Here is a 72089-nt window from a genome sequence, read left to right as displayed (position 1 = left end):
CACTTACCGGACATGCCAAAATCACATGCCAGCTGCCCCAGAGCCACTTGCCGGACACTCCAGAATCAACTGCCGAGCATGCCGGAACCAACTCTCAGACGTACGAAAACCATGAGACGGAGACGCCGGAAACACCTGCCGAGAATCCTGGAAGTACCTGATGCACTCCAGAGAACCACCTGCCGGGTACCCCAAAATCACCTGCCAGCTACGCCAGAACCACTTGGTGGACACTCCGGAATCACCTGTCGGGCATGCCGGAACCACCTCTCAGACGTGCCAGAACCACATGCCGGAGATGCCGGAAGCACCTACCGAGCTCACCGGAACCACCTGCTCGACAGGACGGAACCACCTGCCGGACACGCCATAATCATATGCCGGATATGCCAGAACCACTTGCCAGACACTCCGGAATCACTTGTTGGGCAAGCCGGAACCACCTCACAAATGTGCCAGAATCATGTGCTGAAGACACCGGAAGCACCAGCTGAGCTCGCCGGAACCTCCTGCTCTACTCCCCAGAACCACATGCCAGACACGCCAAAATCACCTGCCGGGTATGCCAGAACCACTTGGTGGACAATCCGGAATCACATGGGGGGCATGCCGGAACCACCTCTCAGATGTGCCAGAACCACGTGCCGACCCGCCAGAACCACGTACCGGACAGACCAGAAGCACTTGCCAGACACGCTGGATCCACCTACCGAGCACGCCGGAGCCACATGCACGACTCGCTGCAACCAACTGGCAGACAGGCCAAATCACCTGCCGGCTACGCCAGAACCACCTGCCGGACATGCCTGAACCACCTGCCGAGCACGCTGGAGCCACCTGCTCGACTCGCAGGACCACCTACCAGATACGCCACTATGACCTGCCGGCTGCGACAGAACCACTTGTCGGACAGTCCGGAATCACCTGCCGGGCATGTCAGAACCACCTCTCAGACGTGCCAGAACCACGTACCGGAGATGCTGGAAGCAACTAACGAGCTCACCGGAACCACCTGCTCAACTCGCCAGAACCACCTGCCGGAAATGCCAAAATCACCTGCCGGCTACGCCAGAACCACTTGCCGGACACTGTGGAATCACTTGCCGGGCACGGCGGAACCACATCTCAGACGTGCCTGAAACACGTGCTGGAGTCGCTGGAAGCACCTGCCGAGCACGCCAGAACCACCTTCTCGACTCCCAGGACCCACCTGCATGACACGCCAAAATCACCTGCCGGCTACGCCAGAACCAGTTGCCGGACATTCCGGAATCACCTGCCGGGCATGCCAGAGCCACCTCTCAGACGTGCCAGAACCATGTGCCGGACACGCCGCAACCACCTACCAGACAGAACGGAACCACATGACGGACACCCCTGAACCACCTGCCAAGCATGCAGAAAGCACCTGCTCGACTCGCAAGACCCACCTGCCGGACACGCCAAACACACCTGCTGGTTTTGCCAGAACCACTTGCCGGACACTCCAGAATCACTGGCCAGGCATGCCAGAACCACCTCTCAAACGTGTCAGAACCACATGCCGGAGACATCAGAAGCACCTGCCGAGCTCGCCAGAGCCACCTGCTCGACATGCCGGAACCACCTGCTGGACACGCCAAAATCACCTGCCGGCTACGCCAGAACCACTTAGTGGGAAATCCAGAATCACGTGCCGGGCATGCCAGAACCACCTCTCAGACGTGCCAGAAGCACGTGCTGGAGACACCGGAAGCACCTGCCGAGCTCGCCCAAACCACATGCTCGACTCGCAGGAGCCACCTGCCTGACACGCCAAAATCACCTGCCGGACACGCCAAAATCACCTGCCAGACACACCAAAATGACATGCCGGACACACCAAAATCACCTGCCGGCTACGCCAGAACCACTTGCCGGACACTCCGGAATCACCTGTTGGGCATGCCGGAACCACCTCGCAGATGTGCAAGAACCATGTGCTGGACATGCCGGAACCACCTCCAGGACAGTCCAGAACAACGTGCCGAACCCATCAGAACCACCTGCCGAGCATGCTGGAACCACCTGCTCAATCGCCGGAACAACATGCTGGACACGGCAAAATCATCTGGCGGCTACTCCAGAACCACTTGGCGGACACTCCGGAATCACCTTCCAGGCATGCTGGAAGCACCTCTCAGACGTGACAGAACCACGTGCTGGACATGCCAGAACCACCTACTGGACACAACGGAACCACATGCTGGACACGCCTGAACCACATGCCAAGCATACAGGAACCACCTGCTCGACTCGCAAGACCTACCTGCTGGACACGCCAAAATGACCTGCTGGCTACGCCAGAACCACTTTGTGGACAATCCGGAATCACCTGCCAGACATGCCAGAACCACCTGTCAGACATGCTGGAGTCACATGCCGAAAACGACGGAACCAACTCCAGGACACCTCAGAACCACCTACCGGAGCAGCCTGAACCACCTGCCAGACACACCAAGATCACCTGTGGACTACGCCAGAACCACTTGGCAGACACTCCGGAATTACCTGCCAGGCATGCCAGAAGCACAACTCAGACGTGCCACAACCATGTGCCGGACACGCCGGAACCGCCTGCCGAGTATGCCGGAACAACCTGATCCACTCCCCAGAACCACCTGCCAGACATGCCAAAGTCACCGGCCGGCTACGCCAGAACCACTTGGAGCACTCTCCGGCATCACCTGCCAGGCATGCCAGAACCACCTCTCAGATGTACCAGAAGCACATACCGGACACGCTGGACCCAATTCCTGGACAGACTGGAACCACCGTCCAGACACACCTGAACCACATGCCGAGCACGCCGGACCCACCTGCTCAACTCGCTAGACCCACCTGCCGGACACACGAAAATCACCTGCCGGCTGCACCAGAACCACTTGCCGCACACTCCGGAATCACCTGCCGGGCATGCAGGAACCACCTCTCAGACGTGCCAGAACCATGTGCCGGAGACGCCGGAAGCACCTGCCGAGCTCGCCGAAACCACCTGCTCGACTCACAGGAACCACCTGCCATACACGCCAAAATCACCTGTCGGCTGTACCAGAACCACTTGCCGGACACTGTGGAGTCACCTGCCTAGCATGCCGGAACCATCTCCCAGACAGACTGGAACCACATGCTGAACACTCCTGAACCACCTGCCGAGCATGCCGGAACCACCTGCTCGATTTTCCGGAACCACATGCCGGACATGCCAAAATCAACTGCTGGCTATGCCAGAAACACGTGGCAGACAGTCCGGAATTACCTTTCTGGCATGCCGGAACCACCTCTCAAACGGGTCAGAACCACATGCCGGAGACGCCGGAAGCACCTGCCGAGCTCGCCGGAACCGCATGCTCGACATGCTGGAACCACCTGCCGGACACGCCAAAATCACCTGCCGGCTATGCCAAAACCACTTAGTGGGCAATCCGGAATCACATGCCGGGCATGCCAGAACCGCCTCTCAGACGTTCCGGAACCACATGTCCGACACTCCGGAATCATCTGCTGAGCATGCCGGAACCACCTGATCCACTCCCCAGAACTACCTGACGGACATGCCAAAATCACCTGCCAGCTACGCCAGAACCACTTGCCGGACACTCCGGCATCACCGGCCTGGCATGCTGGATCCACATCTAAGACATGCCAGAACCATGTGCCAGAGACATTGGATGCACCTGCCGAACACACCGAAACCACCTTCTCGACTCGCCAGAACCACCTGCCAGACACGCCAAAATCACATGCCGGCTACACCAGAACCACTTTCTGGACACTCCAGAATCACCTGCCGGGCATGCAGGAACCACCTCTCAGACGTGCCGAACCAAGTGCCTGACATGCTGGAACCACGTCCCGGACAGACCAGAACCCCCTGCCGGACCTGCCTGAATCACCTGCAGAGCACACCGTGACCTCCTACCGGACACGCCAAAATTACCTGCCAGCTACGCCAGAATCACTTAGAGGAGTCTCCTGGATGACCTGCCGGGCATGCCGGAACCACCTCTGAGACTTACCAGAACCACGTGCCAGACGTGCCGGAACTACGTCATGGACAGACTGGAACCACCTGCCGAACACGCCTGAACCACCTGCCGAGCACGCAGGAATCACCTGCTCAACTCGCAGGACCCACTTACCGGACATGCCAAAATCACATGCCAGCTGCCCCAGAGCCACTTGCCGGACACTCCAGAATCAACTGCCGAGCATGCCGGAACCAACTCTCAGACGTACGAAAACCATGAGACGGAGACGCCGGAAACACCTGCCGAGAATCCTGGAAGTACCTGATGCACTCCAGAGAACCACCTGCCGGGTACCCCAAAATCACCTGCCAGCTACGCCAGAACCACTTGGTGGACACTCCGGAATCACCTGTCGGGCATGCCGGAACCACCTCTCAGACGTGCCAGAACCACATGCCGGAGATGCCGGAAGCACCTACCGAGCTCACCGGAACCACCTGCTCGACAGGACGGAACCACCTGCCGGACACGCCATAATCATATGCCGGATATGCCAGAACCACTTGCCAGACACTCCGGAATCACTTGTTGGGCAAGCCGGAACCACCTCACAAATGTGCCAGAATCATGTGCTGAAGACACCGGAAGCACCAGCTGAGCTCGCCGGAACCTCCTGCTCTACTCCCCAGAACCACATGCCAGACACGCCAAAATCACCTGCCGGGTATGCCAGAACCACTTGGTGGACAATCCGGAATCACATGGGGGGCATGCCGGAACCACCTCTCAGATGTGCCAGAACCACGTGCCGACCCGCCAGAACCACGTACCGGACAGACCAGAAGCACTTGCCAGACACGCTGGATCCACCTACCGAGCACGCCGGAGCCACATGCACGACTCGCTGCAACCAACTGGCAGACAGGCCAAATCACCTGCCGGCTACGCCAGAACCACCTGCCGGACATGCCTGAACCACCTGCCGAGCACGCTGGAGCCACCTGCTCGACTCGCAGGACCACCTACCAGATACGCCACTATGACCTGCCGGCTGCGACAGAACCACTTGTCGGACAGTCCGGAATCACCTGCCGGGCATGTCAGAACCACCTCTCAGACGTGCCAGAACCACGTACCGGAGATGCTGGAAGCAACTAACGAGCTCACCGGAACCACCTGCTCAACTCGCCAGAACCACCTGCCGGAAATGCCAAAATCACCTGCCGGCTACGCCAGAACCACTTGCCGGACACTGTGGAATCACTTGCCGGGCACGGCGGAACCACATCTCAGACGTGCCTGAAACACGTGCTGGAGTCGCTGGAAGCACCTGCCGAGCACGCCAGAACCACCTTCTCGACTCCCAGGACCCACCTGCATGACACGCCAAAATCACCTGCCGGCTACGCCAGAACCAGTTGCCGGACATTCCGGAATCACCTGCCGGGCATGCCAGAGCCACCTCTCAGACGTGCCAGAACCATGTGCCGGACACGCCGCAACCACCTACCAGACAGAACGGAACCACATGACGGACACCCCTGAACCACCTGCCAAGCATGCAGAAAGCACCTGCTCGACTCGCAAGACCCACCTGCCGGACACGCCAAACACACCTGCTGGTTTTGCCAGAACCACTTGCCGGACACTCCAGAATCACTGGCCAGGCATGCCAGAACCACCTCTCAAACGTGTCAGAACCACATGCCGGAGACATCAGAAGCACCTGCCGAGCTCGCCAGAGCCACCTGCTCGACATGCCGGAACCACCTGCTGGACACGCCAAAATCACCTGCCGGCTACGCCAGAACCACTTAGTGGGAAATCCAGAATCACGTGCCGGGCATGCCAGAACCACCTCTCAGACGTGCCAGAAGCACGTGCTGGAGACACCGGAAGCACCTGCCGAGCTCGCCCAAACCACATGCTCGACTCGCAGGAGCCACCTGCCTGACACGCCAAAATCACCTGCCGGACACGCCAAAATCACCTGCCAGACACACCAAAATGACATGCCGGACACACCAAAATCACCTGCCGGCTACGCCAGAACCACTTGCCGGACACTCCGGAATCACCTGTTGGGCATGCCGGAACCACCTCGCAGATGTGCAAGAACCATGTGCTGGACATGCCGGAACCACCTCCAGGACAGTCCAGAACAACGTGCCGAACCCATCAGAACCACCTGCCGAGCATGCTGGAACCACCTGCTCAATCGCCGGAACAACATGCTGGACACGGCAAAATCATCTGGCGGCTACTCCAGAACCACTTGGCGGACACTCCGGAATCACCTTCCAGGCATGCTGGAAGCACCTCTCAGACGTGACAGAACCACGTGCTGGACATGCCAGAACCACCTACTGGACACAACGGAACCACATGCTGGACACGCCTGAACCACATGCCAAGCATACAGGAACCACCTGCTCGACTCGCAAGACCTACCTGCTGGACACGCCAAAATGACCTGCTGGCTACGCCAGAACCACTTTGTGGACAATCCGGAATCACCTGCCAGACATGCCAGAACCACCTGTCAGACATGCTGGAGTCACATGCCGAAAACGACGGAACCAACTCCAGGACACCTCAGAACCACCTACCGGAGCAGCCTGAACCACCTGCCAGACACACCAAGATCACCTGTGGACTACGCCAGAACCACTTGGCAGACACTCCGGAATTACCTGCCAGGCATGCCAGAAGCACAACTCAGACGTGCCACAACCATGTGCCGGACACGCCGGAACCGCCTGCCGAGTATGCCGGAACAACCTGATCCACTCCCCAGAACCACCTGCCAGACATGCCAAAGTCACCGGCCGGCTACGCCAGAACCACTTGGAGCACTCTCCGGCATCACCTGCCAGGCATGCCAGAACCACCTCTCAGATGTACCAGAAGCACATACCGGACACGCTGGACCCAATTCCTGGACAGACTGGAACCACCGTCCAGACACACCTGAACCACATGCCGAGCACGCCGGACCCACCTGCTCAACTCGCTAGACCCACCTGCCGGACACACGAAAATCACCTGCCGGCTGCACCAGAACCACTTGCCGCACACTCCGGAATCACCTGCCGGGCATGCAGGAACCACCTCTCAGACGTGCCAGAACCATGTGCCGGAGACGCCGGAAGCACCTGCCGAGCTCGCCGAAACCACCTGCTCGACTCACAGGAACCACCTGCCATACACGCCAAAATCACCTGTCGGCTGTACCAGAACCACTTGCCGGACACTGTGGAGTCACCTGCCTAGCATGCCGGAACCATCTCCCAGACAGACTGGAACCACATGCTGAACACTCCTGAACCACCTGCCGAGCATGCCGGAACCACCTGCTCGATTTTCCGGAACCACATGCCGGACATGCCAAAATCAACTGCTGGCTATGCCAGAAACACGTGGCAGACAGTCCGGAATTACCTTTCTGGCATGCCGGAACCACCTCTCAAACGGGTCAGAACCACATGCCGGAGACGCCGGAAGCACCTGCCGAGCTCGCCGGAACCGCATGCTCGACATGCTGGAACCACCTGCCGGACACGCCAAAATCACCTGCCGGCTATGCCAAAACCACTTAGTGGGCAATCCGGAATCACATGCCGGGCATGCCAGAACCGCCTCTCAGACGTTCCGGAACCACATGTCCGACACTCCGGAATCATCTGCTGAGCATGCCGGAACCACCTGATCCACTCCCCAGAACTACCTGACGGACATGCCAAAATCACCTGCCAGCTACGCCAGAACCACTTGCCGGACACTCCGGCATCACCGGCCTGGCATGCTGGATCCACATCTAAGACATGCCAGAACCATGTGCCAGAGACATTGGATGCACCTGCCGAACACACCGAAACCACCTTCTCGACTCGCCAGAACCACCTGCCAGACACGCCAAAATCACATGCCGGCTACACCAGAACCACTTTCTGGACACTCCAGAATCACCTGCCGGGCATGCAGGAACCACCTCTCAGACGTGCCGAACCAAGTGCCTGACATGCTGGAACCACGTCCCGGACAGACCAGAACCCCCTGCCGGACCTGCCTGAATCACCTGCAGAGCACACCGTGACCTCCTACCGGACACGCCAAAATTACCTGCCAGCTACGCCAGAATCACTTAGAGGAGTCTCCTGGATGACCTGCCGGGCATGCCGGAACCACCTCTGAGACTTACCAGAACCACGTGCCAGACGTGCCGGAACTACGTCATGGACAGACTGGAACCACCTGCCGAACACGCCTGAACCACCTGCCGAGCACGCAGGAATCACCTGCTCAACTCGCAGGACCCACTTACCGGACATGCCAAAATCACATGCCAGCTGCCCCAGAGCCACTTGCCGGACACTCCAGAATCAACTGCCGAGCATGCCGGAACCAACTCTCAGACGTACGAAAACCATGAGACGGAGACGCCGGAAACACCTGCCGAGAATCCTGGAAGTACCTGATGCACTCCAGAGAACCACCTGCCGGGTACCCCAAAATCACCTGCCAGCTACGCCAGAACCACTTGGTGGACACTCCGGAATCACCTGTCGGGCATGCCGGAACCACCTCTCAGACGTGCCAGAAACACATGCCGGAGATGCCGGAAGCACCTACCGAGCTCACCGGAACCACCTGCTCGACAGGACGGAACCACCTGCCGGACACGCCATAATCATATGCCGGATATGCCAGAACCACTTGCCAGACACTCCGGAATCACTTGTTGGGCAAGCCGGAACCACCTCACAAATGTGCCAGAATCATGTGCTGAAGACACCGGAAGCACCAGCTGAGCTCGCCGGAACCTCCTGCTCTACTCCCCAGAACCACATGCCAGACACGCCAAAATCACCTGCCGGGTATGCCAGAACCACTTGGTGGACAATCCGGAATCACATGGGGGGCATGCCGGAACCACCTCTCAGATGTGCCAGAACCACGTGCCGACCCGCCAGAACCACGTACCGGACAGACCAGAAGCACTTGCCAGACACGCTGGATCCACCTACCGAGCACGCCGGAGCCACATGCACGACTCGCTGCAACCAACTGGCAGACAGGCCAAATCACCTGCCGGCTACGCCAGAACCACCTGCCGGACATGCCTGAACCACCTGCCGAGCACGCTGGAGCCACCTGCTCGACTCGCAGGACCACCTACCAGATACGCCACTATGACCTGCCGGCTGCGACAGAACCACTTGTCGGACAGTCCGGAATCACCTGCCGGGCATGTCAGAACCACCTCTCAGACGTGCCAGAACCACGTACCGGAGATGCTGGAAGCAACTAACGAGCTCACCGGAACCACCTGCTCAACTCGCCAGAACCACCTGCCGGAAATGCCAAAATCACCTGCCGGCTACGCCAGAACCACTTGCCGGACACTGTGGAATCACTTGCCGGGCACGGCGGAACCACATCTCAGACGTGCCTGAAACACGTGCTGGAGTCGCTGGAAGCACCTGCCGAGCACGCCAGAACCACCTTCTCGACTCCCAGGACCCACCTGCATGACACGCCAAAATCACCTGCCGGCTACGCCAGAACCAGTTGCCGGACATTCCGGAATCACCTGCCGGGCATGCCAGAGCCACCTCTCAGACGTGCCAGAACCATGTGCCGGACACGCCGCAACCACCTACCAGACAGAACGGAACCACATGACGGACACCCCTGAACCACCTGCCAAGCATGCAGAAAGCACCTGCTCGACTCGCAAGACCCACCTGCCGGACACGCCAAACACACCTGCTGGTTTTGCCAGAACCACTTGCCGGACACTCCAGAATCACTGGCCAGGCATGCCAGAACCACCTCTCAAACGTGTCAGAACCACATGCCGGAGACATCAGAAGCACCTGCCGAGCTCGCCAGAGCCACCTGCTCGACATGCCGGAACCACCTGCTGGACACGCCAAAATCACCTGCCGGCTACGCCAGAACCACTTAGTGGGAAATCCAGAATCACGTGCCGGGCATGCCAGAACCACCTCTCAGACGTGCCAGAAGCACGTGCCGGAGACACCGGAAGCACCTGCCGAGCTCGCCCAAACCACATGCTCGACTCGCAGGAGCCACCTGCCTGACACGCCAAAATCACCTGCCGGACACGCCAAAATCACCTGCCAGACACACCAAAATGACATGCCGGACACACCAAAATCACCTGCCGGCTACGCCAGAACCACTTGCCGGACACTCCGGAATCACCTGTTGGGCATGCCGGAACCACCTCGCAGATGTGCAAGAACCATGTGCTGGACATGCCGGAACCACCTCCAGGACAGTCCAGAACAACGTGCCGAACCCATCAGAACCACCTGCCGAGCATGCTGGAACCACCTGCTCAATCGCCGGAACAACATGCTGGACACGGCAAAATCATCTGGCGGCTACTCCAGAACCACTTGGCGGACACTCCGGAATCACCTTCCAGGCATGCTGGAAGCACCTCTCAGACGTGACAGAACCACGTGCTGGACATGCCAGAACCACCTACTGGACACAACGGAACCACATGCTGGACACGCCTGAACCACATGCCAAGCATACAGGAACCACCTGCTCGACTCGCAAGACCTACCTGCTGGACACGCCAAAATGACCTGCTGGCTACGCCAGAACCACTTTGTGGACAATCCGGAATCACCTGCCAGACATGCCAGAACCACCTGTCAGACATGCTGGAGTCACATGCCGAAAACGACGGAACCAACTCCAGGACACCTCAGAACCACCTACCGGAGCAGCCTGAACCACCTGCCAGACACACCAAGATCACCTGTGGACTACGCCAGAACCACTTGGCAGACACTCCGGAATTACCTGCCAGGCATGCCAGAAGCACAACTCAGACGTGCCACAACCATGTGCCGGACACGCCGGAACCGCCTGCCGAGTATGCCGGAACAACCTGATCCACTCCCCAGAACCACCTGCCAGACATGCCAAAGTCACCGGCCGGCTACGCCAGAACCACTTGGAGCACTCTCCGGCATCACCTGCCAGGCATGCCAGAACCACCTCTCAGATGTACCAGAAGCACATACCGGACACGCTGGACCCAATTCCTGGACAGACTGGAACCACCGTCCAGACACACCTGAACCACATGCCGAGCACGCCGGACCCACCTGCTCAACTCGCTAGACCCACCTGCCGGACACACGAAAATCACCTGCCGGCTGCACCAGAACCACTTGCCGCACACTCCGGAATCACCTGCCGGGCATGCAGGAACCACCTCTCAGACGTGCCAGAACCATGTGCCGGAGACGCCGGAAGCACCTGCCGAGCTCGCCGAAACCACCTGCTCGACTCACAGGAACCACCTGCCATACACGCCAAAATCACCTGTCGGCTGTACCAGAACCACTTGCCGGACACTGTGGAGTCACCTGCCTAGCATGCCGGAACCATCTCCCAGACAGACTGGAACCACATGCTGAACACTCCTGAACCACCTGCCGAGCATGCCGGAACCACCTGCTCGATTTTCCGGAACCACATGCCGGACATGCCAAAATCAACTGCTGGCTATGCCAGAAACACGTGGCAGACAGTCCGGAATTACCTTTCTGGCATGCCGGAACCACCTCTCAAACGGGTCAGAACCACATGCCGGAGACGCCGGAAGCACCTGCCGAGCTCGCCGGAACCGCATGCTCGACATGCTGGAACCACCTGCCGGACACGCCAAAATCACCTGCCGGCTATGCCAAAACCACTTAGTGGGCAATCCGGAATCACATGCCGGGCATGCCAGAACCGCCTCTCAGACGTTCCGGAACCACATGTCCGACACTCCGGAATCATCTGCTGAGCATGCCGGAACCACCTGATCCACTCCCCAGAACTACCTGACGGACATGCCAAAATCACCTGCCAGCTACGCCAGAACCACTTGCCGGACACTCCGGCATCACCGGCCTGGCATGCTGGATCCACATCTAAGACATGCCAGAACCATGTGCCAGAGACATTGGATGCACCTGCCGAACACACCGAAACCACCTTCTCGACTCGCCAGAACCACCTGCCAGACACGCCAAAATCACATGCCGGCTACACCAGAACCACTTTCTGGACACTCCAGAATCACCTGCCGGGCATGCAGGAACCACCTCTCAGACGTGCCGAACCAAGTGCCTGACATGCTGGAACCACGTCCCGGACAGACCAGAACCCCCTGCCGGACCTGCCTGAATCACCTGCAGAGCACACCGTGACCTCCTACCGGACACGCCAAAATTACCTGCCAGCTACGCCAGAATCACTTAGAGGAGTCTCCTGGATGACCTGCCGGGCATGCCGGAACCACCTCTGAGACTTACCAGAACCACGTGCCAGACGTGCCGGAACTACGTCATGGACAGACTGGAACCACCTGCCGAACACGCCTGAACCACCTGCCGAGCACGCAGGAATCACCTGCTCAACTCGCAGGACCCACTTACCGGACATGCCAAAATCACATGCCAGCTGCCCCAGAGCCACTTGCCGGACACTCCAGAATCAACTGCCGAGCATGCCGGAACCAACTCTCAGACGTACGAAAACCATGAGACGGAGACGCCGGAAACACCTGCCGAGAATCCTGGAAGTACCTGATGCACTCCAGAGAACCACCTGCCGGGTACCCCAAAATCACCTGCCAGCTACGCCAGAACCACTTGGTGGACACTCCGGAATCACCTGTCGGGCATGCCGGAACCACCTCTCAGACGTGCCAGAACCACATGCCGGAGATGCCGGAAGCACCTACCGAGCTCACCGGAACCACCTGCTCGACAGGACGGAACCACCTGCCGGACACGCCATAATCATATGCCGGATATGCCAGAACCACTTGCCAGACACTCCGGAATCACTTGTTGGGCAAGCCGGAACCACCTCACAAATGTGCCAGAATCATGTGCTGAAGACACCGGAAGCACCAGCTGAGCTCGCCGGAACCTCCTGCTCTACTCCCCAGAACCACATGCCAGACACGCCAAAATCACCTGCCGGGTATGCCAGAACCACTTGGTGGACAATCCGGAATCACATGGGGGGCATGCCGGAACCACCTCTCAGATGTGCCAGAACCACGTGCCGACCCGCCAGAACCACGTACCGGACAGACCAGAAGCACTTGCCAGACACGCTGGATCCACCTACCGAGCACGCCGGAGCCACATGCACGACTCGCTGCAACCAACTGGCAGACAGGCCAAATCACCTGCCGGCTACGCCAGAACCACCTGCCGGACATGCCTGAACCACCTGCCGAGCACGCTGGAGCCACCTGCTCGACTCGCAGGACCACCTACCAGATACGCCACTATGACCTGCCGGCTGCGACAGAACCACTTGTCGGACAGTCCGGAATCACCTGCCGGGCATGTCAGAACCACCTCTCAGACGTGCCAGAACCACGTACCGGAGATGCTGGAAGCAACTAACGAGCTCACCGGAACCACCTGCTCAACTCGCCAGAACCACCTGCCGGAAATGCCAAAATCACCTGCCGGCTACGCCAGAACCACTTGCCGGACACTGTGGAATCACTTGCCGGGCACGGCGGAACCACATCTCAGACGTGCCTGAAACACGTGCTGGAGTCGCTGGAAGCACCTGCCGAGCACGCCAGAACCACCTTCTCGACTCCCAGGACCCACCTGCATGACACGCCAAAATCACCTGCCGGCTACGCCAGAACCAGTTGCCGGACATTCCGGAATCACCTGCCGGGCATGCCAGAGCCACCTCTCAGACGTGCCAGAACCATGTGCCGGACACGCCGCAACCACCTACCAGACAGAACGGAACCACATGACGGACACCCCTGAACCACCTGCCAAGCATGCAGAAAGCACCTGCTCGACTCGCAAGACCCACCTGCCGGACACGCCAAACACACCTGCTGGTTTTGCCAGAACCACTTGCCGGACACTCCAGAATCACTGGCCAGGCATGCCAGAACCACCTCTCAAACGTGTCAGAACCACATGCCGGAGACATCAGAAGCACCTGCCGAGCTCGCCAGAGCCACCTGCTCGACATGCCGGAACCACCTGCTGGACACGCCAAAATCACCTGCCGGCTACGCCAGAACCACTTAGTGGGAAATCCAGAATCACGTGCCGGGCATGCCAGAACCACCTCTCAGACGTGCCAGAAGCACGTGCCGGAGACACCGGAAGCACCTGCCGAGCTCGCCCAAACCACATGCTCGACTCGCAGGAGCCACCTGCCTGACACGCCAAAATCACCTGCCGGACACGCCAAAATCACCTGCCAGACACACCAAAATGACATGCCGGACACACCAAAATCACCTGCCGGCTACGCCAGAACCACTTGCCGGACACTCCGGAATCACCTGTTGGGCATGCCGGAACCACCTCGCAGATGTGCAAGAACCATGTGCTGGACATGCCGGAACCACCTCCAGGACAGTCCAGAACAACGTGCCGAACCCATCAGAACCACCTGCCGAGCATGCTGGAACCACCTGCTCAATCGCCGGAACAACATGCTGGACACGGCAAAATCATCTGGCGGCTACTCCAGAACCACTTGGCGGACACTCCGGAATCACCTTCCAGGCATGCTGGAAGCACCTCTCAGACGTGACAGAACCACGTGCTGGACATGCCAGAACCACCTACTGGACACAACGGAACCACATGCTGGACACGCCTGAACCACATGCCAAGCATACAGGAACCACCTGCTCGACTCGCAAGACCTACCTGCTGGACACGCCAAAATGACCTGCTGGCTACGCCAGAACCACTTTGTGGACAATCCGGAATCACCTGCCAGACATGCCAGAACCACCTGTCAGACATGCTGGAGTCACATGCCGAAAACGACGGAACCAACTCCAGGACACCTCAGAACCACCTACCGGAGCAGCCTGAACCACCTGCCAGACACACCAAGATCACCTGTGGACTACGCCAGAACCACTTGGCAGACACTCCGGAATTACCTGCCAGGCATGCCAGAAGCACAACTCAGACGTGCCACAACCATGTGCCGGACACGCCGGAACCGCCTGCCGAGTATGCCGGAACAACCTGATCCACTCCCCAGAACCACCTGCCAGACATGCCAAAGTCACCGGCCGGCTACGCCAGAACCACTTGGAGCACTCTCCGGCATCACCTGCCAGGCATGCCAGAACCACCTCTCAGATGTACCAGAAGCACATACCGGACACGCTGGACCCAATTCCTGGACAGACTGGAACCACCGTCCAGACACACCTGAACCACATGCCGAGCACGCCGGACCCACCTGCTCAACTCGCTAGACCCACCTGCCGGACACACGAAAATCACCTGCCGGCTGCACCAGAACCACTTGCCGCACACTCCGGAATCACCTGCCGGGCATGCAGGAACCACCTCTCAGACGTGCCAGAACCATGTGCCGGAGACGCCGGAAGCACCTGCCGAGCTCGCCGAAACCACCTGCTCGACTCACAGGAACCACCTGCCATACACGCCAAAATCACCTGTCGGCTGTACCAGAACCACTTGCCGGACACTGTGGAGTCACCTGCCTAGCATGCCGGAACCATCTCCCAGACAGACTGGAACCACATGCTGAACACTCCTGAACCACCTGCCGAGCATGCCGGAACCACCTGCTCGATTTTCCGGAACCACATGCCGGACATGCCAAAATCAACTGCTGGCTATGCCAGAAACACGTGGCAGACAGTCCGGAATTACCTTTCTGGCATGCCGGAACCACCTCTCAAACGGGTCAGAACCACATGCCGGAGACGCCGGAAGCACCTGCCGAGCTCGCCGGAACCGCATGCTCGACATGCTGGAACCACCTGCCGGACACGCCAAAATCACCTGCCGGCTATGCCAAAACCACTTAGTGGGCAATCCGGAATCACATGCCGGGCATGCCAGAACCGCCTCTCAGACGTTCCGGAACCACATGTCCGACACTCCGGAATCATCTGCTGAGCATGCCGGAACCACCTGATCCACTCCCCAGAACTACCTGACGGACATGCCAAAATCACCTGCCAGCTACGCCAGAACCACTTGCCGGACACTCCGGCATCACCGGCCTGGCATGCTGGATCCACATCTAAGACATGCCAGAACCATGTGCCAGAGACATTGGATGCACCTGCCGAACACACCGAAACCACCTTCTCGACTCGCCAGAACCACCTGCCAGACACGCCAAAATCACATGCCGGCTACACCAGAACCACTTTCTGGACACTCCAGAATCACCTGCCGGGCATGCAGGAACCACCTCTCAGACGTGCCGAACCAAGTGCCTGACATGCTGGAACCACGTCCCGGACAGACCAGAACCCCCTGCCGGACCTGCCTGAATCACCTGCAGAGCACACCGTGACCTCCTACCGGACACGCCAAAATTACCTGCCAGCTACGCCAGAATCACTTAGAGGAGTCTCCTGGATGACCTGCCGGGCATGCCGGAACCACCTCTGAGACTTACCAGAACCACGTGCCAGACGTGCCGGAACTACGTCATGGACAGACTGGAACCACCTGCCGAACACGCCTGAACCACCTGCCGAGCATGCAGGAATCACCTGCTCAACTCGCAGGACCCACTTACCGGACATGCCAAAATCACATGCCAGCTGCCCCAGAGCCACTTGCCGGACACTCCAGAATCAACTGCCGAGCATGCCGGAACCAACTCTCAGACGTACGAAAACCATGAGACGGAGACGCCGGAAACACCTGCCGAGAATCCTGGAAGTACCTGATGCACTCCAGAGAACCACCTGCCGGGTACCCCAAAATCACCTGCCAGCTACGCCAGAACCACTTGGTGGACACTCCGGAATCACCTGTCGGGCATGCCGGAACCACCTCTCAGACGTGCCAGAACCACATGCCGGAGATGCCGGAAGCACCTACCGAGCTCACCGGAACCACCTGCTCGACAGGACGGAACCACCTGCCGGACACGCCATAATCATATGCCGGATATGCCAGAACCACTTGCCAGACACTCCGGAATCACTTGTTGGGCAAGCCGGAACCACCTCACAAATGTGCCAGAATCATGTGCTGAAGACACCGGAAGCACCAGCTGAGCTCGCCGGAACCTCCTGCTCTACTCCCCAGAACCACATGCCAGACACGCCAAAATCACCTGCCGGGTATGCCAGAACCACTTGGTGGACAATCCGGAATCACATGGGGGGCATGCCGGAACCACCTCTCAGATGTGCCAGAACCACGTGCCGACCCGCCAGAACCACGTACCGGACAGACCAGAAGCACTTGCCAGACACGCTGGATCCACCTACCGAGCACGCCGGAGCCACATGCACGACTCGCTGCAACCAACTGGCAGACAGGCCAAATCACCTGCCGGCTACGCCAGAACCACCTGCCGGACATGCCTGAACCACCTGCCGAGCACGCTGGAGCCACCTGCTCGACTCGCAGGACCACCTACCAGATACGCCACTATGACCTGCCGGCTGCGACAGAACCACTTGTCGGACAGTCCGGAATCACCTGCCGGGCATGTCAGAACCACCTCTCAGACGTGCCAGAACCACGTACCGGAGATGCTGGAAGCAACTAACGAGCTCACCGGAACCACCTGCTCAACTCGCCAGAACCACCTGCCGGAAATGCCAAAATCACCTGCCGGCTACGCCAGAACCACTTGCCGGACACTGTGGAATCACTTGCCGGGCACGGCGGAACCACATCTCAGACGTGCCTGAAACACGTGCTGGAGTCGCTGGAAGCACCTGCCGAGCACGCCAGAACCACCTTCTCGACTCCCAGGACCCACCTGCATGACACGCCAAAATCACCTGCCGGCTACGCCAGAACCAGTTGCCGGACATTCCGGAATCACCTGCCGGGCATGCCAGAGCCACCTCTCAGACGTGCCAGAACCATGTGCCGGACACGCCGCAACCACCTACCAGACAGAACGGAACCACATGACGGACACCCCTGAACCACCTGCCAAGCATGCAGAAAGCACCTGCTCGACTCGCAAGACCCACCTGCCGGACACGCCAAACACACCTGCTGGTTTTGCCAGAACCACTTGCCGGACACTCCAGAATCACTGGCCAGGCATGCCAGAACCACCTCTCAAACGTGTCAGAACCACATGCCGGAGACATCAGAAGCACCTGCCGAGCTCGCCAGAGCCACCTGCTCGACATGCCGGAACCACCTGCTGGACACGCCAAAATCACCTGCCGGCTACGCCAGAACCACTTAGTGGGAAATCCAGAATCACGTGCCGGGCATGCCAGAACCACCTCTCAGACGTGCCAGAAGCACGTGCCGGAGACACCGGAAGCACCTGCCGAGCTCGCCCAAACCACATGCTCGACTCGCAGGAGCCACCTGCCTGACACGCCAAAATCACCTGCCGGACACGCCAAAATCACCTGCCAGACACACCAAAATGACATGCCGGACACACCAAAATCACCTGCCGGCTACGCCAGAACCACTTGCCGGACACTCCGGAATCACCTGTTGGGCATGCCGGAACCACCTCGCAGATGTGCAAGAACCATGTGCTGGACATGCCGGAACCACCTCCAGGACAGTCCAGAACAACGTGCCGAACCCATCAGAACCACCTGCCGAGCATGCTGGAACCACCTGCTCAATCGCCGGAACAACATGCTGGACACGGCAAAATCATCTGGCGGCTACTCCAGAACCACTTGGCGGACACTCCGGAATCACCTTCCAGGCATGCTGGAAGCACCTCTCAGACGTGACAGAACCACGTGCTGGACATGCCAGAACCACCTACTGGACACAACGGAACCACATGCTGGACACGCCTGAACCACATGCCAAGCATACAGGAACCACCTGCTCGACTCGCAAGACCTACCTGCTGGACACGCCAAAATGACCTGCTGGCTACGCCAGAACCACTTTGTGGACAATCCGGAATCACCTGCCAGACATGCCAGAACCACCTGTCAGACATGCTGGAGTCACATGCCGAAAACGACGGAACCAACTCCAGGACACCTCAGAACCACCTACCGGAGCAGCCTGAACCACCTGCCAGACACACCAAGATCACCTGTGGACTACGCCAGAACCACTTGGCAGACACTCCGGAATTACCTGCCAGGCATGCCAGAAGCACAACTCAGACGTGCCACAACCATGTGCCGGACACGCCGGAACCGCCTGCCGAGTATGCCGGAACAACCTGATCCACTCCCCAGAACCACCTGCCAGACATGCCAAAGTCACCGGCCGGCTACGCCAGAACCACTTGGAGCACTCTCCGGCATCACCTGCCAGGCATGCCAGAACCACCTCTCAGATGTACCAGAAGCACATACCGGACACGCTGGACCCAATTCCTGGACAGACTGGAACCACCGTCCAGACACACCTGAACCACATGCCGAGCACGCCGGACCCACCTGCTCAACTCGCTAGACCCACCTGCCGGACACACGAAAATCACCTGCCGGCTGCACCAGAACCACTTGCCGCACACTCCGGAATCACCTGCCGGGCATGCAGGAACCACCTCTCAGACGTGCCAGAACCATGTGCCGGAGACGCCGGAAGCACCTGCCGAGCTCGCCGAAACCACCTGCTCGACTCACAGGAACCACCTGCCATACACGCCAAAATCACCTGTCGGCTGTACCAGAACCACTTGCCGGACACTGTGGAGTCACCTGCCTAGCATGCCGGAACCATCTCCCAGACAGACTGGAACCACATGCTGAACACTCCTGAACCACCTGCCGAGCATGCCGGAACCACCTGCTCGATTTTCCGGAACCACATGCCGGACATGCCAAAATCAACTGCTGGCTATGCCAGAAACACGTGGCAGACAGTCCGGAATTACCTTTCTGGCATGCCGGAACCACCTCTCAAACGGGTCAGAACCACATGCCGGAGACGCCGGAAGCACCTGCCGAGCTCGCCGGAACCGCATGCTCGACATGCTGGAACCACCTGCCGGACACGCCAAAATCACCTGCCGGCTATGCCAAAACCACTTAGTGGGCAATCCGGAATCACATGCCGGGCATGCCAGAACCGCCTCTCAGACGTTCCGGAACCACATGTCCGACACTCCGGAATCATCGCTGAGCATGCCGGAACCACCTGATCCACTCCCCAGAACTACCTGACGGACATGCCAAAATCACCTGCCAGCTACGCCAGAACCACTTGCCGGACACTCCGGCATCACCGGCCTGGCATGCTGGATCCACATCTAAGACATGCCAGAACCATGTGCCAGAGACATTGGATGCACCTGCCGAACACACCGAAACCACCTTCTCGACTTGCCAGAACCACCTGCCAGACACGCCAAAATCACATGCCGGCTACACCAGAACCACTTTCTGGACACTCCAGAATCACCGGCCGGGCATGCAGGAACCACCCCTCAGACGTGCCAGAACCATGGGCTGGACATGCCAGAACCACCTCCCGGACAGACCGGAACCACCTGCTGACCTGCATTAAACACCTGCTGAGCACGCCGGAACCACCTGCCGGACATGCCAAAATCACCTGACGGCTATGCCAGAACCACTTGGAGAACTGTCTGGGATGACCTGCCGGGCATGCCGGAACCACCTCTCAGATGTGCCAGAACCACGTGGCGGACAGTATGGAATGACCTGCCTGGCATGCCGGAACCACCTCTCAGATGTGCTAGAAGCACGTGCCGGAGACGCCGTACGCACCTGCTGAGCACGCCACAACCACCTCCCGGAGAGACAGGAACCACGTGCTGGACCCGCCGGAACCACCTCATGGACAGACAGGAACAACCTGCTGGACACGCCTGAACCACCAGCACAGCTCACCGGAACCACCTTCTCGAATCATCGGAACCACATGCCGGACATGCCAGAACCACCTGCCGAGCATGCAGGAACCACCTGCTCGACTCTCAGGACCCACTTACTGGACATGCCAAAATCACATGCCGGCTGTGACAGAACCACTTGTCGGAAACTCCAGAGTCACCTGACAGGTTTGCTGGAACCACCTCTCCGACTTGCCAGAAGCACGTGGTTGAAAGCCCAGAATCACCTGTCGCGGATGTGGGAACCGCCTCTCAGACGTACCAGAGCCACGTGCTGGACATGCCGGAATCACCAGCCGGGAATGCCGGAGCCATCTCTCAAAGGTGCCAAAATCAAGTGCCGGAGACGGCAGAAGCACCTGCCGAGCTAGCCGGAAACAGCTGCTCGACTCGTTGGAGCCACCTGCTGGACACGCGAAAATCACTAGCCGGCTATGCCAGAACCACTTGCCGGACACTCCGGAATCACCTGCAGGGCATGCCGGAACCACCTCTCAGATGTGCCAGAACCAAATGCCTGACACTCCGGAATCACCTGCCGGGCAGGCCGGAACCACCTGCCGGACCCACCTGAACCACCTGCCGAGCACGCTGGAACCACTTGCTCGAGTCGCTGGAACCACATGCCGGACATGGCAAAATCATCTGCCGTCTATGCCAGAACCACTTGGCGGGCACTGTGGAATCACCTGCCAGGCATGCTGGAACCACCTCTCAGAGGTCCGGGAAGCACGTGCCAGACACGCTGGAACCACCTACTGGACAGACCAGAACCACCTCCAGGACAGACCAGAACCACCTTCCGGACCCAGCTGAACCACCTGCCGAGCATGCTGGAACCACTTGTTCGAGTCACTGGAACCACATGCCGGACACGCCAAAATCACCAGCCGGCTATGCCAGAACCCCTTGCCGGACACTCCAGAATCACCTGCAGGGCATGCCGAACCACCTCTCAGATGTGCCAGAACCACATGCCTGACACTCCGGAATCACCTGCCGGGCAGACCGGAACCACCTCTCAGACGTGCCAGAATCACGTACCAGAGACACCGGATGCACCAGCTGAGCACACCGGGACCTACTGCTGGACTCACCAGAAGCACGTGCTAGAGATGCCAAAATCACATGCCGGCTAGGCCAGAACCACTTGGAGGACTCTCCGGGATCACCTGCTGGGCATGCCAGAAACACCTCTCAGACATGCCGGAATCACGTGCCGGACACACTGGAACCACCTGCTGGACCTACCTGAACCACCTGCCGAGCATGCCAGCACCTCCAGCTGGACACGCCAAAATCACTGCCCGGCTATGCAAGAACCACTTGGAGGACTCTTCGGGATCACCTGCCGGGCATGCCGGAACCACCTCTCAGACGTGCCAGAACCATGGGCTGGACATGCCAGAACCACCTCCCGGACAGACCGGAACCACCTGCTGGACCTGCATGAAACACCTGCTGAGCACGCCGGAACCACCTGCCGGACATGCCAAAATCACCTGACGGCTATGCCAGAACCACTTGGAGAACTGTCTGGGATGACCTGCCGGGCATGCCGGAACCACCTCTCAGATGTGCCAGAACCACGTGGCGGACAGTATGGAATGACCTGCCTGGCATGCCGGAACCACCTCTCAGATGTGCTAGAAGCACGTGCCGGAGACGCCGTACGCACCTGCTGAGCACGCCACAACCACCTCCCGGAGAGACAGGAACCACGTGCTGGACCCGCCGGAACCACCTCATGGACAGACAGGAACAACCTGCTGGACACGCCTGAACCACCAGCACAGCTCACCGGAACCACCTTCTCGAATCATCGGAACCACATGCCGGACATGCCAGAACCACCTGCCGAGCATGCAGGAACCACCTGCTCGACTCTCAGGACCCACTTACTGGACATGCCAAAATCACATGCCGGCTGTGACAGAACCACTTGTCGGAAACTCCAGAGTCACCTGACAGGTTTGCTGGAACCACCTCTCCGACTTGCCAGAAGCACGTGGTTGAAAGCCCAGAATCACCTGTCGCGGATGTGGGAACCGCCTCTCAGACGTACCAGAGCCACGTGCTGGACATGCCGGAATCACCAGCCGGGAATGCCGGAGCCATCTCTCAAAGGTGCCAAAATCAAGTGCCGGAGACGGCAGAAGCACCTGCCGAGCTAGCCGGAAACAGCTGCTCGACTCGTTGGAGCCACCTGCTGGACACGCGAAAATCACCAGCCGGCTATGCCAGAACCACTTGCCGGACACTCCGGAATCACCTGCAGGGCATGCCGGAACCACCTCTCAGATGTGCCAGAACCAAATGCCTGACACTCCGGAATCACCTGCCGGGCAGGCCGGAACCACCTGCCGGACCCACCTGAACCACCTGCCGAGCACGCTGGAACCACTTGCTCGAGTCGCTGGAACCACATGCCGGACATGGCAAAATCATCTGCCGTCTATGCCAGAACCACTTGGCGGGCACTGTGGAATCACCTGCCAGGCATGCTGGAACCACCTCTCAGAGGTCCGGGAAGCACGTGCCAGACACGCTGGAACCACCTACTGGACAGACCAGAACCACCTCCAGGACAGACCAGAGCCACCTTCCGGACCCAGCTGAACCACCTGCCGAGCATGCTGGAACCACTTGTTCGAGTCACTGGAACCACATGCCGGACACGCCAAAATCACCAGCCGGCTATGCCAGAACCCCTTGCCGGACACTCCAGAATCACCTGCAGGGCATACCGAACCACCTCTCAGATGTGCCAGAACCACATGCCTGACACTCCGGAATCACCTGCCGGGCAGACCGGAACCACCTCTCAGACGTGCCAGAATCACGTACCAGAGACACCGGATGCACCAGCCGAGCACACCGGGACCTACTGCTGGACTCACCAGAAGCACGTGCTAGAGATGCCAAAATCACATGCCGGCTAGGCCAGAACCACTTGGAGGACTCTCCGGGATCACCTGCTGGGCATGCCAGAAACACCTCTCAGACATGCCGGAATCACGTGCCGGACACACTGGAACCACCTGCTGGACCTACCTGAACCACCTGCCGAGCATGCCAGCACCTCCAGCTGGACACGCCAAAATCACTGCCCGGCTATGCAAGAACCACTTGGAGGACTCTTCGGGATCACCTGCCGGGCATGCCGGAACCACCTCTCAGACGTGCCAGAACCATGGGCTGGACATGCCAGAACCACCTCCCGGACAGACCGGAACCACCTGCTGGACCTGCATGAAACACCTGCTGAGCACGCCGGAACCACCTGCCGGACATGCCAAAATCACCTGACGGCTATGCCAGAACCACTTGGAGAACTGTCTGGGATGACCTGCCGGGCATGCCGGAACCACCTCTCAGATGTGCCAGAACCACGTGGCGGACAGTATGGAATGACCTGCCTGGCATGCCGGAACCACCTCTCAGATGTGCTAGAAGCACGTGCCGGAGACGCCGTACGCACCTGCTGAGCACGCCACAACCACCTCCCGGAGAGACAGGAACCACGTGCTGGACCCGCCGGAACCACCTCATGGACAGACAGGAACAACCTGCTGGACACGCCTGAACCACCAGCACAGCTCACCGGAACCACCTTCTCGAATCATCGGAACCACATGCCGGACATGCCAGAACCACCTGCCGAGCATGCAGGAACCACCTGCTCGACTCTCAGGACCCACTTACTGGACATGCCAAAATCACATGCCGGCTGTGACAGAACCACTTGTCGGAAACTCCAGAGTCACCTGACAGGTTTGCTGGAACCACCTCTCCGACTTGCCAGAAGCACGTGGTTGAAAGCCCAGAATCACCTGTCGCGGATGTGGGAACCGCCTCTCAGACGTACCAGAGCCACGTGCTGGACATGCCGGAATCACCAGCCGGGAATGCCGGAGCCATCTCTCAAAGGTGCCAAAATCAAGTGCCGGAGACGGCAGAAGCACCTGCCGAGCTAGCCGGAAACAGCTGCTCGACTCGTTGGAGCCACCTGCTGGACACGCGAAAATCACCAGCCGGCTATGCCAGAACCACTTGCCGGACACTCCGGAATCACCTGCAGGGCATGCCGGAACCACCTCTCAGATGTGCCAGAACCAAATGCCTGACACTCCGGAATCACCTGCCGGGCAGGCCGGAACCACCTGCCGGACCCACCTGAACCACCTGCCGAGCACGCTGGAACCACTTGCTCGAGTCGCTGGAACCACATGCCGGACATGGCAAAATCATCTGCCGTCTATGCCAGAACCACTTGGCGGGCACTGTGGAATCACCTGCCAGGCATGCTGGAACCACCTCTCAGAGGTCCGGGAAGCACGTGCCAGACACGCTGGAACCACCTACTGGACAGACCAGAACCACCTCCAGGACAGACCAGAACCACCTTCCGGACCCAGCTGAACCACCTGCCGAGCATGCTGGAACCACTTGTTCGAGTCACTGGAACCACATGCCGGACACGCCAAAATCACCAGCCGGCTATGCCAGAACCCCTTGCCGGACACTCCAGAATCACCTGCAGGGCATGCCGAACCACCTCTCAGATGTGCCAGAACCACATGCCTGACACTCCGGAATCACCTGCCGGGCAGACCGGAACCACCTCTCAGACGTGCCAGAATCACGTACCAGAGACACCGGATGCACCAGCCGAGCACACCGGGACCTACTGCTGGACTCACCAGAAGCACGTGCTAGAGATGCCAAAATCACATGCCGGCTAGGCCAGAACCACTTGGAGGACTCTCCGGGATCACCTGCTGGGCATGCCAGAAACACCTCTCAGACATGCCGGAATCACGTGCCGGACACACTGGAACCACCTGCTGGACCTACCTGAACCACCTGCCGAGCATGCCAGCACCTCCAGCTGGACACGCCAAAATCACTGCCCGGCTATGCAAGAACCACTTGGAGGACTCTTCGGGATCACCTGCCGGGCATGCCGGAACCACCTCTCAGACGTGCCAGAACCATGGGCTGGACATGCCAGAACCACCTCCCGGACAGACCGGAACCACCTGCTGGACCTGCATGAAACACCTGCTGAGCACGCCGGAACCACCTGCCGGACATGCCAAAATCACCTGACGGCTATGCCAGAACCACTTGGAGAACTGTCTGGGATGACCTGCCGGGCATGCCGGAACCACCTCTCAGATGTGCCAGAACCACGTGGCGGACAGTATGGAATGACCTGCCTGGCATGCCGGAACCACCTCTCAGATGTGCTAGAAGCACGTGCCGGAGACGCCGTACGCACCTGCTGAGCACGCCACAACCACCTCCCGGAGAGACAGGAACCACGTGCTGGACCCGCCGGAACCACCTCATGGACAGACAGGAACAACCTGCTGGACACGCCTGAACCACCAGCACAGCTCACCGGAACCACCTTCTCGAATCATCGGAACCACATGCCGGACATGCCAGAACCACCTGCCGAGCATGCAGGAACCACCTGCTCGACTCTCAGGACCCACTTACTGGACATGCCAAAATCACATGCCGGCTGTGACAGAACCACTTGTCGGAAACTCCAGAGTCACCTGACAGGTTTGCTGGAACCACCTCTCCGACTTGCCAGAAGCACGTGGTTGAAAGCCCAGAATCACCTGTCGCGGATGTGGGAACCGCCTCTCAGACGTACCAGAGCCACGTGCTGGACATGCCGGAATCACCAGCCGGGAATGCCGGAGCCATCTCTCAAAGGTGCCAAAATCAAGTGCCGGAGACGGCAGAAGCACCTGCCGAGCTAGCCGGAAACAGCTGCTCGACTCGTTGGAGCCACCTGCTGGACACGCGAAAATCACCAGCCGGCTATGCCAGAACCACTTGCCGGACACTCCGGAATCACCTGCAGGGCATGCCGGAACCACCTCTCAGATGTGCCAGAACCAAATGCCTGACACTCCGGAATCACCTGCCGGGCAGGCCGGAACCACCTGCCGGACCCACCTGAACCACCTGCCGAGCACGCTGGAACCACTTGCTCGAGTCGCTGGAACCACATGCCGGACATGGCAAAATCATCTGCCGTCTATGCCAGAACCACTTGGCGGGCACTGTGGAATCACCTGCCAGGCATGCTGGAACCACCTCTCAGAGGTCCGGGAAGCACGTGCCAGACACGCTGGAACCACCTACTGGACAGACCAGAACCACCTCCAGGACAGACCAGAACCACCTTCCGGACCCAGCTGAACCACCTGCCGAGCATGCTGGAACCACTTGTTCGAGTCACTGGAACCACATGCCGGACACGCCAAAATCACCAGCCGGCTATGCCAGAACCCCTTGCCGGACACTCCAGAATCACCTGCAGGGCATGCCGAACCACCTCTCAGATGTGCCAGAACCACATGCCTGACACTCCGGAATCACCTGCCGGGCAGACCGGAACCACCTCTCAGACGTGCCAGAATCACGTACCAGAGACACCGGATGCACCAGCCGAGCACACCGGGACCTACTGCTGGACTCACCAGAAGCACGTGCTAGAGATGCCAAAATCACATGCCGGCTAGGCCAGAACCACTTGGAGGACTCTCCGGGATCACCTGCTGGGCATGCCAGAAACACCTCTCAGACATGCCGGAATCACGTGCCGGACACACTGGAACCACCTGCTGGACCTACCTGAACCACCTGCCGAGCATGCCAGCACCTCCAGCTGGACACGCCAAAATCACTGCCCGGCTATGCAAGAACCACTTGGAGGACTCTTCGGGATCACCTGCCGGGCATGCCGGAACCACCTCTCAGACGTGCCAGAACCATGGGCTGGACATGCCAGAACCACCTCCCGGACAGACCGGAACCACCTGCTGGACCTGCATGAAACACCTGCTGAGCACGCCGGAACCACCTGCCGGACATGCCAAAATCACCTGACGGCTATGCCAGAACCACTTGGAGAACTGTCTGGGATGACCTGCCGGGCATGCCGGAACCACCTCTCAGATGTGCCAGAACCACGTGGCGGACAGTATGGAATGACCTGCCTGGCATGCCGGAACCACCTCTCAGATGTGCTAGAAGCACGTGCCGGAGACGCCGTACGCACCTGCTGAGCACGCCACAACCACCTCCCGGAGAGACAGGAACCACGTGCTGGACCCGCCGGAACCACCTCATGGACAGACAGGAACAACCTGCTGGACACGCCTGAACCACCAGCACAGCTCACCGGAACCACCTTCTCGAATCATCGGAACCACATGCCGGACATGCCAGAACCACCTGCCGAGCATGCAGGAACCACCTGCTCGACTCTCAGGACCCACTTACTGGACATGCCAAAATCACATGCCGGCTGTGACAGAACCACTTGTCGGAAACTCCAGAGTCACCTGACAGGTTTGCTGGAACCACCTCTCCGACTTGCCAGAAGCACGTGGTTGAAAGCCCAGAATCACCTGTCGCGGATGTGGGAACCGCCTCTCAGACGTACCAGAGCCACGTGCTGGACATGCCGGAATCACCAGCCGGGAATGCCGGAGCCATCTCTCAAAGGTGCCAAAATCAAGTGCCGGAGACGGCAGAAGCACCTGCCGAGCTAGCCGGAAACAGCTGCTCGACTCGTTGGAGCCACCTGCTGGACACGCGAAAATCACCAGCCGGCTATGCCAGAACCACTTGCCGGACACTCCGGAATCACCTGCAGGGCATGCCGGAACCACCTCTCAGATGTGCCAGAACCAAATGCCTGACACTCCGGAATCACCTGCCGGGCAGGCCGGAACCACCTGCCGGACCCACCTGAACCACCTGCCGAGCACGCTGGAACCACTTGCTCGAGTCGCTGGAACCACATGCCGGACATGGCAAAATCATCTGCCGTCTATGCCAGAACCACTTGGCGGGCACTGTGGAATCACCTGCCAGGCATGCTGGAACCACCTCTCAGAGGTCCGGGAAGCACGTGCCAGACACGCTGGAACCACCTACTGGACAGACCAGAACCACCTCCAGGACAGACCAGAACCACCTTCCGGACCCAGCTGAACCACCTGCCGAGCATGCTGGAACCACTTGTTCGAGTCACTGGAACCACATGCCGGACACGCCAAAATCACCAGCCGGCTATGCCAGAACCCCTTGCCGGACACTCCAGAATCACCTGCAGGGCATGCCGAACCACCTCTCAGATGTGCCAGAACCACATGCCTGACACTCCGGAATCACCTGCCGGGCAGACCGGAACCACCTCTCAGACGTGCCAGAATCACGTACCAGAGACACCGGATGCACCAGCCGAGCACACCGGGACCTACTGCTGGACTCACCAGAAGCACGTGCTAGAGATGCCAAAATCACATGCCGGCTAGGCCAGAACCACTTGGAGGACTCTCCGGGATCACCTGCTGGGCATGCCAGAAACACCTCTCAGACATGCCGGAATCACGTGCCGGACACACTGGAACCACCTGCTGGACCTACCTGAACCACCTGCCGAGCATGCCAGCACCTCCAGCTGGACACGCCAAAATCACTGCCCGGCTATGCAAGAACCACTTGGAGGACTCTTCGGGATCACCTGCCGGGCATGCCGGAACCACCTCTCAGACGTGCCAGAACCATGGGCTGGACATGCCAGAACCACCTCCCGGACAGACCGGAACCACCTGCTGGACCTGCATGAAACACCTGCTGAGCACGCCGGAACCACCTGCCGGACATGCCAAAATCACCTGACGGCTATGCCAGAACCACTTGGAGAACTGTCTGGGATGACCTGCCGGGCATGCCGGAACCACCTCTCAGATGTGCCAGAACCACGTGGCGGACAGTATGGAATGACCTGCCTGGCATGCCGGAACCACCTCTCAGATGTGCTAGAAGCACGTGCCGGAGACGCCGTACGCACCTGCTGAGCACGCCACAACCACCTCCCGGAGAGACAGGAACCACGTGCTGGACCCGCCGGAACCACCTCATGGACAGACAGGAACAACCTGCTGGACACGCCTGAACCACCAGCACAGCTCACCGGAACCACCTTCTCGAATCATCGGAACCACATGCCGGACATGCCAGAACCACCTGCCGAGCATGCAGGAACCACCTGCTCGACTCTCAGGACCCACTTACTGGACATGCCAAAATCACATGCCGGCTGTGACAGAACCACTTGTCGGAAACTCCAGAGTCACCTGACAGGTTTGCTGGAACCACCTCTCCGACTTGCCAGAAGCACGTGGTTGAAAGCCCAGAATCACCTGTCGCGGATGTGGGAACCGCCTCTCAGACGTACCAGAGCCACGTGCTGGACATGCCGGAATCACCAGCCGGGAATGCCGGAGCCATCTCTCAAAGGTGCCAAAATCAAGTGCCGGAGACGGCAGAAGCACCTGCCGAGCTAGCCGGAAACAGCTGCTCGACTCGTTGGAGCCACCTGCTGGACACGCGAAAATCACCAGCCGGCTATGCCAGAACCACTTGCCGGACACTCCGGAATCACCTGCAGGGCATGCCGGAACCACCTCTCAGATGTGCCAGAACCAAATGCCTGACACTCCGGAATCACCTGCCGGGCAGGCCGGAACCACCTGCCGGACCCACCTGAACCACCTGCCGAGCACGCTGGAACCACTTGCTCGAGTCGCTGGAACCACATGCCGGACATGGCAAAATCATCTGCCGTCTATGCCAGAACCACTTGGCGGGCACTGTGGAATCACCTGCCAGGCATGCTGGAACCACCTCTCAGAGGTCCGGGAAGCACGTGCCAGACACGCTGGAACCACCTACTGGACAGACCAGAACCACCTCCAGGACAGACCAGAACCACCTTCCGGACCCAGCTGAACCACCTGCCGAGCATGCTGGAACCACTTGTTCGAGTCACTGGAACCACATGCCGGACACGCCAAAATCACCAGCCGGCTATGCCAGAACCCCTTGCCGGACACTCCAGAATCACCTGCAGGGCATGCCGAACCACCTCTCAGATGTGCCAGAACCACATGCCTGACACTCCGGAATCACCTGCCGGGCAGACCGGAACCACCTCTCAGACGTGCCAGAATCACGTACCAGAGACACCGGATGCACCAGCCGAGCACACCGGGACCTACTGCTGGACTCACCAGAAGCACGTGCTAGAGATGCCAAAATCACATGCCGGCTAGGCCAGAACCACTTGGAGGACTCTCCGGGATCACCTGCTGGGCATGCCAGAAACACCTCTCAGACATGCCGGAATCACGTGCCGGACACACTGGAACCACCTGCTGGACCTACCTGAACCACCTGCCGAGCATGCCAGCACCTCCAGCTGGACACGCCAAAATCACTGCCCGGCTATGCAAGAACCACTTGGAGGACTCTTCGGGATCACCTGCCGGGCATGCCGGAACCACCTCTCAGACGTGCCAGAACCATGGGCTGGACATGCCAGAACCACCTCCCGGACAGACCGGAACCACCTGCTGGACCTGCATGAAACACCTGCTGAGCACGCCGGAACCACCTGCCGGACATGCCAAAATCACCTGACGGCTATGCCAGAACCACTTGGAGAACTGTCTGGGATGACCTGCCGGGCATGCCGGAACCACCTCTCAGATGTGCCAGAACCACGTGGCGGACAGTATGGAATGACCTGCCTGGCATGCCGGAACCACCTCTCAGATGTGCTAGAAGCACGTGCCGGAGACGCCGTACGCACCTGCTGAGCACGCCACAACCACCTCCCGGAGAGACAGGAACCACGTGCTGGACCCGCCGGAACCACCTCATGGACAGACAGGAACAACCTGCTGGACACGCCTGAACCACCAGCACAGCTCACCGGAACCACCTTCTCGAATCATCGGAACCACATGCCGGACATGCCAGAACCACCTGCCGAGCATGCAGGAACCACCTGCTCGACTCTCAGGACCCACTTACTGGACATGCCAAAATCACATGCCGGCTGTGACAGAACCACTTGTCGGAAACTCCAGAGTCACCTGACAGGTTTGCTGGAACCACCTCTCCGACTTGCCAGAAGCACGTGGTTGAAAGCCCAGAATCACCTGTCGCGGATGTGGGAACCGCCTCTCAGACGTACCAGAGCCACGTGCTGGACATGCCGGAATCACCAGCCGGGAATGCCGGAGCCATCTCTCAAAGGTGCCAAAATCAAGTGCCGGAGACGGCAGAAGCACCTGCCGAGCTAGCCGGAAACAGCTGCTCGACTCGTTGGAGCCACCTGCTGGACACGCGAAAATCACCAGCCGGCTATGCCAGAACCACTTGCCGGACACTCCGGAATCACCTGCAGGGCATGCCGGAACCACCTCTCAGATGTGCCAGAACCAAATGCCTGACACTCCGGAATCACCTGCCGGGCAGGCCGGAACCACCTGCCGGACCCACCTGAACCACCTGCCGAGCACGCTGGAACCACTTGCTCGAGTCGCTGGAACCACATGCCGGACATGGCAAAATCATCTGCCGTCTATGCCAGAACCACTTGGCGGGCACTGTGGAATCACCTGCCAGGCATGCTGGAACCACCTCTCAGAGGTCCGGGAAGCACGTGCCAGACACGCTGGAACCACCTACTGGACAGACCAGAACCACCTCCAGGACAGACCAGAACCACCTTCCGGACCCAGCTGAACCACCTGCCGAGCATGCTGGAACCACTTGTTCGAGTCACTGGAACCACATGCCGGACACGCCAAAATCACCAGCCGGCTATGCCAGAACCCCTTGCCGGACACTCCAGAATCACCTGCAGGGCATGCCGAACCACCTCTCAGATGTGCCAGAACCACATGCCTGACACTCCGGAATCACCTGCCGGGCAGACCGGAACCACCTCTCAGACGTGCCAGAATCACGTACCAGAGACACCGGATGCACCAGCCAAGCACACCGGGACCTACTGCTGGACTCACCAGAAGCACGTGCTAGAGATGCCAAAATCACATGCCGGCTAGGCCAGAACCACTTGGAGGACTCTCCGGGATCACCTGCTGGGCATGCCAGAAACACCTCTCAGACATGCCGGAATCACGTGCCGGACACACTGGAACCACCTGCTGGACCTACCTGAACCACCTGCCGAGCATGCCAGCACCTCCAGCTGGACACGCCAAAATCACTGCCCGGCTATGCAAGAACCACTTGGAGGACTCTTCGGGATCACCTGCCGGGCATGCCGGAACCACCTCTCAGACGTGCCAGAACCATGGGCTGGACATGCCAGAACCACCTCCCGGACAGACCGGAACCACCTGCTGGACCTGCATGAAACACCTGCTGAGCACGCCGGAACCACCTGCCGGACATGCCAAAATCACCTGACGGCTATGCCAGAACCACTTGGAGAACTGTCTGGGATGACCTGCCGGGCATGCCGGAACCACCTCTCAGATGTGCCAGAACCACGTGGCGGACAGTATGGAATGACCTGCCTGGCATGCCGGAACCACCTCTCAGATGTGCTAGAAGCACGTGCCGGAGACGCCGTACGCACCTGCTGAGCACGCCACAACCACCTCCCGGAGAGACAGGAACCACGTGCTGGACCCGCCGGAACCACCTCATGGACAGACAGGAACAACCTGCTGGACACGCCTGAACCACCAGCACAGCTCACCGGAACCACCTTCTCGAATCATCGGAACCACATGCCGGACATGCCAGAACCACCTGCCGAGCATGCAGGAACCACCTGCTCGACTCTCAGGACCCACTTACTGGACATGCCAAAATCACATGCCGGCTGTGACAGAACCACTTGTCGGAAACTCCAGAGTCACCTGACAGGTTTGCTGGAACCACCTCTCCGACTTGCCAGAAGCACGTGGTTGAAAGCCCAGAATCACCTGTCGCGGATGTGGGAACCGCCTCTCAGACGTACCAGAGCCACGTGCTGGACATGCCGGAATCACCAGCCGGGAATGCCGGAGCCATCTCTCAAAGGTGCCAAAATCAAGTGCCGGAGACGGCAGAAGCACCTGCCGAGCTAGCCGGAAACAGCTGCTCGACTCGTTGGAGCCACCTGCTGGACACGCGAAAATCACCAGCCGGCTATGCCAGAACCACTTGCCGGACACTCCGGAATCACCTGCAGGGCATGCCGGAACCACCTCTCAGATGTGCCAGAACCAAATGCCTGACACTCCGGAATCACCTGCCGGGCAGGCCGGAACCACCTGCCGGACCCACCTGAACCACCTGCCGAGCACGCTGGAACCACTTGCTCGAGTCGCTGGAACCACATGCCGGACATGGCAAAATCATCTGCCGTCTATGCCAGAACCACTTGGCGGGCACTGTGGAATCACCTGCCAGGCATGCTGGAACCACCTCTCAGAGGTCCGGGAAGCACGTGCCAGACACGCTGGAACCACCTACTGGACAGACCAGAACCACCTCCAGGACAGACCAGAACCACCTTCCGGACCCAGCTGAACCACCTGCCGAGCATGCTGGAACCACTTGTTCGAGTCACTGGAACCACATGCCGGACACGCCAAAATCACCAGCCGGCTATGCCAGAACCCCTTGCCGGACACTCCAGAATCACCTGCAGGGCATGCCGAACCACCTCTCAGATGTGCCAGAACCACATGCCTGACACTCCGGAATCACCTGCCGGGCAGACCGGAACCACCTCTCAGACGTGCCAGAATCACGTACCAGAGACACCGGATGCACCAGCCGAGCACACCGGGACCTACTGCTGGACTCACCAGAAGCACGTGCTAGAGATGCCAAAATCACATGCCGGCTAGGCCAGAACCACTTGGAGGACTCTCCGGGATCACCTGCTGGGCATGCCAGAAACACCTCTCAGACATGCCGGAATCACGTGCCGGACACACTGGAACCACCTGCTGGACCTACCTGAACCACCTGCCGAGCATGCCAGCACCTCCAGCTGGACACGCCAAAATCACTGCCCGGCTATGCAAGAACCACTTGGAGGACTCTTCGGGATCACCTGCCGGGCATGCCGGAACCACCTCTCAGACGTGCCAGAACCATGGGCTGGACATGCCAGAACCACCTCCCGGACAGACCGGAACCACCTGCTGGACCTGCATGAAACACCTGCTGAGCACGCCGGAACCACCTGCCGGACATGCCAAAATCACCTGACGGCTATGCCAGAACCACTTGGAGAACTGTCTGGGATGACCTGCCGGGCATGCCGGAACCACCTCTCAGATGTGCCAGAACCACGTGGCGGACAGTATGGAATGACCTGCCTGGCACGCCGGAACCACCTCTCAGATGTGCTAGAAGCACGTGCCGGAGACGCCGTACGCACCTGCTGAGCACGCCACAACCACCTCCCGGAGAGACAGGAACCACGTGCTGGACCCGCCGGAACCACCTCATGGACAGACAGGAACAACCTGCTGGACACGCCTGAACCACCAGCACAGCTCACCGGAACCACCTTCTCGAATCATCGGAACCACATGCCGGACATGCCAGAACCACCTGCCGAGCATGCAGGAACCACCTGCTCGACTCTCAGGACCCACTTACTGGACATGCCAAAATCACATGCCGGCTGTGACAGAACCACTTGTCGGAAACTCCAGAGTCACCTGACAGGTTTGCTGGAACCACCTCTCCGACTTGCCAGAAGCACGTGGTTGAAAGCCCAGAATCACCTGTCGCGGATGTGGGAACCGCCTCTCAGACGTACCAGAGCCACGTGCTGGACATGCCGGAATCACCAGCCGGGAATGCCGGAGCCATCTCTCAAAGGTGCCAAAATCAAGTGCCGGAGACGGCAGAAGCACCTGCCGAGCTAGCCGGAAACAGCTGCTCGACTCGTTGGAGCCACCTGCTGGACACGCGAAAATCACCAGCCGGCTATGCCAGAACCACTTGCCGGACACTCCGGAATCACCTGCAGGGCATGCCGGAACCACCTCTCAGATGTGCCAGAACCAAATGCCTGACACTCCGGAATCACCTGCCGGGCAGGCCGGAACCACCTGCCGGACCCACCTGAACCACCTGCCGAGCACGCTGGAACCACTTGCTCGAGTCGCTGGAACCACATGCCGGACATGGCAAAATCATCTGCCGTCTATGCCAGAACCACTTGGCGGGCACTGTGGAATCACCTGCCAGGCATGCTGGAACCACCTCTCAGAGGTCCGGGAAGCACGTGCCAGACACGCTGGAACCACCTACTGGACAGACCAGAACCACCTCCAGGACAGACCAGAACCACCTTCCGGACCCAGCTGAACCACCTGCCGAGCATGCTGGAACCACTTGTTCGAGTCACTGGAACCACATGCCGGACACGCCAAAATCACCAGCCGGCTATGCCAGAACCCCTTGCCGGACACTCCAGAATCACCTGCAGGGCATGCCGAACCACCTCTCAGATGTGCCAGAACCACATGCCTGACACTCCGGAATCACCTGCCGGGCAGACCGGAACCACCTCTCAGACGTGCCAGAATCACGTACCAGAGACACCGGATGCACCAGCCGAGCACACCGGGACCTACTGCTGGACTCACCAGAAGCACGTGCTAGAGATGCCAAAATCACATGCCGGCTAGGCCAGAACCACTTGGAGGACTCTCCGGGATCACCTGCTGGGCATGCCAGAAACACCTCTCAGACATGCCGGAATCACGTGCCGGACACACTGGAACCACCTGCTGGACCTACCTGAACCACCTGCCGAGCATGCCAGCACCTCCAGCTGGACACGCCAAAATCACTGCCCGGCTATGCAAGAACCACTTGGAGGACTCTTCGGGATCACCTGCCGGGCATGCCGGAACCACCTCTCAGACGTGCCAGAACCATGGGCTGGACATGCCAGAACCACCTCCCGGACAGACCGGAACCACCTGCTGGACCTGCATGAAACACCTGCTGAGCACGCCGGAACCACCTGCCGGACATGCCAAAATCACCTGACGGCTATGCCAGAACCACTTGGAGAACTGTCTGGGATGACCTGCCGGGCATGCCGGAACCACCTCTCAGATGTGCCAGAACCACGTGGCGGACAGTATGGAATGACCTGCCTGGCATGCCGGAACCACCTCTCAGATGTGCTAGAAGCACGTGCCGGAGACGCCGTACGCACCTGCTGAGCACGCCACAACCACCTCCCGGAGAGACAGGAACCACGTGCTGGACCCGCCGGAACCACCTCATGGACAGACAGGAACAACCTGCTGGACACGCCTGAACCACCAGCACAGCTCACCGGAACCACCTTCTCGAATCATCGGAACCACATGCCGGACATGCCAGAACCACCTGCCGAGCATGCAGGAACCACCTGCTCGACTCTCAGGACCCACTTACTGGACATGCCAAAATCACATGCCGGCTGTGACAGAACCACTTGTCGGAAACTCCAGAGTCACCTGACAGGTTTGCTGGAACCACCTCTCCGACTTGCCAGAAGCACGTGGTTGAAAGCCCAGAATCACCTGTCGCGGATGTGGGAACCGCCTCTCAGACGTACCAGAGCCACGTGCTGGACATGCCGGAATCACCAGCCGGGAATGCCGGAGCCATCTCTCAAAGGTGCCAAAATCAAGTGCCGGAGACGGCAGAAGCACCTGCCGAGCTAGCCGGAAACAGCTGCTCGACTCGTTGGAGCCACCTGCTGGACACGCGAAAATCACCAGCCGGCTATGCCAGAACCACTTACCGGACACTCCGGAATCACCTGCAGGGCATGCCGGAACCACCTCTCAGATGTGCCAGAACCAAATGCCTGACACTCCGGAATCACCTGCCGGGCAGGCCGGAACCACCTGCCGGACCCACCTGAACCACCTGCCGAGCACGCTGGAACCACTTGCTCGAGTCGCTGGAACCACATGCCGGACATGGCAAAATCATCTGCCGTCTATGCCAGAACCACTTGGCGGGCACTGTGGAATCACCTGCCAGGCATGCTGGAACCACCTCTCAGAGGTCCGGGAAGCACGTGCCAGACACGCTGGAACCACCTACTGGACAGACCAGAACCACCTCCAGGACAGACCAGAACCACCTTCCGGACCCAGCTGAACCACCTGCCGAGCATGCTGGAACCACTTGTTCGAGTCACTGGAACCACATGCCGGACACGCCAAAATCACCAGCCGGCTATGCCAGAACCCCTTGCCGGACACTCCAGAATCACCTGCAGGGCATGCCGAACCACCTCTCAGATGTGCCAGAACCACATGCCTGACACTCCGGAATCACCTGCCGGGCAGACCGGAACCACCTCTCAGACGTGCCAGAATCACGTACCAGAGACACCGGATGCACCAGCCGAGCACACCGGGACCTACTGCTGGACTCACCAGAAGCACGTGCTAGAGATGCCAAAATCACATGCCGGCTAGGCCAGAACCACTTGGAGGACTCTCCGGGATCACCTGCTGGGCATGCCAGAAACACCTCTCAGACATGCCGGAATCACGTGCCGGACACACTGGAACCACCTGCTGGACCTACCTGAACCACCTGCCGAGCATGCCAGCACCTCCAGCTGGACACGCCAAAATCACTGCCCGGCTATGCAAGAACCACTTGGAGGACTCTTCGGGATCACCTGCCGGGCATGCCGGAACCACCTCTCAGACGTGCCAGAACCATGGGCTGGACATGCCAGAACCACCTCCCGGACAGACCGGAACCACCTGCTGGACCTGCATGAAACACCTGCTGAGCACGCCGGAACCACCTGCCGGACATGCCAAAATCACCTGACGGCTATGCCAGAACCACTTGGAGAACTGTCTGGGATGACCTGCCGGGCATGCCGGAACCACCTCTCAGATGTGCCAGAACCACGTGGCGGACAGTATGGAATGACCTGCCTGGCACGCCGGAACCACCTCTCAGATGTGCTAGAAGCACGTGCCGGAGACGCCGTACGCACCTGCTGAGCACGCCACAACCACCTCCCGGAGAGACAGGAACCACGTGCTGGACCCGCCGGAACCACCTCATGGACAGACAGGAACAACCTGCTGGACACGCCTGAACCACCAGCACAGCTCACCGGAACCACCTTCTCGAATCATCGGAACCACATGCCGGACATGCCAGAACCACCTGCCGAGCATGCAGGAACCACCTGCTCGACTCTCAGGACCCACTTACTGGACATGCCAAAATCACATGCCGGCTGTGACAGAACCACTTGTCGGAAACTCCAGAGTCACCTGACAGGTTTGCTGGAACCACCTCTCCGACTTGCCAGAAGCACGTGGTTGAAAGCCCAGAATCACCTGTCGCGGATGTGGGAACCGCCTCTCAGACGTACCAGAGCCACGTGCTGGACATGCCGGAATCACCAGCCGGGAATGCCGGAGCCATCTCTCAAAGGTGCCAAAATCAAGTGCCGGAGACGGCAGAAGCACCTGCCGAGCTAGCCGGAAACAGCTGCTCGACTCGTTGGAGCCACCTGCTGGACACGCGAAAATCACCAGCCGGCTATGCCAGAACCACTTGCCGGACACTCCGGAATCACCTGCAGGGCATGCCGGAACCACCTCTCAGATGTGCCAGAACCAAATGCCTGACACTCCGGAATCACCTGCCGGGCAGGCCGGAACCACCTGCCGGACCCACCTGAACCACCTGCCGAGCACGCTGGAACCACTTGCTCGAGTCGCTGGAACCACATGCCGGACATGGCAAAATCATCTGCCGTCTATGCCAGAACCACTTGGCGGGCACTGTGGAATCACCTGCCAGGCATGCTGGAACCACCTCTCAGAGGTCCGGGAAGCACGTGCCAGACACGCTGGAACCACCTACTGGACAGACCAGAACCACCTCCAGGACAGACCAGAACCACCTTCCGGACCCAGCTGAACCACCTGCCGAGCATGCTGGAACCACTTGTTCGAGTCACTGGAACCACATGCCGGACACGCCAAAATCACCAGCCGGCTATGCCAGAACCCCTTGCCGGACACTCCAGAATCACCTGCAGGGCATGCCGAACCACCTCTCAGATGTGCCAGAACCACATGCCTGACACTCCGGAATCACCTGCCGGGCAGACCGGAACCACCTCTCAGACGTGCCAGAATCACGTACCAGAGACACCGGATGCACCAGCCGAGCACACCGGGACCTACTGCTGGACTCACCAGAAGCACGTGCTAGAGATGCCAAAATCACATGCCGGCTAGGCCAGAACCACTTGGAGGACTCTCCGGGATCACCTGCTGGGCATGCCAGAAACACCTCTCAGACATGCCGGAATCACGTGCCGGACACACTGGAACCACCTGCTGGACCTACCTGAACCACCTGCCGAGCATGCCAGCACCTCCAGCTGGACACGCCAAAATCACTGCCCGGCTATGCAAGAACCACTTGGAGGACTCTTCGGGATCACCTGCCGGGCATGCCGGAACCACCTCTCAGACGTGCCAGAACCATGGGCTGGACATGCCAGAACCACCTCCCGGACAGACCGGAACCACCTGCTGGACCTGCATGAAACACCTGCTGAGCACGCCGGAACCACCTGCCGGACATGCCAAAATCACCTGACGGCTATGCCAGAACCACTTGGAGAACTGTCTGGGATGACCTGCCGGGCATGCCGGAACCACCTCTCAGATGTGCCAGAACCACGTGGCGGACAGTATGGAATGACCTGCCTGGCACGCCGGAACCACCTCTCAGATGTGCTAGAAGCACGTGCCGGAGACGCCGTACGCACCTGCTGAGCACGCCACAACCACCTCCCGGAGAGACAGGAACCACGTGCTGGACCCGCCGGAACCACCTCATGGACAGACAGGAACAACCTGCTGGACACGCCTGAACCACCAGCACAGCTCACCGGAACCACCTTCTCGAATCATCGGAACCACATGCCGGACATGCCAGAACCACCTGCCGAGCATGCAGGAACCACCTGCTCGACTCTCAGGACCCACTTACTGGACATGCCAAAATCACATGCCGGCTGTGACAGAACCACTTGTCGGAAACTCCAGAGTCACCTGACAGGTTTGCTGGAACCACCTCTCCGACTTGCCAGAAGCACGTGGTTGAAAGCCCAGAATCACCTGTCGCGGATGTGGGAACCGCCTCTCAGACGTACCAGAGCCACGTGCTGGACATGCCGGAATCACCAGCCGGGAATGCCGGAGCCATCTCTCAAAGGTGCCAAAATCAAGTGCCGGAGACGGCAGAAGCACCTGCCGAGCTAGCCGGAAACAGCTGCTCGACTCGTTGGAGCCACCTGCTGGACACGCGAAAATCACCAGCCGGCTATGCCAGAACCACTTGCCGGACACTCCGGAATCACCTGCAGGGCATGCCGGAACCACCTCTCAGATGTGCCAGAACCAAATGCCTGACACTCCGGAATCACCTGCCGGGCAGGCCGGAACCACCTGCCGGACCCACCTGAACCACCTGCCGAGCACGCTGGAACCACTTGCTCGAGTCGCTGGAACCACATGCCGGACATGGCAAAATCATCTGCCGTCTATGCCAGAACCACTTGGCGGGCACTGTGGAATCACCTGCCAGGCATGCTGGAACCACCTCTCAGAGGTCCGGGAAGCACGTGCCAGACACGCTGGAACCACCTACTGGACAGACCAGAACCACCTCCAGGACAGACCAGAACCACCTTCCGGACCCAGCTGAACCACCTGCCGAGCATGCTGGAACCACTTGTTCGAGTCACTGGAACCACATGCCGGACACGCCAAAATCACCAGCCGGCTATGCCAGAACCCCTTGCCGGACACTCCAGAATCACCTGCAGGGCATGCCGAACCACCTCTCAGATGTGCCAGAACCACATGCCTGACACTCCGGAATCACCTGCCGGGCAGACCGGAACCACCTCTCAGACGTGCCAGAATCACGTACCAGAGACACCGGATGCACCAGCCGAGCACACCGGGACCTACTGCTGGACTCACCAGAAGCACGTGCTAGAGATGCCAAAATCACATGCCGGCTAGGCCAGAACCACTTGGAGGACTCTCCGGGATCACCTGCTGGGCATGCCAGAAACACCTCTCAGACATGCCGGAATCACGTGCCGGACACACTGGAACCACCTGCTGGACCTACCTGAACCACCTGCCGAGCATGCCAGCACCTCCAGCTGGACACGCCAAAATCACTGCCCGGCTATGCAAGAACCACTTGGAGGACTCTTCGGGATCACCTGCCGGGCATGCCGGAACCACCTCTCAGACGTGCCAGAACCATGGGCTGGACATGCCAGAACCACCTCCCGGACAGACCGGAACCACCTGCTGGACCTGCATGAAACACCTGCTGAGCACGCCGGAACCACCTGCCGGACATGCCAAAATCACCTGACGGCTATGCCAGAACCACTTGGAGAACTGTCTGGGATGACCTGCCGGGCATGCCGGAACCACCTCTCAGATGTGCCAGAACCACGTGGCGGACAGTATGGAATGACCTGCCTGGCATGCCGGAACCACCTCTCAGATGTGCTAGAAGCACGTGCCGGAGACGCCGTACGCACCTGCTGAGCACGCCACAACCACCTCCCGGAGAGACAGGAACCACGTGCTGGACCCGCCGGAACCACCTCATGGACAGACAGGAACAACCTGCTGGACACGCCTGAACCACCAGCACAGCTCACCGGAACCACCTTCTCGAATCATCGGAACCACATGCCGGACATGCCAGAACCACCTGCCGAGCATGCAGGAACCACCTGCTCGACTCTCAGGACCCACTTACTGGACATGCCAAAATCACATGCCGGCTGTGACAGAACCACTTGTCGGAAACTCCAGAGTCACCTGACAGGTTTGCTGGAACCACCTCTCCGACTTGCCAGAAGCACGTGGTTGAAAGCCCAGAATCACCTGTCGCGGATGTGGGAACCGCCTCTCAGACGTACCAGAGCCACGTGCTGGACATGCCGGAATCACCAGCCGGGAATGCCGGAGCCATCTCTCAAAGGTGCCAAAATCAAGTGCCGGAGACGGCAGAAGCACCTGCCGAGCTAGCCGGAAACAGCTGCTCGACTCGTTGGAGCCACCTGCTGGACACGCGAAAATCACCAGCCGGCTATGCCAGAACCACTTACCGGACACTCCGGAATCACCTGCAGGGCATGCCGGAACCACCTCTCAGATGTGCCAGAACCAAATGCCTGACACTCCGGAATCACCTGCCGGGCAGGCCGGAACCACCTGCCGGACCCACCTGAACCACCTGCCGAGCACGCTGGAACCACTTGCTCGAGTCGCTGGAACCACATGCCGGACATGGCAAAATCATCTGCCGTCTATGCCAGAACCACTTGGCGGGCACTGTGGAATCACCTGCCAGGCATGCTGGAACCACCTCTCAGAGGTCCGGGAAGCACGTGCCAGACACGCTGGAACCACCTACTGGACAGACCAGAACCACCTCCAGGACAGACCAGAACCACCTTCCGGACCCAGCTGAACCACCTGCCGAGCATGCTGGAACCACTTGTTCGAGTCACTGGAACCACATGCCGGACACGCCAAAATCACCAGCCGGCTATGCCAGAACCCCTTGCCGGACACTCCAGAATCACCTGCAGGGCATGCCGAACCACCTCTCAGATGTGCCAGAACCACATGCCTGACACTCCGGAATCACCTGCCGGGCAGACCGGAACCACCTCTCAGACGTGCCAGAATCACGTACCAGAGACACCGGATGCACCAGCCGAGCACACCGGGACCTACTGCTGGACTCACCAGAAGCACGTGCTAGAGATGCCAAAATCACATGCCGGCTAGGCCAGAACCACTTGGAGGACTCTCCGGGATCACCTGCTGGGCATGCCAGAAACACCTCTCAGACATGCCGGAATCACGTGCCGGACACACTGGAACCACCTGCTGGACCTACCTGAACCACCTGCCGAGCATGCCAGCACCTCCAGCTGGACACGCCAAAATCACTGCCCGGCTATGCAAGAACCACTTGGAGGACTCTTCGGGATCACCTGCCGGGCATGCCGGAACCACCTCTCAGACGTGCCAGAACCATGGGCTGGACATGCCAGAACCACCTCCCGGACAGACCGGAACCACCTGCTGGACCTGCATGAAACACCTGCTGAGCACGCCGGAACCACCTGCCGGACATGCCAAAATCACCTGACGGCTATGCCAGAACCACTTGGAGAACTGTCTGGGATGACCTGCCGGGCATGCCGGAACCACCTCTCAGATGTGCCAGAACCACGTGGCGGACAGTATGGAATGACCTGCCTGGCACGCCGGAACCACCTCTCAGATGTGCTAGAAGCACGTGCCGGAGACGCCGTACGCACCTGCTGAGCACGCCACAACCACCTCCCGGAGAGACAGGAACCACGTGCTGGACCCGCCGGAACCACCTCATGGACAGACAGGAACAACCTGCTGGACACGCCTGAACCACCAGCACAGCTCACCGGAACCACCTTCTCGAATCATCGGAACCACATGCCGGACATGCCAGAACCACCTGCCGAGCATGCAGGAACCACCTGCTCGACTCTCAGGACCCACTTACTGGACATGCCAAAATCACATGCCGGCTGTGACAGAACCACTTGTCGGAAACTCCAGAGTCACCTGACAGGTTTGCTGGAACCACCTCTCCGACTTGCCAGAAGCACGTGGTTGAAAGCCCAGAATCACCTGTCGCGGATGTGGGAACCGCCTCTCAGACGTACCAGAGCCACGTGCTGGACATGCCGGAATCACCAGCCGGGAATGCCGGAGCCATCTCTCAAAGGTGCCAAAATCAAGTGCCGGAGACGGCAGAAGCACCTGCCGAGCTAGCCGGAAACAGCTGCTCGACTCGTTGGAGCCACCTGCTGGACACGCGAAAATCACCAGCCGGCTATGCCAGAACCACTTGCCGGACACTCCGGAATCACCTGCAGGGCATGCCGGAACCACCTCTCAGATGTGCCAGAACCAAATGCCTGACACTCCGGAATCACCTGCCGGGCAGGCCGGAACCACCTGCCGGACCCACCTGAACCACCTGCCGAGCACGCTGGAACCACTTGCTCGAGTCGCTGGAACCACATGCCGGACATGGCAAAATCATCTGCCGTCTATGCCAGAACCACTTGGCGGGCACTGTGGAATCACCTGCCAGGCATGCTGGAACCACCTCTCAGAGGTCCGGGAAGCACGTGCCAGACACGCTGGAACCACCTACTGGACAGACCAGAACCACCTCCAGGACAGACCAGAACCACCTTCCGGACCCAGCTGAACCACCTGCCGAGCATGCTGGAACCACTTGTTCGAGTCACTGGAACCACATGCCGGACACGCCAAAATCACCAGCCGGCTATGCCAGAACCCCTTGCCGGACACTCCAGAATCACCTGCAGGGCATGCCGAACCACCTCTCAGATGTGCCAGAACCACATGCCTGACACTCCGGAATCACCTGCCGGGCAGACCGGAACCACCTCTCAGACGTGCCAGAATCACGTACCAGAGACACCGGATGCACCAGCCGAGCACACCGGGACCTACTGCTGGACTCACCAGAAGCACGTGCTAGAGATGCCAAAATCACATGCCGGCTAGGCCAGAACCACTTGGAGGACTCTCCGGGATCACCTGCTGGGCATGCCAGAAACACCTCTCAGACATGCCGGAATCACGTGCCGGACACACTGGAACCACCTGCTGGACCTACCTGAACCACCTGCCGAGCATGCCAGCACCTCCAGCTGGACACGCCAAAATCACTGCCCGGCTATGCAAGAACCACTTGGAGGACTCTTCGGGATCACCTGCCGGGCATGCCGGAACCACCTCTCAGACGTGCCAGAACCATGGGCTGGACATGCCAGAACCACCTCCCGGACAGACCGGAACCACCTGCTGGACCTGCATGAAACACCTGCTGAGCACGCCGGAACCACCTGCCGGACATGCCAAAATCACCTGACGGCTATGCCAGAACCACTTGGAGAACTGTCTGGGATGACCTGCCGGGCATGCCGGAACCACCTCTCAGATGTGCCAGAACCACGTGGCGGACAGTATGGAATGACCTGCCTGGCACGCCGGAACCACCTCTCAGATGTGCTAGAAGCACGTGCCGGAGACGCCGTACGCACCTGCTGAGCACGCCACAACCACCTCCCGGAGAGACAGGAACCACGTGCTGGACCCGCCGGAACCACCTCATGGACAGACAGGAACAACCTGCTGGACACGCCTGAACCACCAGCACAGCTCACCGGAACCACCTTCTCGAATCATCGGAACCACATGCCGGACATGCCAGAACCACCTGCCGAGCATGCAGGAACCACCTGCTCGACTCTCAGGACCCACTTACTGGACATGCCAAAATCACATGCCGGCTGTGACAGAACCACTTGTCGGAAACTCCAGAGTCACCTGACAGGTTTGCTGGAACCACCTCTCCGACTTGCCAGAAGCACGTGGTTGAAAGCCCAGAATCACCTGTCGCGGATGTGGGAACCGCCTCTCAGACGTACCAGAGCCACGTGCTGGACATGCCGGAATCACCAGCCGGGAATGCCGGAGCCATCTCTCAAAGGTGCCAAAATCAAGTGCCGGAGACGGCAGAAGCACCTGCCGAGCTAGCCGGAAACAGCTGCTCGACTCGTTGGAGCCACCTGCTGGACACGCGAAAATCACCAGCCGGCTATGCCAGAACCACTTGCCGGACACTCCGGAATCACCTGCAGGGCATGCCGGAACCACCTCTCAGATGTGCCAGAACCAAATGCCTGACACTCCGGAATCACCTGCCGGGCAGGCCGGAACCACCTGCCGGACCCACCTGAACCACCTGCCGAGCACGCTGGAACCACTTGCTCGAGTCGCTGGAACCACATGCCGGACATGGCAAAATCATCTGCCGTCTATGCCAGAACCACTTGGCGGGCACTGTGGAATCACCTGCCAGGCATGCTGGAACCACCTCTCAGAGGTCCGGGAAGCACGTGCCAGACACGCTGGAACCACCTACTGGACAGACCAGAACCACCTCCAGGACAGACCAGAACCACCTTCCGGACCCAGCTGAACCACCTGCCGAGCATGCTGGAACCACTTGTTCGAGTCACTGGAACCACATGCCGGACACGCCAAAATCACCAGCCGGCTATGCCAGAACCCCTTGCCGGACACTCCAGAATCACCTGCAGGGCATGCCGAACCACCTCTCAGATGTGCCAGAACCACATGCCTGACACTCCGGAATCACCTGCCGGGCAGCCCGGAACCACCTCTCAGACGTGCCAGAATCACGTACCAGAGACACCGGATGCACCAGCCGAGCACACCGGGACCTACTGCTGGACTCACCAGAAGCACGTGCTAGAGATGCCAAAATCACATGCCGGCTAGGCCAGAACCACTTGGAGGACTCTCCGGGATCACCTGCTGGGCATGCCAGAAACACCTCTCAGACATGCCGGAATCACGTGCCGGACACACTGGAACCACCTGCTGGACCTACCTGAACCACCTGCCGAGCATGCCAGCACCTCCAGCTGGACACGCCAAAATCACTGCCCGGCTATGCAAGAACCACTTGGAGGACTCTTCGGGATCACCTGCCGGGCATGCCGGAACCACCTCTCAGACGTGCCAGAACCATGGGCTGGACATGCCAGAACCACCTCCCGGACAGACCGGAACCACCTGCTGGACCTGCATGAAACACCTGCTGAGCACGCCGGAACCACCTGCCGGACATGCCAAAATCACCTGACGGCTATGCCAGAACCACTTGGAGAACTGTCTGGGATGACCTGCCGGGCATGCCGGAACCACCTCTCAGATGTGCCAGAACCACGTGGCGGACAGTATGGAATGACCTGCCTGGCACGCCGGAACCACCTCTCAGATGTGCTAGAAGCACGTGCCGGAGACGCCGTACGCACCTGCTGAGCACGCCACAACCACCTCCCGGAGAGACAGGAACCACGTGCTGGACCCGCCGGAACCACCTCATGGACAGACAGGAACAACCTGCTGGACACGCCTGAACCACCAGCACAGCTCACCGGAACCACCTTCTCGAATCATCGGAACCACATGCCGGACATGCCAGAACCACCTGCCGAGCATGCAGGAACCACCTGCTCGACTCTCAGGACCCACTTACTGGACATGCCAAAATCACATGCCGGCTGTGACAGAACCACTTGTCGGAAACTCCAGAGTCACCTGACAGGTTTGCTGGAACCACCTCTCCGACTTGCCAGAAGCACGTGGTTGAAAGCCCAGAATCACCTGTCGCGGATGTGGGAACCGCCTCTCAGACGTACCAGAGCCACGTGCTGGACATGCCGGAATCACCAGCCGGGAATGCCGGAGCCATCTCTCAAAGGTGCCAAAATCAAGTGCCGGAGACGGCAGAAGCACCTGCCGAGCTAGCCGGAAACAGCTGCTCGACTCGTTGGAGCCACCTGCTGGACACGCGAAAATCACCAGCCGGCTATGCCAGAACCACTTGCCGGACACTCCGGAATCACCTGCAGGGCATGCCGGAACCACCTCTCAGATGTGCCAGAACCAAATGCCTGACACTCCGGAATCACCTGCCGGGCAGGCCGGAACCACCTGCCGGACCCACCTGAACCACCTGCCGAGCACGCTGGAACCACTTGCTCGAGTCGCTGGAACCACATGCCGGACATGGCAAAATCATCTGCCGTCTATGCCAGAACCACTTGGCGGGCACTGTGGAATCACCTGCCAGGCATGCTGGAACCACCTCTCAGAGGTCCGGGAAGCACGTGCCAGACACGCTGGAACCACCTACTGGACAGACCAGAACCACCTCCAGGACAGACCAGAACCACCTTCCGGACCCAGCTGAACCACCTGCCGAGCATGCTGGAACCACTTGTTCGAGTCACTGGAACCACATGCCGGACACGCCAAAATCACCAGCCGGCTATGCCAGAACCCCTTGCCGGACACTCCAGAATCACCTGCAGGGCATGCCGAACCACCTCTCAGATGTGCCAGAACCACATGCCTGACACTCCGGAATCACCTGCCGGGCAGACCGGAACCACCTCTCAGACGTGCCAGAATCACGTACCAGAGACACCGGATGCACCAGCCGAGCACACCGGGACCTACTGCTGGACTCACCAGAAGCACGTGCTAGAGATGCCAAAATCACATGCCGGCTAGGCCAGAACCACTTGGAGGACTCTCCGGGATCACCTGCTGGGCATGCCAGAAACACCTCTCAGACATGCCGGAATCACGTGCCGGACACACTGGAACCACCTGCTGGACCTACCTGAACCACCTGCCGAGCATGCCAGCACCTCCAGCTGGACACGCCAAAATCACTGCCCGGCTATGCAAGAACCACTTGGAGGACTCTTCGGGATCACCTGCCGGGCATGCCGGAACCACCTCTCAGACGTGCCAGAACCATGGGCTGGACATGCCAGAACCACCTCCCGGACAGACCGGAACCACCTGCTGGACCTGCATGAAACACCTGCTGAGCACGCCGGAACCACCTGCCGGACATGCCAAAATCACCTGACGGCTATGCCAGAACCACTTGGAGAACTGTCTGGGATGACCTGCCGGGCATGCCGGAACCACCTCTCAGATGTGCCAGAACCACGTGGCGGACAGTATGGAATGACCTGCCTGGCACGCCGGAACCACCTCTCAGATGTGCTAGAAGCACGTGCCGGAGACGCCGTACGCACCTGCTGAGCACGCCACAACCACCTCCCGGAGAGACAGGAACCACGTGCTGGACCCGCCGGAACCACCTCATGGACAGACAGGAACAACCTGCTGGACACGCCTGAACCACCAGCACAGCTCACCGGAACCACCTTCTCGAATCATCGGAACCACATGCCGGACATGCCAGAACCACCTGCCGAGCATGCAGGAACCACCTGCTCGACTCTCAGGACCCACTTACTGGACATGCCAAAATCACATGCCGGCTGTGACAGAACCACTTGTCGGAAACTCCAGAGTCACCTGACAGGTTTGCTGGAACCACCTCTCCGACTTGCCAGAAGCACGTGGTTGAAAGCCCAGAATCACCTGTCGCGGATGTGGGAACCGCCTCTCAGACGTACCAGAGCCACGTGCTGGACATGCCGGAATCACCAGCCGGGAATGCCGGAGCCATCTCTCAAAGGTGCCAAAATCAAGTGCCGGAGACGGCAGAAGCACCTGCCGAGCTAGCCGGAAACAGCTGCTCGACTCGTTGGAGCCACCTGCTGGACACGCGAAAATCACCAGCCGGCTATGCCAGAACCACTTGCCGGACACTCCGGAATCACCTGCAGGGCATGCCGGAACCACCTCTCAGATGTGCCAGAACCAAATGCCTGACACTCCGGAATCACCTGCCGGGCAGGCCGGAACCACCTGCCGGACCCACCTGAACCACCTGCCGAGCACGCTGGAACCACTTGCTCGAGTCGCTGGAACCACATGCCGGACATGGCAAAATCATCTGCCGTCTATGCCAGAACCACTTGGCGGGCACTGTGGAATCACCTGCCAGGCATGCTGGAACCACCTCTCAGAGGTCCGGGAAGCACGTGCCAGACACGCTGGAACCACCTACTGGACAGACCAGAACCACCTCCAGGACAGACCAGAACCACCTTCCGGACCCAGCTGAACCACCTGCCGAGCATGCTGGAACCACTTGTTCGAGTCACTGGAACCACATGCCGGACACGCCAAAATCACCAGCCGGCTATGCCAGAACCCCTTGCCGGACACTCCAGAATCACCTGCAGGGCATGCCGAACCACCTCTCAGATGTGCCAGAACCACATGCCTGACACTCCGGAATCACCTGCCGGGCAGACCGGAACCACCTCTCAGACGTGCCAGAATCACGTACCAGAGACACCGGATGCACCAGCCGAGCACACCGGGACCTACTGCTGGACTCACCAGAAGCACGTGCTAGAGATGCCAAAATCACATGCCGGCTAGGCCAGAACCACTTGGAGGACTCTCCGGGATCACCTGCTGGGCATGCCAGAAACACCTCTCAGACATGCCGGAATCACGTGCCGGACACACTGGAACCACCTGCTGGACCTACCTGAACCACCTGCCGAGCATGCCAGCACCTCCAGCTGGACACGCCAAAATCACTGCCCGGCTATGCAAGAACCACTTGGAGGACTCTTCGGGATCACCTGCCGGGCATGCCGGAACCACCTCTCAGACGTGCCAGAACCATGGGCTGGACATGCCAGAACCACCTCCCGGACAGACCGGAACCACCTGCTGGACCTGCATGAAACACCTGCTGAGCACGCCGGAACCACCTGCCGGACATGCCAAAATCACCTGACGGCTATGCCAGAACCACTTGGAGAACTGTCTGGGATGACCTGCCGGGCATGCCGGAACCACCTCTCAGATGTGCCAGAACCACGTGGCGGACAGTATGGAATGACCTGCCTGGCACGCCGGAACCACCTCTCAGATGTGCTAGAAGCACGTGCCGGAGACGCCGTACGCACCTGCTGAGCACGCCACAACCACCTCCCGGAGAGACAGGAACCACGTGCTGGACCCGCCGGAACCACCTCATGGACAGACAGGAACAACCTGCTGGACACGCCTGAACCACCAGCACAGCTCACCGGAACCACCTTCTCGAATCATCGGAACCACATGCCGGACATGCCAGAACCACCTGCCGAGCATGCAGGAACCACCTGCTCGACTCTCAGGACCCACTTACTGGACATGCCAAAATCACATGCCGGCTGTGACAGAACCACTTGTCGGAAACTCCAGAGTCACCTGACAGGTTTGCTGGAACCACCTCTCCGACTTGCCAGAAGCACGTGGTTGAAAGCCCAGAATCACCTGTCGCGGATGTGGGAACCGCCTCTCAGACGTACCAGAGCCACGTGCTGGACATGCCGGAATCACCAGCCGGGAATGCCGGAGCCATCTCTCAAAGGTGCCAAAATCAAGTGCCGGAGACGGCAGAAGCACCTGCCGAGCTAGCCGGAAACAGCTGCTCGACTCGTTGGAGCCACCTGCTGGACACGCGAAAATCACCAGCCGGCTATGCCAGAACCACTTGCCGGACACTCCGGAATCACCTGCAGGGCATGCCGGAACCACCTCTCAGATGTGCCAGAACCAAATGCCTGACACTCCGGAATCACCTGCCGGGCAGGCCGGAACCACCTGCCGGACCCACCTGAACCACCTGCCGAGCACGCTGGAACCACTTGCTCGAGTCGCTGGAACCACATGCCGGACATGGCAAAATCATCTGCCGTCTATGCCAGAACCACTTGGCGGGCACTGTGGAATCACCTGCCAGGCATGCTGGAACCACCTCTCAGAGGTCCGGGAAGCACGTGCCAGACACGCTGGAACCACCTACTGGACAGACCAGAACCACCTCCAGGACAGACCAGAACCACCTTCCGGACCCAGCTGAACCACCTGCCGAGCATGCTGGAACCACTTGTTCGAGTCACTGGAACCACATGCCGGACACGCCAAAATCACCAGCCGGCTATGCCAGAACCCCTTGCCGGACACTCCAGAATCACCTGCAGGGCATGCCGAACCACCTCTCAGATGTGCCAGAACCACATGCCTGACACTCCGGAATCACCTGCCGGGCAGCCCGGAACCACCTCTCAGACGTGCCAGAATCACGTACCAGAGACACCGGATGCACCAGCCGAGCACACCGGGACCTACTGCTGGACTCACCAGAAGCACGTGCTAGAGATGCCAAAATCACATGCCGGCTAGGCCAGAACCACTTGGAGGACTCTCCGGGATCACCTGCTGGGCATGCCAGAAACACCTCTCAGACATGCCGGAATCACGTGCCGGACACACTGGAACCACCTGCTGGACCTACCTGAACCACCTGCCGAGCATGCCAGCACCTCCAGCTGGACACGCCAAAATCACTGCCCGGCTATGCAAGAACCACTTGGAGGACTCTTCGGGATCACCTGCCGGGCATGCCGGAACCACCTCTCAGACGTGCCAGAACCATGGGCTGGACATGCCAGAACCACCTCCCGGACAGACCGGAACCACCTGCTGGACCTGCATGAAACACCTGCTGAGCACGCCGGAACCACCTGCCGGACATGCCAAAATCACCTGACGGCTATGCCAGAACCACTTGGAGAACTGTCTGGGATGACCTGCCGGGCATGCCGGAACCACCTCTCAGATGTGCCAGAACCACGTGGCGGACAGTATGGAATGACCTGCCTGGCACGCCGGAACCACCTCTCAGATGTGCTAGAAGCACGTGCCGGAGACGCCGTACGCACCTGCTGAGCACGCCACAACCACCTCCCGGAGAGACAGGAACCACGTGCTGGACCCGCCGGAACCACCTCATGGACAGACAGGAACAACCTGCTGGACACGCCTGAACCACCAGCACAGCTCACCGGAACCACCTTCTCGAATCATCGGAACCACATGCCGGACATGCCAGAACCACCTGCCGAGCATGCAGGAACCACCTGCTCGACTCTCAGGACCCACTTACTGGACATGCCAAAATCACATGCCGGCTGTGACAGAACCACTTGTCGGAAACTCCAGAGTCACCTGACAGGTTTGCTGGAACCACCTCTCCGACTTGCCAGAAGCACGTGGTTGAAAGCCCAGAATCACCTGTCGCGGATGTGGGAACCGCCTCTCAGACGTACCAGAGCCACGTGCTGGACATGCCGGAATCACCAGCCGGGAATGCCGGAGCCATCTCTCAAAGGTGCCAAAATCAAGTGCCGGAGACGGCAGAAGCACCTGCCGAGCTAGCCGGAAACAGCTGCTCGACTCGTTGGAGCCACCTGCTGGACACGCGAAAATCACCAGCCGGCTATGCCAGAACCACTTGCCGGACACTCCGGAATCACCTGCAGGGCATGCCGGAACCACCTCTCAGATGTGCCAGAACCAAATGCCTGACACTCCGGAATCACCTGCCGGGCAGGCCGGAACCACCTGCCGGACCCACCTGAACCACCTGCCGAGCACGCTGGAACCACTTGCTCGAGTCGCTGGAACCACATGCCGGACATGGCAAAATCATCTGCCGTCTATGCCAGAACCACTTGGCGGGCACTGTGGAATCACCTGCCAGGCATGCTGGAACCACCTCTCAGAGGTCCGGGAAGCACGTGCCAGACACGCTGGAACCACCTACTGGACAGACCAGAACCACCTCCAGGACAGACCAGAACCACCTTCCGGACCCAGCTGAACCACCTGCCGAGCATGCTGGAACCACTTGTTCGAGTCACTGGAACCACATGCCGGACACGCCAAAATCACCAGCCGGCTATGCCAGAACCCCTTGCCGGACACTCCAGAATCACCTGCAGGGCATGCCGAACCACCTCTCAGATGTGCCAGAACCACATGCCTGACACTCCGGAATCACCTGCCGGGCAGACCGGAACCACCTCTCAGACGTGCCAGAATCACGTACCAGAGACACCGGATGCACCAGCCGAGCACACCGGGACCTACTGCTGGACTCACCAGAAGCACGTGCTAGAGATGCCAAAATCACATGCCGGCTAGGCCAGAACCACTTGGAGGACTCTCCGGGATCACCTGCTGGGCATGCCAGAAACACCTCTCAGACATGCCGGAATCACGTGCCGGACACACTGGAACCACCTGCTGGACCTACCTGAACCACCTGCCGAGCATGCCAGCACCTCCAGCTGGACACGCCAAAATCACTGCCCGGCTATGCAAGAACCACTTGGAGGACTCTTCGGGATCACCTGCCGGGCATGCCGGAACCACCTCTCAGACGTGCCAGAACCATGGGCTGGACATGCCAGAACCACCTCCCGGACAGACCGGAACCACCTGCTGGACCTGCATGAAACACCTGCTGAGCACGCCGGAACCACCTGCCGGACATGCCAAAATCACCTGACGGCTATGCCAGAACCACTTGGAGAACTGTCTGGGATGACCTGCCGGGCATGCCGGAACCACCTCTCAGATGTGCCAGAACCACGTGGCGGACAGTATGGAATGACCTGCCTGGCACGCCGGAACCACCTCTCAGATGTGCTAGAAGCACGTGCCGGAGACGCCGTACGCACCTGCTGAGCACGCCACAACCACCTCCCGGAGAGACAGGAACCACGTGCTGGACCCGCCGGAACCACCTCATGGACAGACAGGAACAACCTGCTGGACACGCCTGAACCACCAGCACAGCTCACCGGAACCACCTTCTCGAATCATCGGAACCACATGCCGGACATGCCAGAACCACCTGCCGAGCATGCAGGAACCACCTGCTCGACTCTCAGGACCCACTTACTGGACATGCCAAAATCACATGCCGGCTGTGACAGAACCACTTGTCGGAAACTCCAGAGTCACCTGACAGGTTTGCTGGAACCACCTCTCCGACTTGCCAGAAGCACGTGGTTGAAAGCCCAGAATCACCTGTCGCGGATGTGGGAACCGCCTCTCAGACGTACCAGAGCCACGTGCTGGACATGCCGGAATCACCAGCCGGGAATGCCGGAGCCATCTCTCAAAGGTGCCAAAATCAAGTGCTGGAGACGGCAGAAGCACCTGCCGAGCTAGCCGGAAACAGCTGCTCGACTCGTTGGAGCCACCTGCTGGACACGCGAAAATCACCAGCCGGCTATGCCAGAACCACTTGCCGGACACTCCGGAATCACCTGCAGGGCATGCCGGAACCACCTCTCAGATGTGCCAGAACCAAATGCCTGACACTCCGGAATCACCTGCCGGGCAGGCCGGAACCACCTGCCGGACCCACCTGAACCACCTGCCGAGCACGCTGGAACCACTTGCTCGAGTCGCTGGAACCACATGCCGGACATGGCAAAATCATCTGCCGTCTATGCCAGAACCACTTGGCGGGCACTGTGGAATCACCTGCCAGGCATGCTGGAACCACCTCTCAGAGGTCCGGGAAGCACGTGCCAGACACGCTGGAACCACCTACTGGACAGACCAGAACCACCTCCAGGACAGACCAGAACCACCTTCCGGACCCAGCTGAACCACCTGCCGAGCATGCTGGAACCACTTGTTCGAGTCACTGGAACCACATGCCGGACACGCCAAAATCACCAGCCGGCTATGCCAGAACCCCTTGCCGGACACTCCAGAATCACCTGCAGGGCATGCCGAACCACCTCTCAGATGTGCCAGAACCACATGCCTGACACTCCGGAATCACCTGCCGGGCAGACCGGAACCACCTCTCAGACGTGCCAGAATCACGTACCAGAGACACCGGATGCACCAGCCGAGCACACCGGGACCTACTGCTGGACTCACCAGAAGCACGTGCTAGAGATGCCAAAATCACATGCCGGCTAGGCCAGAACCACTTGGAGGACTCTCCGGGATCACCTGCTGGGCATGCCAGAAACACCTCTCAGACATGCCGGAATCACGTGCCGGACACACTGGAACCACCTGCTGGACCTACCTGAACCACCTGCCGAGCATGCCAGCACCTCCAGCTGGACACGCCAAAATCACTGCCCGGCTATGCAAGAACCACTTGGAGGACTCTTCGGGATCACCTGCCGGGCATGCCGGAACCACCTCTCAGACGTGCCAGAACCATGGGCTGGACATGCCAGAACCACCTCCCGGACAGACCGGAACCACCTGCTGGACCTGCATGAAACACCTGCTGAGCACGCCGGAACCACCTGCCGGACATGCCAAAATCACCTGACGGCTATGCCAGAACCACTTGGAGAACTGTCTGGGATGACCTGCCGGGCATGCCGGAACCACCTCTCAGATGTGCCAGAACCACGTGGCGGACAGTATGGAATGACCTGCCTGGCACGCCGGAACCACCTCTCAGATGTGCTAGAAGCACGTGCCGGAGACGCCGTACGCACCTGCTGAGCACGCCACAACCACCTCCCGGAGAGACAGGAACCACGTGCTGGACCCGCCGGAACCACCTCATGGACAGACAGGAACAACCTGCTGGACACGCCTGAACCACCAGCACAGCTCACCGGAACCACCTTCTCGAATCATCGGAACCACATGCCGGACATGCCAGAACCACCTGCCGAGCATGCAGGAACCACCTGCTCGACTCTCAGGACCCACTTACTGGACATGCCAAAATCACATGCCGGCTGTGACAGAACCACTTGTCGGAAACTCCAGAGTCACCTGACAGGTTTGCTGGAACCACCTCTCCGACTTGCCAGAAGCACGTGGTTGAAAGCCCAGAATCACCTGTCGCGGATGTGGGAACCGCCTCTCAGACGTACCAGAGCCACGTGCTGGACATGCCGGAATCACCAGCCGGGAATGCCGGAGCCATCTCTCAAAGGTGCCAAAATCAAGTGCCGGAGACGGCAGAAGCACCTGCCGAGCTAGCCGGAAACAGCTGCTCGACTCGTTGGAGCCACCTGCTGGACACGCGAAAATCACCAGCCGGCTATGCCAGAACCACTTGCCGGACACTCCGGAATCACCTGCAGGGCATGCCGGAACCACCTCTCAGATGTGCCAGAACCAAATGCCTGACACTCCGGAATCACCTGCCGGGCAGGCCGGAACCACCTGCCGGACCCACCTGAACCACCTGCCGAGCACGCTGGAACCACTTGCTCGAGTCGCTGGAACCACATGCCGGACATGGCAAAATCATCTGCCGTCTATGCCAGAACCACTTGGCGGGCACTGTGGAATCACCTGCCAGGCATGCTGGAACCACCTCTCAGAGGTCCGGGAAGCACGTGCCAGACACGCTGGAACCACCTACTGGACAGACCAGAACCACCTCCAGGACAGACCAGAACCACCTTCCGGACCCAGCTGAACCACCTGCCGAGCATGCTGGAACCACTTGTTCGAGTCACTGGAACCACATGCCGGACACGCCAAAATCACCAGCCGGCTATGCCAGAACCCCTTGCCGGACACTCCAGAATCACCTGAAGGGCATGCCGAACCACCTCTCAGATGTGCCAGAACCACATGCCTGACACTCCGGAATCACCTGCCGGGCAGACCGGAACCACCTCTCAGACGTGCCAGAATCACGTACCAGAGACACCGGATGCACCAGCCGAGCACACCGGGACCTACTGCTGGACTCACCAGAAGCACGTGCTAGAGATGCCAAAATCACATGCCGGCTAGGCCAGAACCACTTGGAGGACTCTCCGGGATCACCTGCTGGGCATGCCAGAAACACCTCTCAGACATGCCGGAATCACGTGCCGGACACACTGGAACCACCTGCTGGACCTACCTGAACCACCTGCCGAGCATGCCAGCACCTCCAGCTGGACACGCCAAAATCACTGCCCGGCTATGCAAGAACCACTTGGAGGACTCTTCGGGATCACCTGCCGGGCATGCCGGAACCACCTCTCAGACGTGCCAGAACCATGGGCTGGACATGCCAGAACCACCTCCCGGACAGACCGGAACCACCTGCTGGACCTGCATGAAACACCTGCTGAGCACGCCGGAACCACCTGCCGGACATGCCAAAATCACCTGACGGCTATGCCAGAACCACTTGGAGAACTGTCTGGGATGACCTGCCGGGCATGCCGGAACCACCTCTCAGATGTGCCAGAACCACGTGGCGGACAGTATGGAATGACCTGCCTGGCATGCCGGAACCACCTCTCAGATGTGCTAGAAGCACGTGCCGGAGACGCCGTACGCACCTGCTGAGCACGCCACAACCACCTCCCGGAGAGACAGGAACCACGTGCTGGACCCGCCGGAACCACCTCATGGACAGACAGGAACAACCTGCTGGACACGCCTGAACCACCAGCACAGCTCACCGGAACCACCTTCTCGAATCATCGGAACCACATGCCGGACATGCCAGAACCACCTGCCGAGCATGCAGGAACCACCTGCTCGACTCTCAGGACCCACTTACTGGACATGCCAAAATCACATGCCGGCTGTGACAGAACCACTTGTCGGAAACTCCAGAGTCACCTGACAGGTTTGCTGGAACCACCTCTCCGACTTGCCAGAAGCACGTGGTTGAAAGCCCAGAATCACCTGTCGCGGATGTGGGAACCGCCTCTCAGACGTACCAGAGCCACGTGCTGGACATGCCGGAATCACCAGCCGGGAATGCCGGAGCCATCTCTCAAAGGTGCCAAAATCAAGTGCCGGAGACGGCAGAAGCACCTGCCGAGCTAGCCGGAAACAGCTGCTCGACTCGTTGGAGCCACCTGCTGGACACGCGAAAATCACCAGCCGGCTATGCCAGAACCACTTGCCGGACACTCCGGAATCACCTGCAGGGCATGCCGGAACCACCTCTCAGATGTGCCAGAACCAAATGCCTGACACTCCGGAATCACCTGCCGGGCAGGCCGGAACCACCTGCCGGACCCACCTGAACCACCTGCCGAGCACGCTGGAACCACTTGCTCGAGTCGCTGGAACCACATGCCGGACATGGCAAAATCATCTGCCGTCTATGCCAGAACCACTTGGCGGGCACTGTGGAATCACCTGCCAGGCATGCTGGAACCACCTCTCAGAGGTCCGGGAAGCACGTGCCAGACACGCTGGAACCACCTACTGGACAGACCAGAACCACCTCCAGGACAGACCAGAACCACCTTCCGGACCCAGCTGAACCACCTGCCGAGCATGCTGGAACCACTTGTTCGAGTCACTGGAACCACATGCCGGACACGCCAAAATCACCAGCCGGCTATGCCAGAACCCCTTGCCGGACACTCCAGAATCACCTGAAGGGCATGCCGAACCACCTCTCAGATGTGCCAGAACCACATGCCTGACACTCCGGAATCACCTGCCGGGCAGACCGGAACCACCTCTCAGACGTGCCAGAATCACGTACCAGAGACACCGGATGCACCAGCCGAGCACACCGGGACCTACTGCTGGACTCACCAGAAGCACGTGCTAGAGATGCCAAAATCACATGCCGGCTAGGCCAGAACCACTTGGAGGACTCTCCGGGATCACCTGCTGGGCATGCCAGAAACACCTCTCAGACATGCCGGAATCACGTGCCGGACACACTGGAACCACCTGCTGGACCTACCTGAACCACCTGCCGAGCATGCCAGCACCTCCAGCTGGACACGCCAAAATCACTGCCCGGCTATGCAAGAACCACTTGGAGGACTCTTCGGGATCACCTGCCGGGCATGCCGGAACCACCTCTCAGACGTGCCAGAACCATGGGCTGGACATGCCAGAACCACCTCCCGGACAGACCGGAACCACCTGCTGGACCTGCATGAAACACCTGCTGAGCACGCCGGAACCACCTGCCGGACATGCCAAAATCACCTGACGGCTATGCCAGAACCACTTGGAGAACTGTCTGGGATGACCTGCCGGGCATGCCGGAACCACCTCTCAGATGTGCCAGAACCACGTGGCGGACAGTATGGAATGACCTGCCTGGCATGCCGGAACCACCTCTCAGATGTGCTAGAAGCACGTGCCGGAGACGCCGTACGCACCTGCTGAGCACGCCACAACCACCTCCCGGAGAGACAGGAACCACGTGCTGGACCCGCCGGAACCACCTCATGGACAGACAGGAACAACCTGCTGGACACGCCTGAACCACCAGCACAGCTCACCGGAACCACCTTCTCGAATCATCGGAACCACATGCCGGACATGCCAGAACCACCTGCCGAGCATGCAGGAACCACCTGCTCGACTCTCAGGACCCACTTACTGGACATGCCAAAATCACATGCCGGCTGTGACAGAACCACTTGTCGGAAACTCCAGAGTCACTTGACAGGTTTGCTGGAACCACCTCTCCGACTTGCCAGAAGCACGTGGTTGAAAGCCCAGAATCACCTGTCGCGGATGTGGGAACCGCCTCTCAGACGTACCAGAGCCACGTGCTGGACATGCCGGAATCACCAGCCGGGAATGCCGGAGCCATCTCTCAAAGGTGCCAAAATCAAGTGCCGGAGACGGCAGAAGCACCTGCCGAGCTAGCCGGAAACAGCTGCTCGACTCGTTGGAGCCACCTGCTGGACACGTGAAAATCACCAGCCGGCTATGCCAGAACCACTTGCCGGACACTCCGGAATCACCTGCAGGGCATGCCGGAACCACCTCTCAGATGTGCCAGAACCAAATGCCTGACACTCCGGAATCACCTGCCGGGCAGGCCGGAACCACCTGCCGGACCCACCTGAACCACCCGCCGAGCACGCTGGAACCACTTGCTCGAGTCGCTGGAACCACATGCCGGACATGGCAAAATCATCTGCCGTCTATGCCAGAACCACTTGGCGGGCACTGTGGAATCACCTGCCAGGCATGCTGGAACCACCTCTCAGAGGTCCGGGAAGCACGTGCCAGACACGCTGGAACCACCTACTGGACAGACCAGAACCACCTTCCGGACCCAGCTGAACCACCTGCCGAGCATGCTGGAACCACTTGTTCGAGTCACTGGAACCACATGCCGGACACGCCAAAATCACCAGCCGGCTATGCCAGAACCCCTTGCCGGACACTCCAGAATCACCTGCAGGGCATGCCGAACCACCTCTCAGATGTGCCAGAACCACATGCCTGACACTCCGGAATCACCTGCCGGGCAGCCCGGAACCACCTCTCAGACGTGCCAGAATCACGTACCAGAGACACCGGATGCACCAGCCGAGCACACCGGGACCTACTGCTGGACTCACCAGAAGCACGTGCTAGAGATGCCAAAATCACATGCCGGCTAGGCCAGAACCACTTGGAGGACTCTCCGGGATCACCTGCTGGGCATGCCAGAAACACCTCTCAGACATGCCGGAATCACGTGCCGGACACACTGGAACCACCTGCTGGACCTACCTGAACCACCTGCCGAGCATGCCAGCACCTCCAGCTGGACACGCCAAAATCACTGCCCGGCTATGCAAGAACCACTTGGAGGACTCTTCGGGATCACCTGCCGGGCATGCCGGAACCACCTCTCAGACGTGCCAGAACCATGGGCTGGACATGCCAGAACCACCTCCCGGACAGACCGGAACCACCTGCTGGACCTGCATGAAACACCTGCTGAGCACGCCGGAACCACCTGCCGGACATGCCAAAATCACCTGACGGCTATGCCAGAACCACTTGGAGAACTGTCTGGGATGACCTGCCGGGCATGCCGGAACCACCTCTCAGATGTGCCAGAACCACGTGGCGGACAGTATGGAATGACCTGCCTGGCACGCCGGAACCACCTCTCAGATGTGCTAGAAGCACGTGCCGGAGACGCCGTACGCACCTGCTGAGCACGCCACAACCACCTCCCGGAGAGACAGGAACCACGTGCTGGACCCGCCGGAACCACCTCATGGACAGACAGGAACAACCTGCTGGACACGCCTGAACCACCAGCACAGCTCACCGGAACCACCTTCTCGAATCATCGGAACCACATGCCGGACATGCCAGAACCACCTGCCGAGCATGCAGGAACCACCTGCTCGACTCTCAGGACCCACTTACTGGACATGCCAAAATCACATGCCGGCTGTGACAGAACCACTTGTCGGAAACTCCAGAGTCACCTGACAGGTTTGCTGGAACCACCTCTCCGACTTGCCAGAAGCACGTGGTTGAAAGCCCAGAATCACCTGTCGCGGATGTGGGAACCGCCTCTCAGACGTACCAGAGCCACGTGCTGGACATGCCGGAATCACCAGCCGGGAATGCCGGAGCCATCTCTCAAAGGTGCCAAAATCAAGTGCCGGAGACGGCAGAAGCACCTGCCGAGCTAGCCGGAAACAGCTGCTCGACTCGTTGGAGCCACCTGCTGGACACGCGAAAATCACCAGCCGGCTATGCCAGAACCACTTGCCGGACACTCCGGAATCACCTGCAGGGCATGCCGGAACCACCTCTCAGATGTGCCAGAACCAAATGCCTGACACTCCGGAATCACCTGCCGGGCAGGCCGGAACCACCTGCCGGACCCACCTGAACCACCTGCCGAGCACGCTGGAACCACTTGCTCGAGTCGCTGGAACCACATGCCGGACATGGCAAAATCATCTGCCGTCTATGCCAGAACCACTTGGCGGGCACTGTGGAATCACCTGCCAGGCATGCTGGAACCACCTCTCAGAGGTCCGGGAAGCACGTGCCAGACACGCTGGAACCACCTACTGGACAGACCAGAACCACCTCCAGGACAGACCAGAACCACCTTCCGGACCCAGCTGAACCACCTGCCGAGCATGCTGGAACCACTTGTTCGAGTCACTGGAACCACATGCCGGACACGCCAAAATCACCAGCCGGCTATGCCAGAACCCCTTGCCGGACACTCCAGAATCACCTGCAGGGCATGCCGAACCACCTCTCAGATGTGCCAGAACCACATGCCTGACACTCCGGAATCACCTGCCGGGCAGCCCGGAACCACCTCTCAGACGTGCCAGAATCACGTACCAGAGACACCGGATGCACCAGCCGAGCACACCGGGACCTACTGCTGGACTCACCAGAAGCACGTGCTAGAGATGCCAAAATCACATGCCGGCTAGGCCAGAACCACTTGGAGGACTCTCCGGGATCACCTGCTGGGCATGCCAGAAACACCTCTCAGACATGCCGGAATCACGTGCCGGACACACTGGAACCACCTGCTGGACCTACCTGAACCACCTGCCGAGCATGCCAGCACCTCCAGCTGGACACGCCAAAATCACTGCCCGGCTATGCAAGAACCACTTGGAGGACTCTTCGGGATCACCTGCCGGGCATGCCGGAACCACCTCTCAGACGTGCCAGAACCATGGGCTGGACATGCCAGAACCACCTCCCGGACAGACCGGAACCACCTGCTGGACCTGCATGAAACACCTGCTGAGCACGCCGGAACCACCTGCCGGACATGCCAAAATCACCTGACGGCTATGCCAGAACCACTTGGAGAACTGTCTGGGATGACCTGCCGGGCATGCCGGAACCACCTCTCAGATGTGCCAGAACCACGTGGCGGACAGTATGGAATGACCTGCCTGGCATGCCGGAACCACCTCTCAGATGTGCTAGAAGCACGTGCCGGAGACGCCGTACGCACCTGCTGAGCACGCCACAACCACCTCCCGGAGAGACAGGAACCACGTGCTGGACCCGCCGGAACCACCTCATGGACAGACAGGAACAACCTGCTGGACACGCCTGAACCACCAGCACAGCTCACCGGAACCACCTTCTCGAATCATCGGAACCACATGCCGGACATGCCAGAACCACCTGCCGAGCATGCAGGAACCACCTGCTCGACTCTCAGGACCCACTTACTGGACATGCCAAAATCACATGCCGGCTGTGACAGAACCACTTGTCGGAAACTCCAGAGTCACCTGACAGGTTTGCTGGAACCACCTCTCCGACTTGCCAGAAGCACGTGGTTGAAAGCCCAGAATCACCTGTCGCGGATGTGGGAACCGCCTCTCAGACGTACCAGAGCCACGTGCTGGACATGCCGGAATCACCAGCCGGGAATGCCGGAGCCATCTCTCAAAGGTGCCAAAATCAAGTGCCGGAGACGGCAGAAGCACCTGCCGAGCTAGCCGGAAACAGCTGCTCGACTCGTTGGAGCCACCTGCTGGACACGCGAAAATCACCAGCCGGCTATGCCAGAACCACTTGCCGGACACTCCGGAATCACCTGCAGGGCATGCCGGAACCACCTCTCAGATGTGCCAGAACCAAATGCCTGACACTCCGGAATCACCTGCCGGGCAGGCCGGAACCACCTGCCGGACCCACCTGAACCACCTGCCGAGCACGCTGGAACCACTTGCTCGAGTCGCTGGAACCACATGCCGGACATGGCAAAATCATCTGCCGTCTATGCCAGAACCACTTGGCGGGCACTGTGGAATCACCTGCCAGGCATGCTGGAACCACCTCTCAGAGGTCCGGGAAGCACGTGCCAGACACGCTGGAACCACCTACTGGACAGACCAGAACCACCTCCAGGACAGACCAGAACCACCTTCCGGACCCAGCTGAACCACCTGCCGAGCATGCTGGAACCACTTGTTCGAGTCACTGGAACCACATGCCGGACACGCCAAAATCACCAGCCGGCTATGCCAGAACCCCTTGCCGGACACTCCAGAATCACCTGCAGGGCATGCCGAACCACCTCTCAGATGTGCCAGAACCACATGCCTGACACTCCGGAATCACCTGCCGGGCAGACCGGAACCACCTCTCAGACGTGCCAGAATCACGTACCAGAGACACCGGATGCACCAGCCGAGCACACCGGGACCTACTGCTGGACTCACCAGAAGCACGTGCTAGAGATGCCAAAATCACATGCCGGCTAGGCCAGAACCACTTGGAGGACTCTCCGGGATCACCTGCTGGGCATGCCAGAAACACCTCTCAGACATGCCGGAATCACGTGCCGGACACACTGGAACCACCTGCTGGACCTACCTGAACCACCTGCCGAGCATGCCAGCACCTCCAGCTGGACACGCCAAAATCACTGCCCGGCTATGCAAGAACCACTTGGAGGACTCTTCGGGATCACCTGCCGGGCATGCCGGAACCACCTCTCAGACGTGCCAGAACCATGGGCTGGACATGCCAGAACCACCTCCCGGACAGACCGGAACCACCTGCTGGACCTGCATGAAACACCTGCTGAGCACGCCGGAACCACCTGCCGGACATGCCAAAATCACCTGACGGCTATGCCAGAACCACTTGGAGAACTGTCTGGGATGACCTGCCGGGCATGCCGGAACCACCTCTCAGATGTGCCAGAACCACGTGGCGGACAGTATGGAATGACCTGCCTGGCATGCCGGAACCACCTCTCAGATGTGCTAGAAGCACGTGCCGGAGACGCCGTACGCACCTGCTGAGCACGCCACAACCACCTCCCGGAGAGACAGGAACCACGTGCTGGACCCGCCGGAACCACCTCATGGACAGACAGGAACAACCTGCTGGACACGCCTGAACCACCAGCACAGCTCACCGGAACCACCTTCTCGAATCATCGGAACCACATGCCGGACATGCCAGAACCACCTGCCGAGCATGCAGGAACCACCTGCTCGACTCTCAGGACCCACTTACTGGACATGCCAAAATCACATGCCGGCCGTGACAGAACCACTTGTCGGAAACTCCAGAGTCACCTGACAGGTTTGCTGGAACCACCTCTCCGACTTGCCAGAAGCACGTGGTTGAAAGCCCAGAATCACCTGTCGCGGATGTGGGAACCGCCTCTCAGACGTACCAGAGCCACGTGCTGGACATGCCGGAATCACCAGCCGGGAATGCCGGAGCCATCTCTCAAAGGTGCCAAAATCAAGTGCCGGAGACGGCAGAAGCACCTGCCGAGCTAGCCGGAAACAGCTGCTCGACTCGTTGGAGCCACCTGCTGGACACGCGAAAATCACCAGCCGGCTATGCCAGAACCACTTGCCGGACACTCCGGAATCACCTGCAGGGCATGCCGGAACCACCTCTCAGATGTGCCAGAACCAAATGCCTGACACTCCGGAATCACCTGCCGGGCAGGCCGGAACCACCTGCCGGACCCACCTGAACCACCTGCCGAGCACGCTGGAACCACTTGCTCGAGTCGCTGGAACCACATGCCGGACATGGCAAAATCATCTGCCGTCTATGCCAGAACCACTTGGCGGGCACTGTGGAATCACCTGCCAGGCATGCTGGAACCACCTCTCAGAGGTCCGGGAAGCACGTGCCAGACACGCTGGAACCACCTACTGGACAGACCAGAACCACCTCCAGGACAGACCAGAACCACCTTCCGGACCCAGCTGAACCACCTGCCGAGCATGCTGGAACCACTTGTTCGAGTCACTGGAACCACATGCCGGACACGCCAAAATCACCAGCCGGCTATGCCAGAACCCCTTGCCGGACACTCCAGAATCACCTGCAGGGCATGCCGAACCACCTCTCAGATGTGCCAGAACCACATGCCTGACACTCCGGAATCACCTGCCGGGCAGCCCGGAACCACCTCTCAGACGTGCCAGAATCACGTACCAGAGACACCGGATGCACCAGCCGAGCACACCGGGACCTACTGCTGGACTCACCAGAAGCACGTGCTAGAGATGCCAAAATCACATGCCGGCTAGGCCAGAACCACTTGGAGGACTCTCCGGGATCACCTGCTGGGCATGCCAGAAACACCTCTCAGACATGCCGGAATCACGTGCCGGACACACTGGAACCACCTGCTGGACCTACCTGAACCACCTGCCGAGCATGCCAGCACCTCCAGCTGGACACGCCAAAATCACTGCCCGGCTATGCAAGAACCACTTGGAGGACTCTTCGGGATCACCTGCCGGGCATGCCGGAACCACCTCTCAGACGTGCCAGAACCATGGGCTGGACATGCCAGAACCACCTCCCGGACAGACCGGAACCACCTGCTGGACCTGCATGAAACACCTGCTGAGCACGCCGGAACCACCTGCCGGACATGCCAAAATCACCTGACGGCTATGCCAGAACCACTTGGAGAACTGTCTGGGATGACCTGCCGGGCATGCCGGAACCACCTCTCAGATGTGCCAGAACCACGTGGCGGACAGTATGGAATGACCTGCCTGGCATGCCGGAACCACCTCTCAGATGTGCTAGAAGCACGTGCCGGAGACGCCGTACGCACCTGCTGAGCACGCCACAACCACCTCCCGGAGAGACAGGAACCACGTGCTGGACCCGCCGGAACCACCTCATGGACAGACAGGAACAACCTGCTGGACACGCCTGAACCACCAGCACAGCTCACCGGAACCACCTTCTCGAATCATCGGAACCACATGCCGGACATGCCAGAACCACCTGCCGAGCATGCAGGAACCACCTGCTCGACTCTCAGGACCCACTTACTGGACATGCCAAAATCACATGCCGGCTGTGACAGAACCACTTGTCGGAAACTCCAGAGTCACCTGACAGGTTTGCTGGAACCACCTCTCCGACTTGCCAGAAGCACGTGGTTGAAAGCCCAGAATCACCTGTCGCGGATGTGGGAACCGCCTCTCAGACGTACCAGAGCCACGTGCTGGACATGCCGGAATCACCAGCCGGGAATGCCGGAGCCATCTCTCAAAGGTGCCAAAATCAAGTGCCGGAGACGGCAGAAGCACCTGCCGAGCTAGCCGGAAACAGCTGCTCGACTCGTTGGAGCCACCTGCTGGACACGCGAAAATCACCAGCCGGCTATGCCAGAACCACTTGCCGGACACTCCGGAATCACCTGCAGGGCATGCCGGAACCACCTCTCAGATGTGCCAGAACCAAATGCCTGACACTCCGGAATCACCTGCCGGGCAGGCCGGAACCACCTGCCGGACCCACCTGAACCACCTGCCGAGCACGCTGGAACCACTTGCTCGAGTCGCTGGAACCACATGCCGGACATGGCAAAATCATCTGCCGTCTATGCCAGAACCACTTGGCGGGCACTGTGGAATCACCTGCCAGGCATGCTGGAACCACCTCTCAGAGGTCCGGGAAGCACGTGCCAGACACGCTGGAACCACCTACTGGACAGACCAGAACCACCTCCAGGACAGACCAGAACCACCTTCCGGACCCAGCTGAACCACCTGCCGAGCATGCTGGAACCACTTGTTCGAGTCACTGGAACCACATGCCGGACACGCCAAAATCACCAGCCGGCTATGCCAGAACCCCTTGCCGGACACTCCAGAATCACCTGCAGGGCATGCCGAACCACCTCTCAGATGTGCCAGAACCACATGCCTGACACTCCGGAATCACCTGCCGGGCAGACCGGAACCACCTCTCAGACGTGCCAGAATCACGTACCAGAGACACCGGATGCACCAGCCGAGCACACCGGGACCTACTGCTGGACTCACCAGAAGCACGTGCTAGAGATGCCAAAATCACATGCCGGCTAGGCCAGAACCACTTGGAGGACTCTCCGGGATCACCTGCTGGGCATGCCAGAAACACCTCTCAGACATGCCGGAATCACGTGCCGGACACACTGGAACCACCTGCTGGACCTACCTGAACCACCTGCCGAGCATGCCAGCACCTCCAGCTGGACACGCCAAAATCACTGCCCGGCTATGCAAGAACCACTTGGAGGACTCTTCGGGATCACCTGCCGGGCATGCCGGAACCACCTCTCAGACGTGCCAGAACCATGGGCTGGACATGCCAGAACCACCTCCCGGACAGACCGGAACCACCTGCTGGACCTGCATGAAACACCTGCTGAGCACGCCGGAACCACCTGCCGGACATGCCAAAATCACCTGACGGCTATGCCAGAACCACTTGGAGAACTGTCTGGGATGACCTGCCGGGCATGCCGGAACCACCTCTCAGATGTGCCAGAACCACGTGGCGGACAGTATGGAATGACCTGCCTGGCATGCCGGAACCACCTCTCAGATGTGCTAGAAGCACGTGCCGGAGACGCCGTACGCACCTGCTGAGCACGCCACAACCACCTCCCGGAGAGACAGGAACCACGTGCTGGACCCGCCGGAACCACCTCATGGACAGACAGGAACAACCTGCTGGACACGCCTGAACCACCAGCACAGCTCACCGGAACCACCTTCTCGAATCATCGGAACCACATGCCGGACATGCCAGAACCACCTGCCGAGCATGCAGGAACCACCTGCTCGACTCTCAGGACCCACTTACTGGACATGCCAAAATCACATGCCGGCCGTGACAGAACCACTTGTCGGAAACTCCAGAGTCACCTGACAGGTTTGCTGGAACCACCTCTCCGACTTGCCAGAAGCACGTGGTTGAAAGCCCAGAATCACCTGTCGCGGATGTGGGAACCGCCTCTCAGACGTACCAGAGCCACGTGCTGGACATGCCGGAATCACCAGCCGGGAATGCCGGAGCCATCTCTCAAAGGTGCCAAAATCAAGTGCCGGAGACGGCAGAAGCACCTGCCGAGCTAGCCGGAAACAGCTGCTCGACTCGTTGGAGCCACCTGCTGGACACGCGAAAATCACCAGCCGGCTATGCCAGAACCACTTGCCGGACACTCCGGAATCACCTGCAGGGCATGCCGGAACCACCTCTCAGATGTGCCAGAACCAAATGCCTGACACTCCGGAATCACCTGCCGGGCAGGCCGGAACCACCTGCCGGACCCACCTGAACCACCTGCCGAGCACGCTGGAACCACTTGCTCGAGTCGCTGGAACCACATGCCGGACATGGCAAAATCATCTGCCGTCTATGCCAGAACCACTTGGCGGGCACTGTGGAATCACCTGCCAGGCATGCTGGAACCACCTCTCAGAGGTCCGGGAAGCACGTGCCAGACACGCTGGAACCACCTACTGGACAGACCAGAACCACCTCCAGGACAGACCAGAACCACCTTCCGGACCCAGCTGAACCACCTGCCGAGCATGCTGGAACCACTTGTTCGAGTCACTGGAACCACATGCCGGACACGCCAAAATCACCAGCCGGCTATGCCAGAACCCCTTGCCGGACACTCCAGAATCACCTGCAGGGCATGCCGAACCACCTCTCAGATGTGCCAGAACCACATGCCTGACACTCCGGAATCACCTGCCGGGCAGCCCGGAACCACCTCTCAGACGTGCCAGAATCACGTACCAGAGACACCGGATGCACCAGCCGAGCACACCGGGACCTACTGCTGGACTCACCAGAAGCACGTGCTAGAGATGCCAAAATCACATGCCGGCTAGGCCAGAACCACTTGGAGGACTCTCCGGGATCACCTGCTGGGCATGCCAGAAACACCTCTCAGACATGCCGGAATCACGTGCCGGACACACTGGAACCACCTGCTGGACCTACCTGAACCACCTGCCGAGCATGCCAGCACCTCCAGCTGGACACGCCAAAATCACTGCCCGGCTATGCAAGAACCACTTGGAGGACTCTTCGGGATCACCTGCCGGGCATGCCGGAACCACCTCTCAGACGTGCCAGAACCATGGGCTGGACATGCCAGAACCACCTCCCGGACAGACCGGAACCACCTGCTGGACCTGCATGAAACACCTGCTGAGCACGCCGGAACCACCTGCCGGACATGCCAAAATCACCTGACGGCTATGCCAGAACCACTTGGAGAACTGTCTGGGATGACCTGCCGGGCATGCCGGAACCACCTCTCAGATGTGCCAGAACCACGTGGCGGACAGTATGGAATGACCTGCCTGGCATGCCGGAACCACCTCTCAGATGTGCTAGAAGCACGTGCCGGAGACGCCGTACGCACCTGCTGAGCACGCCACAACCACCTCCCGGAGAGACAGGAACCACGTGCTGGACCCGCCGGAACCACCTCATGGACAGACAGGAACAACCTGCTGGACACGCCTGAACCACCAGCACAGCTCACCGGAACCACCTTCTCGAATCATCGGAACCACATGCCGGACATGCCAGAACCACCTGCCGAGCATGCAGGAACCACCTGCTCGACTCTCAGGACCCACTTACTGGACATGCCAAAATCACATGCCGGCTGTGACAGAACCACTTGTCGGAAACTCCAGAGTCACCTGACAGGTTTGCTGGAACCACCTCTCCGACTTGCCAGAAGCACGTGGTTGAAAGCCCAGAATCACCTGTCGCGGATGTGGGAACCGCCTCTCAGACGTACCAGAGCCACGTGCTGGACATGCCGGAATCACCAGCCGGGAATGCCGGAGCCATCTCTCAAAGGTGCCAAAATCAAGTGCCGGAGACGGCAGAAGCACCTGCCGAGCTAGCCGGAAACAGCTGCTCGACTCGTTGGAGCCACCTGCTGGACACGCGAAAATCACCAGCCGGCTATGCCAGAACCACTTGCCGGACACTCCGGAATCACCTGCAGGGCATGCCGGAACCACCTCTCAGATGTGCCAGAACCAAATGCCTGACACTCCGGAATCACCTGCCGGGCAGGCCGGAACCACCTGCCGGACCCACCTGAACCACCTGCCGAGCACGCTGGAACCACTTGCTCGAGTCGCTGGAACCACATGCCGGACATGGCAAAATCATCTGCCGTCTATGCCAGAACCACTTGGCGGGCACTGTGGAATCACCTGCCAGGCATGCTGGAACCACCTCTCAGAGGTCCGGGAAGCACGTGCCAGACACGCTGGAACCACCT

The sequence above is a fragment of the Equus asinus genome, chromosome 1 (genome assembly GCF_041296235.1).
Source record: "Equus asinus isolate D_3611 breed Donkey chromosome 1, EquAss-T2T_v2, whole genome shotgun sequence".
NCBI lineage: Eukaryota > Metazoa > Chordata > Mammalia > Perissodactyla > Equidae > Equus > Equus asinus.
Note: the sequence above shows the minus strand (reverse complement) of the source record.